We start from the raw sequence: 60,948 nt of genomic DNA on the forward strand, positions 1-60,948 counted from the left end.
AAATATTGTTAAACTGATATGCTTAGCATTGGCAACACAGGGACTGATTCATTACGCAGAAAAGAAATACTGCTAATACAAATGGGTGTACTGCATCTCTAATGAATCGCTTAATACAGCCCGTCTAAAGAACTGCAACTTGAGTGCGAAATCTGTTCACCATTGCTGCCAACCGCAATCATTCCATATTAAGAATTTCTCAAGACTTGCTCAAGATTTAGAACATGTCGGATTCTCTGCCTTCATGTGTCTTCCCGTCAACCTTGAATATTGGCTTTGTCTCTATTTTTATCTGTCTGCGTTGTCATTCGTTTCAATAAAGGATAATAAACGTTTGGCAATTTCTCTTCGCTTTAACATAAAAAAATTTCAAGATCCCACGTACCTGAGAATTCAGGTTATGTAAAACATGCGGAGGGCAGGTGATCGTGTTGCAATTTTTTTATTGAGTGACAGGTTATGAATTGGCACTAAATATATGTTCAAATGTTGCACACACGATTATGATGAAGAGTTGCGTATGTTTATATAACCAGGTGTTTGCTTTTGTGCAACAATGTCGACTGGGAACATGCGTATTAGCAACAACAGAAAGTGATATGAAGCGCTGATGCTCGCGAAGATGCTGGCCCTGGAGACTGCTACATGAATACACTTCAGCGCATTGCACCTAACCACAATAGACGTTAACCCGACGGGACGGCTGTATGGAAAGAGTACATATGTAATTTTTATAAAATTGGGTAGGCAGCACTGCACCCACCATTGAGGTTTCACGAAGAAAAGCGTTTATTTGAAACGTAGATCCGAGACCTGGCGGAGCTCTGTGGTAGAATGCTTAGCTGGCACGGAGAATGCTTGGGTTCGATTCCTGCTGGGACCCTGAAATTCATTATTTGCATTCGTCGGGGAGTCAGCGCTGTCTATTTCACGTTTTTCTTAACACTGACATTTATTCCATGCCTTTGTTGAGTCGACACTACTGATGCGGGGTATTGCTTAATGCTGGCGGGTTGAAATTGTCCATGTGTGTTCTCGTCGTTCCTGGGTAGATAATAAGTATCAATCACTTGCGGCACATACCCGTATACCAGCGGAACATATCCGCCTGTCGGTATGTGCCACTGTCTGGCGGGAAGTTTCTGACGACGTACGTGACAGGATGGTTAGATTATTCATTTCTTGACCACCGCGTCATATTCGTCAAACCATATTACCCTCCCATGCTAATTTTGGTGCACGCCAAGTTAAAGGGTTGACACCGAGAGCAGCCAAACGTAAACGGCTAGATAGATAGATAGATAGATAGATAGATAGATAGATAGATAGATAGATAGATAGATAGATAGATAGATAGATAGATAGATAGATAGATAGATAGATAGATAGATAGATAGATAGATACGCTCAAAGTCGCCGAAGTTAGCTAAGCAACGCTTCACAAGAAGTTACCAACCCGAAAGTGCACGATTATTGCAAAAGTGCCTAAGACGGACTTAAATTTCTCGAGTATGGCATTATTCAAAAGGGAGTATCAGTCTTCTGGTGTTTGGCGATTCTTCGAAAGTCGCAGGAGCACCGACATGTCGGCCTCTGAAACGTATGTCTTGCTATTTTGCAAGGAGATGCGGGGCTAATGTGCCGGCGTTTCACATGCGTTCGTGTCCCCGCGGTCAGCGCATCGGGCAAACGAAAGCCGTGCAAGCGAAAGTAACGCTTCTACGCGTACGCGCGCTCATTGCGCTCATCTATTCTACGACGTCTAAGCCAGGATTTCTAAAACATTGCGAAGAAACAAGCAGTACCATAAAATTATGCTGGTGAACAACAACAACAACAAGAATTGCGTGCTCGGGGGTTGGGCTTGTTCGGGAACGTCATACGCAAGTTACCTCTTGGTCGGATGGTGGAGAGGTAGGGAAGAGATTTGGCTTGCGAACGCTACGCGCGGGAGCCGCTAGGGTTCCGAACTCGCCTCATTTCATCCTAGTTTCGCCCCGCTTCGAAAAAAGCAGTTTTCTCAGCTTGCAATAAGCCGATTGAAAAACATTTTTGTGGCACAATGTTCCTCATTGGGCACACAACAACTTGTACCGTCTCACTAGAGTTTGTTATGGGGCCTAGTGAGTGGCCCTTATTGCCGTGGGTCGTGCGTCCCCGATGTATGTAGTAGTAGTAGTAGTAGTAGTAGTAGTAGTAGTAGTAGTAGTAGTAGTAGTAGTAGTAGTAGTAGTAGTAACCACCTCTCGTTTAGTCCTTCGAGTGTCCGCTGGACGACGGTACCTCATCATGATGAATATATGATGAAAAGATGCGATATGCCGGCACTTCGAGAGTTCACTAGATGGGTGGACGGATGGATGGACGAATGGACGGACAGACAGATGGACGGAAGGGCGGACGGACAGAAGCACAGACGCACGGTCGCACGAACGGACTGACGGACGCTTCGCCCCACTTATCATCATTCACTCTGTGAATATGCTATGATTTTTTTCATCTCTTCTACGCGAGATTAGTTAGTTGGTGGATGATGTTGCAACTGCATCTGCAAAAGAAGATTCCAGGTTTGTTTGATCACTTGTCTGCTTCATTTTTGTCAGTCTAACTAGGCAATATGTGGTGACGTAACACTTCGTTCGGCGTGCAAATTTACGAGGACTGTCATGGCCGAGAAGTGAGGCAATTCTATAGGAAGAGAACACTGCAGTGATGAAACCGAGAATAATGAGACTCTCACATGCGTGAAACGAGCTTCCGAATCGCTCTAGTTTCTCTGCTTACGCATGCGGCTGTGCTATAGAGCTCACGCGCGATGTAACTGTACTAAGGCAGGAAAATTGAAGTGTCGAAAGTGACCCACCCATGTTGAAACACAAAATAAAGAGACTCCACGGTTGTTATGCAATGCGCGAGGGCTCAATTTATGCGCACAGATAGATTTCAAGCATCGATGTAATGAAACTCCAGACTCTGACGAAATGCAAAGCTTATTAAATCCATAGCGCAATGCCACCTGCGATCAAATCCGAGGGGTCATAGCTACAGCCTGCTGTCGGTCGATGGTGTGGAAGTAGTCAGCTTTTCGCTCAACGTCTTTTTTTTTGTCTGCGCAGGATTGGGCGCGCACGAAATTGGGTTAGATAATTACATTTGTTGGTCAACAGAGTGTCATAGAGAAGATGACGCCATTGTCCTTGTCGCTTCCATATAAAAGCGATATCACCGTTTTCGCTGTCACTTTTGGGTACATCGCTGTCTAGTAGTGTGCAGTTTGCAGAGTCTTGTGCAGGATATAAGAATAGTTGTGCGAGCTTGCGTTACCTTCATGCAAGATGGGGAAAAATGCAGGCTGCACTCAGTGTAAAAAGAAGCTCGGTGATGGATGGGTCAATGTCTGTCGATTTATTTATGGAGTCAATGAAAAAATACGGCAGATGTCGCACCTTGTGGAAAGCGGTTTTATGCGAAGCAGTCGGTGGCGATTTTCGATACAGCACTTCTTGCCTTTCAGCCGAGCCTTGCTTGGAAGATTGATGTGTTTTGGCAAATGTAGTTGTGTGCACACCACGGCCTTAGCAGAAACGTCGAATACAATGTTGCTCAAGGGTAATTTATAGTCTGACGTAATGTCAGCATTCACGCCATAACACCATTGTCATTATTACCGAACCAAATGCACTTTACGGTGTGGTCGTGTATTATATGAAACTTTCGTTAGCATAATTCCTCCAGGCTCGAGCAACACTTAAATATAGCTTGCTGAATCAAGACAAATTCAGTTGTAATCTCTATCACTTTGACATAAAAGTGTAGCCAGCACTGGAACCAAAATTGACGTTAACCCGACACAAAATCTGTATTATGAGAGTACATGTATTGCTTGTTCTGGTATAAATTCAGACAGCCCGCGCTGCAACAGTAATTGGCACTACACCGACATTACGCGTGCATCTTTTTCCAAAGCATTTTAGAGATTTGGTGTGAGTCCGTGATTTATTACTTGATTGCCATGCGCAATGCTTTAGTTCGATTACTTTCAGAATCCTGATTCTTATCATTTGCCTTCATCGGGTCAGCACTGCCGATTACAGATTTTCCACAGACTATCGCTTAACAGCAATATCTGTTCTCGTCGTCCCTGGGTAGATATAAACTTTTAATTACCCGACGTGCATTGCGTCATATCGTGGCCCGTGGTACACGGGTATGTACTCCACGTGTCTGGAGGAAATGGTGTCACGATTTACGCGACACAATTTTCCCTATTATTGATCTTACGCTAAGACAGTCATATATCTCAGACGCTCTAGCCCACCCATATAAACTTTGGTCTACACCAAGCTAACGAGGTAATCCCGAGAGCAGCTCACAGACGTAGGTGGCTAGATGGGTAGGTGTCAAGATATGTACGTAGAAATAAACGTTCAAAGTGTCACTGGTTTACTAAGAAATGCTTCGCACTTAAAATGCGGTCAAGGTTGCGAGTTCGCCAATCATTACCTCGGTTGGGAAGAAATGTTAGGGTCTTTCACGAATAGCTACAAAGGTAACACCTTGAAATGTATTGATGAACCCTCTGCTGAATATTATATTTCCTAATAGCGGTGGGAATACTATTGAGGGGTTCTAATCTACAGAGGAGAGAGAAAAAATAACGAAGAACAAAGGCAGGGAAATTAAGCAACCTTTGGCCTGGTTGGCTAGCTTAGACGCGTGGGAGGGGGTGGGGACAAGGGTAATAATAGACAAGGTAACTATGAAAGAACAAGGGTACGATAAAGATGTTTTAACTGACCGTCTGAATTACATTACATGGTAACTAGGTTTAGGACAAGTAGATTGGGCAGAACAAGGCTTTTGTGCTGACGAATACTTTCTTTCGTTTGTCCGAGTATTTGGTAGCGCTCAACCAGATGACACCTTTAAAGTTGTAACAGTAGGCCCCTGAGGTCTTGCTACAAAATATTGATTTGTTACCAGATTAGCAGTTTTAATTCGCGCTAAGAAAGCCTGAAATCTGGCACGACAAAGCGATGTCACAAAGTATGGTGTCTTATCTATACCTCGTTTCAATATTTGCTTGTCCTTTCTAAGAAGAGTGGCACGCGAGCAGGCAATGCACGTAAGCCGAGCCCTTCCAGCGTCAGCTCTACCGCGTTACATGACACGGACGCTCGGGTGTCGGAAGTAAAGGTAAAGCGGCTGCCGTATAATGTGGCGCAACTTGTGCCTGTTCCACGGCGTGCCGAAAAAGCACGCGACACGCTCGAGCCTACGGGGCTCGAATCCGCTTCGAAGCGGATTCGACTGGTTCCTGCAAGCATCGGCTGTGCCGCCTCGTAAAGGTGAGCTCACCTGGTTTCCCCGGTGCCTCTCGTTTGCGGCCGAAACAGGCCCGTTGCGAGGTGCAGCCGTTGTATCGAGCATCGACTCTACGTAGCGAAATGCCTCTTATACCGAATATTATCGCACATGCAGAAGGTTGATCGGGTGGCAGCCTTTGAGTTTTCAACCAGTCGGTCGGGGTGTGCGAATTCGAAACTTTGATTATGAGATCCGATTAGTTCGTTATTCGATTCAATTCGCAGGGCAGTTTCACAAAATATTGGAGCATCACGAAATTCCATATCAAGTATTCAAGCCAGCACAATGAGGTACAAATATACATGTGGTGAATATTGTCTACCTTGATGCACAACAAGACAAATTATTATTATAAGTCTCTTCCCCTTACCTCTATTACGCTTTGGCGGATGTTGAGCTAGCAGTGAAATGGAGGGACCTTCTTTATGAAGTTGAGTGCATTGTTGCTTTACGGTGCCGAAATTATACTGCACTAAATCACCAAAGTGAGTAATGAGGCATTGTGAAAGTCGAAAATAATGTCTAAAATGGACGGAAACCCCGCATTATTTGAGGTTATTCTGATATAAAGCACCTGCATTGAGTATCGCGCCATTCAAAGTTCACAACATGGCTACTACTACGTCGGTTGATTGATTGATTGATTGATTGATTAATTGATTGATTGTTGTGTGAGGTCTAACGTCCCAAAACCACCATATGATTATGAGAGACGCTGTAGTGGAGGGCTCCGGAAATTTCGACCACCTGGGGTTCTTTATCGTGCACCCAAATCTGAGCCCACGGGCCTACAACATTTCCGCCTCAATCGGAAATGCAGCCACCACAGCCAGGATTCGATCCCGCGACCTGCGATGCTACTTAGGTGAAGGTGAAAAGTTGAATAGATTCAAGACATTTCAAGATCGCTACTCACGTATGTTAGCAACTGAGGCCTGGCTATATTCTAGCCTGATGAGACAGGGAAAGAGAGAAAATAAATTGAGAGAAAGGCAGGGAGGTCAACCACAAAGTGGAGCATCTGATTTGCTACCCTGCATTAAGGGGAGAGGGGAAGAAAGAGGAGAAAGAAAACGAACAAAAAAGTAGGCGCGCGGGTAGTGGCCTAATAAATAGGCCACTACCACGCAAAAAGTTCAATAAGGCCTTGACTGATTTTCAGTCCGAAGACGTATCGTGTCGTCATTCGAGCACTGACTGTTCTGACAAGGGTCTGTCATCAATACGGGCTAACGCAACAGCTAGCGGCAGTCTGTGCGCACTGTAGCGATTGCAGTGACACAGAAGGTGCTCTATTGTTTCATCGTTGCCGCAATTATCGCAAGCGGCACTGTCTTCCATGCCGATTCGGAAGGCAAAAAAAAAAAAATTGGTGATAGCGGCACCAAGCCACAGTTGGCAAAGCACCCTTGTCTCAAGTGGAGAGAGTCCGGACGGAGGCCGAAGTCGACGAAACGGGTTCAGCTTATGCAGTCGCGTGTGTTGTAAACTTTCAGTATACCACAGGGATTTTACTTCTTCATTAGCAATCTGTCGTATTTTCATGGCAGTATAAATCCTTGAGAAGGGGATAGATTCTTCTACACCATCTTCGTGTGCCGATCGAGTAGCTGCGTCGGCATGGTTGTTGGCCAATATGCCGCAGTGACTTGGAAGCCATTGAAAACGTGATTTCATGTCCTTTGACGAGGAGGTGTAGGAGCAACTAGCCTGGTCCACGAAACATTGCAACTAATCAATAGGCAGAGGTACTAGGAGGGGGGGGGGGGGGCGTTGTTTAATTTGGTCAAAATCAAATCGCTGTCACTGTGGCAACAATTTCAATGTTCAATGTTCGTGCTTGGTATCTGTGTACTGCGCGGAACTAAATCAAGTGACGTTTTGGTATGTGCATGAATACGGCTCTTAACTCGAGGGCACCGTTACCAGCCGACGTCAAATACACATCCGCTCCGCTTCACGCAATTTCGAAAACAATGCTTCGCGTCGTTTCTTCTGCATAATTTTTATTGTCTTTGTTTTTCTATCTTGTGAACAAATCGCAGACTAAGTTTAGTTGTTGTTATTGTTTTCTGCCTTTATCCCATATCTGTTATGACCCAATGTTTGGTTGACAGCATCAATAAATGAAAAATTAATAAATTTTATATCAGTCCTAGCCTAGATATGTAATAAAAAATTCTAGTTTTAGGGAATAACAAACCAATATCCCTAGCTTTACTGAAGTAAGGTAAAGTAATCTACCACTGACCGAAATACTTGAAGTTATTGCCCTTTGAAGAGGAAACTAAGAGCTCTGAGAAATACGCGTGCATTGGAAAATGCTTTCCGGTTATCCCGCAACCTTTTATGTCGTGCAGTTGCGCGAAAGATAAGAGTGCTCTCTTCCTGAACGAGCGAACCTCATATTAACGCAACGAAACAGCGGGGTGATTTTCCGCTGCTGGAGCAGGCTCCACCCAACTGTACCGGAGTGATGTGACGAAAACTACGCTCCATGCACGAAGAACGCAAGCAGGACATGAAAAGCTCCCCACTGGCACCAGCATGGCCCCAATCACTATAAAGAAGAACCCCAAAGCCTACGAAGCCAGCTGTAAAGAGTTGGCTTTGTGTGCCGAGGACAATGATCAAACAAGAATGCAAATGTAAACGGGGTTACGGTAAACAAAATATCCCTCGACGAATGACAATAGTTTCAAGATTAGTAGAGGTACACAAAAGAAAGTCCTATTGTAGTGCGTTTAGTCGCACCCTCGTACATCATAATTTTGTGTGCTACGCGAAAAAAAAAAAAAAAAGCTGCACAGCGTATATGCTATCGTTTTTCGTTTTTTTTTTGTTTCGTACGTACACTGTCTGATTCTATGAGAGAGCCTCAGGCAGGCCCATCGAAACGCGGTGTAAAGCTTCTCGGAAGCTTCTCGCAATTGCCACAATGACGTCAATACAACGAGGCTTATAGACACTATAACAGCGACACCACCACGCTATGCATTCGAGAGACAAAGACACACGCCCGCTGCACACAGCCTTATCTCAGTGCACGTTGTATATGAGCTGCTTGAATGGCTGACGCAAGATCCTCTGGAGAGTCTGGTGCGAATCTTGTTTGCTTCTGTCGCAAAGAAGGATACTGGACAGTGATACGCGCTTTATCGCTACTTCAGGCGACGCTGGTGGAGTTGATTGTTCAACGAGTGCTGGCAACTCACTCGGCAATACTGCGAAGGCAAACGTTGCAAAGAAGTAATGAAAGCGCGTAGTTTAAGCGTGTAGTAGCTACATCCTAATATAAAAAGAGATTGAGTAGTGTGTTTGCACTAAAAATGACGCACGTTTTTGGAAAAATTTTCATGAATTCTGTCAGAGAATACAGTGTCGCGACAAGAAACGCTGCGAAGTGACTATCTTGAACATTTACGGAAACGGCTGGAGTATATATTATTCACCACAAATCATCATTTCGACGAAGAGAAAGTTGGTCACACGGCAGACAGAGCCGAATCTGTGGTTAATATGCCGAGCTCCGAAGAGCCTTCTTTTATCCTTTTACATCAGTCATCAGTATGCAGGTAGTGAAGTTATTTAATACAAAAATAATGTCGACTACTTAACTTAAATTTGTTTACAAATGAAGCACGTTACTTTTACTACTATTCACGGACTGCATTTTTTAATGCAGTGTTAATAACCTCTTGCAAAGGCTTCAATAAATTAATCGACAGAAAATGGCTCAGTTAAGTTTTGTTTGCAGATGACACTCTGCCTTGAAGCCAAGTTAAATGTATGTTACTTTGTTGAAGACCTGAACGTGTGTTGGAGCACATAAACGTGGTTCACATGGGATATTGTTATCTGCCTGAAGCACAGCTCACCCTTGACCCCCAGTATCTTCACTATATGTGCGAGGACCCTGGCCTTGCGGGTAATTCCTGCCGGAAAAAGATAGAACTTGTTTATATTATTGCGAGACATACTGCTCAATACTGATAAATTGCCATTGGTCCTTTAAAAAAACTACTACAAGCAGATTTCAGACAACACAAATAAAGAATAGCAACTCTAAAGCATGCGATACTGTCGCAAAGATTCGTTAAACCTATTCTTTTACAAGATTTTGTGAATACCTACATGAGATTCGCCAGAAAACGCAGTGTCGCGACAAGAAACATTGTGAGGTGCGCATAGAATGCCGAGAACTGTCATGAAAACACAACATGTAACTCGCCATAGAAACATACAACGCCATGTCAATATTCATTCGTGTGTACAAGGCAAAGGAAAGCGGATTTTTTGGCAGAATGCTTGGGATGATGGCCGAATATATAAATATTGAATAATTCATATTTATTTATTGAATAATTAACAATGAAAATTATTTGTTTGTTTATTTATTTACAACTACTTGGCTTCCGCCACCTAACAGCATTATCTTTGGTACACTGACCGATTTCTTGAGCAAAAACACTAAAACAGACAAAAGACACGAAAAAAGAAACAGGCAATATATAATGGAAAATCGTAAGAGACGTGGTATAACAAAAGGTTTTAACATTGCAATAGTAAAACACTTAATTTTTAATATGAATGTATTTGCGCATTTCAGTGGTGATAAATGATATCACTTAACGTATACCGTGTATGCAAACACGCTCTCTCAGCAGCTAACCGTGATTTGAGCGAAAAAAAGTAGTGCTTTTTACGTCGTTTATCACACTCCGTTTCAATTTAGTTCATTTTTTTCTTTCCTCCGAAGAAGACGAGAATTTTTGTAACAGCCTTCAACAACGAAAGTCGGGAAGCCGGCGACAAAGAGTTGTCAGCTTCTCCGCGAAGGCTGGAACCAGCTCCCACCGGTTTCCCGCGTTTTTATTGCCTTTAGAGGTGAGCCTGAAAGCACGGCCGTAAACCATATCAACTGCGACGATAAGCCTCTCCGCCTCGCGCGCTCCATTAAACTGCTGCGAGAGTCGTCCAATGAACAAATACAAGTGCTCGGGCGGTGGTTAAGTGGGCCTCGAGTCGGGCCATCCGACGGAAAGGCAAATATTTTTTTCCACCGCACGCGCCAACCAAGGTAGAAATAAAGGTCTAAAGTGATGTAAAAATAAAGGAAGGGACACCCATGGACAGATGGAGAGCTAGAGAGATAAAGTGCGCTAGAAAAAAAATTGCCCGCAGCTTCCCTCGGGGGAACACTGAGGAGGATGCGGACCATATAATTGGTTAACGGGGTGTTAAAGTGCGACTTACTTGGGTCGATGGCTAAATTGGTTAACGTGGTTGTGAAATGGGGTGTTAAATTGCGACTTACTTGGGTCGATGGCTAAATTGGTTAACGTGGTTGTAGGAGGGGGTGTTAAATGAGTGAACACGTACACACGTATGCGAAAGGGCGGCGCTGGTCGAAGGGACGTCGATCATTGTGTTTGTGGATTCGTTGGAATTCATTTCACCGCGACCTTGTACGTCGACGCGCCGTACAAACCAACCGACGAGCGGCAACTGAGCGAGCGAGCGCCGACCTTGAGTATATATACAGCACGACGGCGCATGCACTGTCAGCTGTTGAATGTTCTCGAAGCGCGACGCCACATGCGCGTCCACTGGAGAATCAGGAGAATTGTAGATGTCGAACGCGGTGTGTAGAGGAGGTAGGGTGCACAGATGGTGGAGGAGTGAAGCGCGCGCGGTGTGTAGAGGAGGAAGGGATGCACAGATGGTGGAAGAGTGGGCGACGGCGCGACGGCGCATGCGCGCGCGTCAGCTGTCGAATGTTCGAGAAGCGGTGCGGACGGCGCGGACGGCGCACTACAAGGCGCGAGTATAAGATGCTCCGCATCTAAAAGATCTGCACTCGTGGCGATGTACCTAACATGTGTTATTGGCGGCCATAAAGAGGGGAGTTCGTGAGAACCCTGGGCTTAACCCTTGATACAGGGTACCAGTTGTTGCTGGGCGCTGACAGCTGTATTATACTGGGAGATGGCGTTTACGCAATCCCTGTTTATTTCCTGCTCTTGTGATTCTCATGCACAGTTGTCTTTTTGACGGTCAACTAGTACGCTTTCTTTTCAGAGCAGCTGTCTTATTAGTCTATCATGTTCCTCCATCATCGTCGTCATTGTCGTGGTGGTGGTGGTGGTGCTTGTAGTAGTAGTAGTAGTAGTAGTAGTAGTCTAGTCGCGTTAGTGATGACGACGATGTTGATCAACCATAATGAAGCTTATATGCAAAATTGTTATGAAAATTTCTTAACTGCGATCAACATGGTTTCATTCGAACAAAATGCTCGTTAGCAGGCCCCACTGCTCAGCTCAGGATTGTAAAGCAGCTCTGGGTGATCAAGCAGGTCAAGAAATATGCTCAGAATGACGGTCTCTCGGACGGGCGGAAGTTTGGACGGGGAACGTCCGTGAACAGAGTCAAATTATTCACTCACTCACCCTGCCGAACGTCTGGTATTTTACGCTCAAGATATGCCAGTTTTATCAGGGAACGATTTGTTGTGGTTTTTTTTTTGGCTGATTAACATGACAAATGTCTATACACTGAGCTGTCAGCGGTTTTTCTTAGCCCTTTTGTAATTCATATTGTTACGGGGATTACAAATACACGGAAGAGAGAAACGAGTGTATTTGCAATATTCACAGGTAGGTGTGGCTTACACCCTAGGGCTGCTAGGATCGTGCGTGCCGAATTCGCTTCTTCTTCATAGATGCGTCTACAACGGCGGAGCCATGCCCACTGCCTCGTAACATCACCCCCGGCGGACGAAGCGCCGTCACGGCACCGCTCAGTCAATCAGGACTGGCAGTATAGTAGCGTTTTAGTCGCGACACATGAACAACATCAGTAGGTGGTGTGGCAGAAGATTAGTGTGGTTCGACGGGAGTGATGAGGTAGTCGACATCGGTGACCTTGCGGATAACTTTATAGGGCCCTGTGTATCGTGGAAGAAGCTTCTCGCACAAGCCTTCACGCCGATGCGGCGTCCAAAGAAGGACGAGAGAGACAGCAGGGTAGTCAACGTCGCGGTTCCAGTCATCGTAGCGGACTTTTTGTGAGGCCTGAGAAGCAGCGACCCTAGTGTGCGTGATTTGGCGAGTGACACGGGCTCGAGAAGCAACGTCCTGAGCATACACCGTTGGTTTGGTAGCATCAGAAGGAAGGAGTGTGTCGAATGGCAACACAGGGTTGCCGCCGTACAGAAGAAAGAACGGAGAATAGCCGGTGGTGTCACGCCTTGATGAATTGTACGCAAACGTATAACGTAAGGGAGCATTGCGTCCCAGTCACGGTGATCAGCAGAGACGTACATGGACAACATGTCTGTAAAAGTTCGGTTGAGGCACTCTGTGAGACCGTTGGTCTGGGTATGGTAGGCAGTAGTAAGGTGATGTTCAGTAGAGCAGCTACGGAGGATTTTGTCGATAACTTTTGCGAGGAAGCAGCGGCCACGATCTGTCAGAAGCTGGCGCGGAGCCCCATGCTGCAGAATGACGTCATTCAGTAGAAAGTCTGCGACGTCTGTAGCGCCGCTACTTGGCAAGGCACAAGTTATAGCGTATCTGGTCTCAGTCATCAGTTCAGTCATCAGTTTGTCTGACAGCTCGTGGGCTACCATTTGATTACACCATAAATAGGAACCATTCAGATGATAACAAAAGTACTGCTGTAAAGATTTAACTTGCCCGTCAACGCATTTTCATTTACGCAACACCGGTAATCGGAAAGATGTGTAGCAGCCACAACACTTGAAGCGACATAGACTTGTAACAGATCCTGTCCATTTGGTGACTTATACAATAACGTACAATCAATCAATCAATCAATCAATCAATCAATCTATCGTGCTTGTCTCATTAACTTGGCAAATACCAAAACTGGCGTAGCATGATGTGTGCGTATGGCTGGCATGATTTACAGGTAATGCATAACGTGAGACACCTGCAGAGTGTGTCGTGAAACCGTTTATTCCATTCCCACGTGGCAGCAGTGGTATGTGGGTAATAATACCACGAGCTGCAGGAATACGCCAACGAACGCTGCTTGCACTGAAGTTTCAATAAAATAACGTGTGTGCTTAAACGAAAGTGTCGGTGCTACCTCAGGCCATAAATTAACATTTAAAAGCTAGTATAGTGTTTTCTTATTGATATGGTGTGAGCGCCACCATTGGAATCTTCTCCACCAACTAAAATGCGCCGCCCTTATTATCTGCCATTGCTGGAAGGCTGTGGCGCAATGGTTATACGAATGTATTTGCCTTTATTGCACTCAAGTTTCATGGCACAATATCAGCTTAAACAATGGTGTTTGCCAACATTTATAGTTTAATCACATGGCAATGCAGCAACAGCAGTATCTTGTATCTTAAGATACACGATACCTTCACACGACAGCAGTATGCCCGACACCAGTAGATTGTATCCTAAAATACGCGATACGTGCTGTCCACTCGTCTTCCTAGACGAATCATGATGCAGATAAAAGATACCCTAGGAGCATCTTCATGTATATTCGATACTGTCGAGAACAAACACCTGTTCATCATTACGTTTTTAAGCATCTTGGTAAAAAGGAGAAAAAAAGTTTTCAATGATTCACAATATCAGCGCACAATTTCTCAGTGGCTTCATTGACGCTGCTCTAATGGATGATGTTGCTACGTGGTGTCTTCATTCCGTTCTCGGCGTACTGCTTAAATGTACAATTAAGAAAGTGCGGTATTGTGTTGCACGGTGACGTTGAAAAAAGGTCTCTAGCAAAACTATCTCTCTTGGATCCCTAATGTTCCAAATGGAGACGCCTCCGCTTCTTTCGACTAATCAGCTAAGTGCTCTCGACATTTCGTTGGTCCATACGTGTAGGTGGCTTATGTTGTGTCCTCATATATAGTGTCTAGGTCGTGGCGGCCCCATCTCGATGGAAGCGAAATGTTATAGACCTGTGTACTTTGTGATTTCAGTGGACGCTAGAGACATCAAGGAGGCGGAAACTTCCGTAGCCTACATTTACAACGTGCCTCATATTTATATCGTGAGTTTGACACATACAATTCAATAATAATTTTGTTGTTGTTGTTGTTGTTGTTGTTGTTGTTTATGAGGTGTGCCACTGTCGCGAACTCGCAACAATGTCCTAACTTGACAACAATGCCTGAATAACCCAGCCTTTTAAGATTCTAAGAGCCTAGCTGTTTAAACGAACTGTGATTTGTGTGCCCTATGGCTATGTGCCATGAACAATCAAAAATCAAGATCCAGTTCTTTTCTTCTGGTAATCATCATAAAAGGGTATGTGTCTTTGAAACTGGGTAAATTCAACACTCACCAGTGGTTACAGCTAGCCCCAGAAATGGCTGTGAAGTGACGGCAGCGAGCTCAAGACCCATAACACGTACAGGACAATACTAAGAAACAGGAAAAGCAACAGCGCCTGCAAGAAGATTGAGAAGTGATTGATTGCCTACGCCGACGACGGGCCCGTAGGCCTGCCAGAGATGCTTAGCGTGAGGTTCTGTCTATGTGAAGTTTGGAGATCCGTGCCCTGTATTTGACATTCTGTGTTTTAACTCCAACCTCTCTGAGCTTAAAATCAATATATATATATATATATATATATATATATATATATATATATATATATATATATATATATATATATATATATATATATATATAAATATATATATATATATATATATATATATATATATATATATATCTATATATATATATATATATATATATATATATATATATATATATATATATATATATATATATATATATATATATATATATATATATATATATATATATTGTTGAGACGTTTATTGGCGGACACTTGTCGATGATGCTTGACAGCGACAGTCAATGCGGGTACCGACTCTCTGCACGAGCTGCTCTTCTTTTTGCTAAAAAGGGCGACCCACTTGAAGGCGCTGGAGAGGACGACCCACTGTTCGAAGGCTTCGCCACAACTACCCCGGGTACGAAGAGGGAGCCGCCTGGCGACCTAACAGCTGGTTACTATGAGCGGGTCGTGGTAGGCTTTGAGGCGCTCCACGTTGACAATGTCGCGCCCTCGACGGCGCATGTCCGAAGACGGTTCAATGGGTTCGATCAAGTAATTTACAGGGGAAGTGCGTGTGACGACACGGTAGGGGCCTTCGTATTTGGGCAATAGTTTTGAAGATAGGCCAGTTGATGTGGTAGGGATCGAGAGCCAGACGAGCGCTCCAGGGAGGAACGTGGGCGCAGAAGTGCTGGTGTCAGCGCGAATGCCCTTTTGCCGCTCTTGATCATGCGCTGTAAAGGTCCTTGCAAGCTCTCGACACTCTTCAGCAAGCTTGGCTGTAGCAGAAATAGGCGCCCACTCGGACGGATCTGGCTTGTACGGAAGTATAGTGTCGATGGTGTGCGACGGGTGCCTTCCATATAATAAAAAGAGAAGTGATAAACCAGTAGTGCTCTGAGGGGCGTTGTTATATGCGTAAGTGACGAAGGGCAGAATGGCATCCCAATTTGTGTGATCGGCGGCGACGTACTAGGAGAGCATGTCGCCGAGCGTACGGTGGAAGCGTTCAGTGAGGCCATTCGTCTGCGGGTGGTAAGCAGCAGTTTTGTGGTGAACAACGTTACACTCTTTGAGAATGGCTTCGACGACTTCAGACAGAAAGACGCGGCCTCGATCACTGAGCAGTTCCTGAGGTGGACCGTGTCGCAGCATGAATCGTTGGAGCAGGAAGGAGGCTACATCGCTCGCTGTAGCCGCGGGGAGAGCGGCAGTTTCGGCGTATCGCGTGAGGTGGTCCACAGCAACAATGGCCCAGTGGTTATCAGCCGACGTTAGTGGAAGTGGCCCATACAAATCGATGCCAACGCGCCCAAACGGCCTGGCAGGGCAAGGTAGAGGTTGCAGACCTACCGGCGACAGATGCGTTGAAGTTTTGCGGCGCTGACAATCTATGACGAGTGAACGAATTTCTGCACGTAGCGGTACATGCCGTGCCAAAAGTACCGTTGGCGAATGCGGTGGTAAGTCTTCGATACCCCGGAGTGCGCACATTGCGGATCAGAATGAAAGAATTCACATATGTCAGAGCGCAGACTGCGAGGTATGACTAGTAGCCACTGGCGGCCGTCACCGTTGTAATTGCGTCGGTGGAGGAAGTCGTCGCTAACGGCGAAATGGTGGGCTTGACGACGCAACGCGCGAGTGGATGGAGTGGATGGATCAGTCAGTAAGTCTATCAGTGAGGCAATCCATTCATCCTTGCGCTGTTCAGTAGCAACGGCATGAATGCTAATGGAAGAAACGGCAAGGTGAGACGCTGAGTCGTGGGCATTGTCGTCAGGCAAGGGAGAGCGCGACAGGGCATCGGCGTCCGCATGTTGCCTTCCGTTGCGGTACAGCACGTGGACGTCGTAGTCTTGCAGGCGAAGTGCCCACCGGGCGAGACGGCGTGAGGGATCTTTCAATGACCAAAACCAGCATAGTGAGTCATGGTTGGTGACTACATCAAATGGGCGACCATACAAGTAAGGTCGGAACTTAGTAAGGGCCCAGACGATTGCCAGACATTTTTTCTCAGTGACGGTGTAATTAGTTTCGGCTTTTGTAAGTGTACGGCTTGCATACGCCACGACATATTCCGGGAACCCTGGTTTGCACTGCGCAAGGACAGCGCCGAGACCGACACCACTGGCGTCCATGTGTACCTCTGTAGGGGCTGTAGGGTCGTAGTGTCGGAGTATGGGAGGCGACGTCAACAAACGACGGAGCGTTGTGAATGCGTCGTTACACTGTGATGACCACGAATGGAGAGGCCCGTTACTTCCGAGGAGCTTCGTCAGCGGCGATACGATATATAGACGCGAAGTTTCGGATGAAGCGCCGAAAATAGGAACACGGTCCTACGAAACTGCGCAGTTCCTTGGCGAATGTCGGCTTGGGGAACTCGGTCACGGCCCGAAGCTTGGCTGGATCGGGGAGAATTCCGTCCTCGGACACGACGTAGCCAAGATTGTCAACTGCCGAGCTGCAAATTGGCACTTCTTTAGATTCAGTTGCAGACTGGCGTCACTGAGACGCGTTAAAACATGCCGCAGGCGTTGAAGATTCGTGGAGATGTCCGGAGCGAAAACGACGACGTCATCGAGGTAGCACAGGCACGTGTGCCATTTCAGGTCTCGCAGAACGGTATCCATCATGCGCTCAAAGGTGGCGGGCGCATTGCACAGCCAAAACGGCATGACGTTGAATTCGTACAAGCCGTCGGGAGTGACAAAAGCGATCTTCGGTCGAGCGTCCTCAGCCATAGGTACTTGCCAGTACCCTGAGCGCAAATCGAGTGATGAAAAGAATTCGGCTCCTTGCAGGCTGTCAATCGCGTCATCTACACGTGGTAGTGGGTACACGTCCTTACGAGTGATCTTGTTGAGGCGTCGGTAGTCCACGCAGAACCGCACAGAACCGTCCTTCTTCACGACAAGAACGACAGGAGACGCCCAGGGGCTGTTAGAGGGTCGAATAACATCGCGGCGAAGCATGTCGCCCACTTGATCGTTGATTACATGGCGTTCTGTGAGAGATACGCGATATAGACGTTGCCGTAGTGGTGGTTGTGCGCCTGTGTCGATGCGATGCGTAACAGTAGATGTGCGGCCGAGAGAAGGATGAGCGACATCGAAAGCGACATCGGCTAAGTTTCGCGTCCATGACAGATACGGCGGCTCCAGTATCTACAAGGGCAGATGCACGAACACCATCCACAAGGACGTCTATCACGTTCGATAGGCTTTCCTGTGGGCTTCTGCAGTTCGACAGCGTCGCAGCCCTTGCCTCGTGGACTGCGACGACTAGTTTTCCTGGTCACCCTGTAGTGGACGTGGCCGCATCGGCGACAGTGAGCGACGTCGCGGAGAATGTGAACGGTGAGTAGATGGAGCGGGGCGGGACGACGGTGACGTAGGTGGCGGTTGGTCATAAAAGCGGCTCAATTGGCTGGGAAAATTGGAGGCGACCTGTGGTTACTGCACCTGATTGCAATAGCGTGCTACGTGACCGACGCAACCACAAGCAAAGCAGATGGGGCGATTGTCAGCAGTGCGCCATCGGTTCGCGGGTCTCATCCATGTCGCAGAACGCGATGGACAAGCCGGTTGCTGATATACCTGCATAGTGGGCGGCACACGGGGCACGTGGATGGCGTCGGGATATGTAGGCGGTACGGTTTCTCCGAAGGCGTGGGGCCTGGCGATGGTGTCGGTGTAACCAAGGGGGCCAGTCACAGGAATCTGTGGGGGTGGCCTGGCGACAACCTGGGCGTAACTGAGTGGTGTGGATACTGGAGGCGGCTGGTGGTATTCAGGAACGACCTCCGCGATTTCCTGCTGAATGGCTTGGCGGAGGGGAGGCAGAAGTGTGCTTGACGGATGTTGAGCACGTTGCGGGGAAGCAAAAGCCAGTAAAGAAACCTGGCGGGCAACTTCCTCGCGCACGAATGACTTGATTTCAGCGAGCAAGGTGGTGTGGTCAGGAAGTGTTGACAAGGCCGAGAGATCAGCGTCACGTGAGGGTGGTCGACGGGTCATCGAGCGCTGCCGCCGCAGCTCCTCGTAACTTTGGCATAGTGTAATGATCTCTACCACAGTGCGAGGGTTCTTGGCCAGGAGCATGGTGAAGGCATCGTCGGCGATGCCTTCTAGATCATGGGTAATTCTGTCAGCCTCTGCCATTCTCGCGTCCACTTTCTTGCACAAGTCAAGGATGTCCTCCATGTAACTTGTGAAGGACTCACCGGTCTGCTGGGCTCGTTCACGTAACCACTGTTCGGCTTGCAGCTTACTAACGGCAGGACGGCCGAACGCGTCGACGACGGCGGTTTTAAAAGCGGACCAAGTGGGGAAATCGGATGCCTGGTTGTTGTACCACATGCCGGTCACACCCGCGAGGTAGAAAACCAGGTTGCCGAGTTTACCTGCCTCGTCCCAATGATTGGGGACGCTGACGCGTTCGTACATAGCGAGCCAGTCCTCGACGTTTGTGCCATCCGCGCTGGTGAAGACAGGAGGGTCGCGGATGCGGGAGACACCGGAACATGGCGTCGGCGCAGAAGGAAGCGTTTGCTGCGCGGCGTCTTGGTGCATGGTAGAAGGCATGGTGCGGGATCGAAGCTCCAAGGGCATCGAATGCTAACCGAAGGTGTTAGAAGGGCACAGCACTCTCCACCAAATTGTTGAGACGTTCATTGGCGGACAGTTGTCGATGATGCTTGACAGCGACAGTCAATGCGGGTACCGACTCTCGGCACGAGCTGCTCTTCTTTTTGCTAAAAAGGGCGACGACCCACTAGAAGGCGCTGGAGAGGACGACCCACTGTTCGAAGGCTTCGCCACAATATATATATATATATATATATATATATATATATTATAAAGGAGATTTATTAAGCAGAAAGGTTGGTGCTTGGAAGGCTTGGAAGGCGATGCACCAGCCGCAATTTCCGAGCTCGAGCCGCTGCTGCACACTCGATGCTGCTGCCTCTGCGCCGGAGTACTTCCTCTTCTTTACAATGGCCCCACGGAGAAAAAAAGGAGCCATCCTGGCGACTTAGTCCTGTGCAGGCGGCGTTGAACCGTGGTATTGCTTGAGCCTCTGTACGTGTACAACCTCGCGGTTGCGACGTCGCAAGTCTGATGGTGGCGTAAGAGGCTCAATGAGGTAGTTTACTGGCGAAGTTTGTTCGACAATACGATATGGCCCATCGTACTTTGGCAGAAGTTTGGAAGAGAGCCCAGGTGTGTGATGCGGCAGTGACAGCCATACAAGAGAACCCGGAAGAAAAACGGGAGTTGAGGTCTGGGCATCACGAATTGCCTTTTGCCTGTTTTGGTCATCGCAGGTAAAGCGACGAGCTAACTGGCGGCATTCTTCTGCGTGTCTGGCGGCGTCCAAGATCGGTAGGCACTCGGACGCGTCTGGTCGATAGGGCAAAATGGTGTCAATGGTGTGGGAGGGGTGACGGCCGTAGAGGAGGTAAAAAGGGGAGAAGCCTGTTGTCGCTTGCGTTGCCGTATTGTAGGCGTATGTAATGAATGGGAGAACTAAGTCCCAGTTAGAGTGGTCAGGCGTCACATACATAGATAGCATGTCACCGAGAGTACGATTAAAGCGCTCGGTAGCCCCATTGGTTTGTGGGTGGTAAGCGGTACATGTGCGATGTACAATAGCACACTCAGCGAGCAATTTTTCAATGACCTCGGACAAGAAGGCGCGGCCGCGGTCACTGAGGAGTTCTTGAGGGCCTCCATGACGCAACACAAAATGACGTAGTAGGAAAGTGGCAACCTCTTGTGCTGTAGCCGTTTTAAGAGCAGCGGTCTCAGCATAGCGCGTTAGGTGGTCGATAGCAACTATTATCCACCTGTTGCCAGTCGGAGTCAATGGAAGTGGCCCATAAATATCTATTCCAACCCGTTCGAAGGGTCGGGAAGGGCATGGTAAAGGCTGCAGTTCACCGGTGGAGGCGTGTGGTGGAGATTTTCGGCGCTGGCATTCGGCACAAGAGCGGACGAAGTTGCGGACGAAGGTATACATGCCACGCCAGTAGTAGCGATGTCGAAGCCTTTCGTAGGTCTTGAAGACTCCTGCGTGGCCACATTGTGGGTCAGCGTGAAAAGAGGAACAAATCTGCGACCTCAGGGTTCGTGGAACGACGAGCAGCCACTTGCGTCCCTCTGGTGCGTAGTTACGTCGATAGAGAAGCGTGTCACGTATTGAGAAGTGTGGAACTTGGCGCCGAAGCGTTCGCGTCTTTGGGAGTTCAGAAGTGTCGGAGAGATGATTGAGGAGAGACGCAGTCCACGGGTCATTGCGTTGTTCAATAGCAATGGTGTCAAAGTCAAGCGATGACAATGTGGAATCGCAAGCGGAGTCAGCTGTGGCATTCTGGAACAGGGGGGAACGGGAAAGGGCGTCGGCGTCAGCATGCTTCCGTCCTGACCGATAAACCACGCGTATGTCGTAATCTTGAATTTTCAACGCCCAGCGAGCGAGGCGGCCAGATGGGTCTTTTAACGTCGAAAGCCAGCACAGCGCGTGGTGGTCGGTCACGACGTCAAAAGAACGACCATATAGATATGGGCGAAACTTTCCAAGGGCCCACACAATGGCCAAGCACTCCTTTTCTGTGACGCTGTAGTTGCTCTCAGCCTTGGTAAGTGTGCGACTAGCGTATGCCACGACGTATTCCTGATGTTCCGGTTTACGCTGTGCGAGCACAGCACCCAGGCCTACACCACTGGCGTCGGTGTGGATTTCAGTTGGCGCTTCAGGATCGAAATGGCGTAGAATTGGTGGCGTCGTAAGAAGCCGTCGCAGGGTGTTGAAAGCCTCGTCGCAGGCAGGGGACCACGATAAGAGGTCTTTACAGCTGCTGAGAAGTTGCGTGAGAGGTGATATAATACACGCGAAGTTTCGGACGAATCGCCGGAAATACGAACACAAGCCGATGAAACTTCGAAGTTCTTTGATGGTGGCAGGTTTAGGAAACGCCGTAACAGCTCGCAATTTCTCGGGATCCGGGAGGATGCCTTCCTTGGAAACAACGTGGCCCAAAATGTTCAGTTGACGCATGGCAAATCGACATTTTTTGAGATTTAATTGCAAACCGGCGTTAGTTAAGCAAGTAAGGACGTGCTGAAGGCGACGTAAGTGTGTGTCAAAGTTAGGGGCGAAGACCACGATATCATCGAGGTAACACAAGCATATCTTCCATTTTAGTCCACGCAGGATGTTGTCCATCATTCGTTCGAAGGTTGCAGGTGCATTGCAAAGTCCGAAGGGCATGACGGTGAATTCATATAAGCCGTCTGGCGTGACAAAAGCGGTTTTGGGGCGATCGGCCTCCGCCATAGGCACCTGCCAGTAGCCTGACCGCAAGTCTAACGAGGAAAAGAACTCGGCACCCTGCAAACTGTCCAAAGCATCGTCAATGCGCGGTAGTGGATAGACATCCTTCAGCGTGATCTTGTTCAATCGCCGGAAATCGACACAGAAACGAATAGAACCGTCTTTCTTTTTGACGAGAACCACCGGAGACGCCCATGGGCTCTGTGAAGGTCGAATGACGCCTCTGCGAAGCATGTCGTCTACTTGGTCAGCAATGACGCGGCGTTCTGTAGCGGACACGCGATATGGTCGTTGTCGCAGCGGTGAGTGGGACCCAGTGTCGATGTGGTGTTCTACTGCTAAGGCACGGCCGAGAGATGTTTGTTCAACGTCGAAAGAGTGGCGGTAGCTCTCAAGAATGGTGAGGAGTTGTGAACGCTGCGAAGATGTCAAATCTGCAGAGATGAATGGTTGAAATATGTTTGCGGACGTTGAGTCAGGCGCTGAGACGACAGCCAGTTCACAGACGGAGGTAGAAGGCACCTCATCGGGGACGGATATAATTCTGGAAGAACTGATTGTCTCGACGTGGCCAAGGCACTCGCGACAAAGTAGAGATAAAGACGACGACTCATGATTATAAATTGGCATTGTGGTTGACCCTTCTACAAGATCGAGAGCAGCAAAAGGCAGGGGGAGAGCTCTTCGGGCGACGAATATTGGAGATGGTGTGAAGAAGACCGTGCCGTCGGATATGGCGCTGCATGAAACTGGCACGAACGCAAAAGAGCATGGAGGGATGTAGGTGTCATCGCTAACGACAAGTTTAGCGGCAAACTGGGTGTCGACGGACGCTTGGTCATCCAGTGAGCAAAATTCGACCTCAGCCCTAGCACAGTCGATTACGGCGTTATGACGCGACAAAAAGTCCCATCCCAAAATAATATTATGGGAGCATGATGAAAGAACAACGAACTCTATCGTATACAGAACGTCCTGAATTGTCACGCGGGCTGTACATACTGCGGTCGGTTGAACAGGTTGAGCACTGGCTGTGCGAAGCGATAATCCGGAGAAAGGCGTCGTAACCTTACGAATTGAGCGGCAAAATCCAGCATCTATTACCGAAACAGCTGCACCGGTATCTACAAGAGCGACAGTAGGGATATTTTCGACGAACACATCAATAACATTGGTAGGTGACAAATGAGGACTTGGGCAAACCGAAACTTGCGCAGTTCTTGCCTCAGGAACTGCGTCGTCTAGTTTTCCTCCTCGTTAGGTGCGGGCCGTCGACGCATAGGAGAAGGCGAGCGGCGGCGTGGAGAGGGTGAGCGAAGACGTCCCGGCCGAGGGCGGTGGTCGTCCTGGTAGCGGGCTGGCATTGGAGTGGAGGAACCGTATCGCGCGTTGGAGTCAAGCGGGAAGAAAGGCTCACGGCGGTTTTTATTGGTGATATGCGTCCGGCGGCGGCAATACCTTGCGACGTGTCCGAGGTATCGACAAGTGTAACATATCGGGCGATTATCGAGGGTGCGCCACGGGTTGGCGGTGTTAGTGCTGGTCCAGTGAACTGGAGCTGGGGGATAGCTCGCGCGAGGCTGGAACGGAGGCGCAGGCGCCTTGCGAGTTGGCATGGCTGCAGCCGCGGCGTAGGTGAGAGGAGCAGCCACAACATTAGGCTCGCGAGCAGCTGGTAAGGCCTCGGCGACCTCTCCTTGAATGACGTCACGTAGAGACGATGGTAAAGTTGTGGTAGCTTCTGGTGTGAAAGGCACCAAGGAAAGCTGTCGTGCAACTTCTTCGCGGACAAATGCTTTTATTTCGGCCATTAGTGACGCGTGGTCATGACCACTGATCGCACTAGACAGCGATGCCAAATCGTGCGCTGGAGGACGTCTTGTCAGCGCTCGCTGCTTCCGCAATTCATCGTAGCTTTGGCAGAGGCTAATTACGTCGTTAACAGTGGTCGGGCTTTTCGCCAAGAGCATCTGAAAAGCGTCGTCGTCAATCCCTTTGAGGATGTGCTTACATTTTTCAGCTTCCGTCATTTCGGCGTTCACGCGTCTGCACAAATCGACGACGTCATCTATGTAACTTGTAAAGGTTTCACCCGTTTCTTGTGCGCGTGTGCGTAAACGTTGCTCGGCACGAAGTTTTCGGACGGCAGGTCGATCGAAGACTGCTACAATCGACGTTTTAGATTGCGGCCACGTTCGGACGTCTGCCTGGTGGTTTCTAAGCCAAAGGCTGGCTACACCCGTGAGATAGAACGAAACGCGGGTCAACTTGTCCGCGTCCGTCCATCTGTTTAAAGCGCTCACCCGTTCGAAAGTCGAGAGCCACTCTTCAACGTCGTTGTCATCTGTTCCACTGAAGATTGGAGGCTCCCGCTGAGGAACACTGCCTGGACAGGTGGCCGGAAGAGATGGAAGCGTCTGCTGATCGGCGTCCGGCATAGCAGAAGGTAGCCGTCGAGAACGGAGTTCCAGGATGGTAGCGGGAAGGTGTAAGGGACGGTACCCAGCACCTCCACCAATTATAAAGGAGATTTATTAAGCAGAAAGGTTGGTGCTTGGAAGGCTTGGAAGGCGATGCACCAGCCGCAATTTCCGAGCTCGAGCCGCTGCTGCACACTCGATGCTGCTGCCTCTGCGCCGGAGTACTTCCTCTTCTTTACAATATATATATATAGCGTCGCCCAGCTAAACCGTAGCAAGAACCTTGAAGGACCCTTAAACCAGAATCACCTAGCTAAAGACCTAGAAACATCCTAAGGGCAACCAGATTAGCCTTCAGAATCGTCCGGTTTCGCCACTTCAAGCCTGACACAGCTTAGTGCAAGCATAGTCAATTATTATTTTTAATTACGGGGCTTAGCATGACTATTTTTGTCCGCAAATGGTGCTTATATTGTATCAAATCAAAACACATTTGACAATTATCTCCTACATAGAAGATAGCCGTTTACCACCTTACACGGCTTTTTCCTTCAGAAAAAAAGCTTTATAAAACACAAAATAACCTGAGAGGTCATTTCACTCCGTTGAGTTGTATGACCAGCGATGAGTGGTTCCGTTTCAAGTGTACCCTGCGGTTAGTATTTGTATTACAGCATTTATGTCGCACACATTTTCGCCCGCAGTTCATTCCTTCATTTTTGTCGACCGCTGATCGGTAGTGGCGTTAGCCCAACTTTCGTGGCACATGCCTGTACTAGAAATTTGCGTGCGTGCGTGCGTGCACACACACACACACACACACACACACACACACACACACACACACACACACACACACACACAGCGTACTCATGTAGAGCTTCACTGTACATCGTTATCCTTTTCAAACACGATCTCTTCGTCAAAACGCAGCATCCGGCGGCAACTAAATTTGCCTCGAAAAGAAAGCAATTAAGAAAACTTGTGTATTAACTTCGTACTCTAACCTGACGATTGTTATTTCCAACGAGAACTTCTACGCTGTTACAATTTGTGGCACACATTTTAAAAAAAATTAAGATAGTGCACTTAGTTTCAAATGTTTGCTGAATTTAAATGGTGATATTCGGATGCACGTGGTAGTATTAAAAGAAAAGTGACCTCTTTTACGTCAGACTGGACTGCTTGTGACGACATAAAGTTCGTAAATATAAAGATGTATATGATTGAACGATATTTAGAAAGTAACAACTGTTCAGGTATTGTTTCGCAGTAATCACCGTCATCAGGCACAAAGCACCACTTGGAAGATTACATAGTAGTAATTACAGATCACATTGATTACATTATTCCCATTGATTGTAAATAATATTGTTTACGTGTGTGACTGTATGCGTTATGTGTTCGTGACTGTATAAATTATAATCATTCCACATTGGAGTAGCATGTCATGCGGAAAGCCAGACAAGAATTCCCAGCTCTTCATTGAAATATTTATCTCTCTCTCTCTGCACCTCTGCAAACATCCAGAGCCAGCACAGCTATCGTTGTTATTAGATACGTGCGAGACATGGCTACACCGGCTATTACTATTTTTCTGCTTCACTTTGCACGGGTTTTACAACTTGTGTTTCGCATTTTGACTGTAGTACAAGCCTATATCGTCGTTTCTTCCGCGTTTAATTTGGATTGTACTTTATATTCAATCACGTCATTTATAAAGCACAATTATTATTTGCATAATTTTTTCAGCCTTTTTTTATGATTCATACGATTGTGAAACAAAAACGAGGACCTTGTGTTCTAGTTATCCCACTGAAAAACTAGCAGTAGTCCCGTATACAAATACAACCCTAGAGCGAAATTCCCTAAAAATGGAACGCAAACCACTACGTCCCAGACATCCCTGCCAGATTTAATGAAGGCGGTTGTGTGGGGAGCGGGTGGGGAGAGCGTTTGATGCGCTTGGTGGATGGGGACCAACCGAGCGAGTCAGTACGCGTAAAATGAGCGGCGCAGCGCACGCCATCTGCCGCATCGTCTGCGCTCGAAGGAAGCGCGCTCCAGTTGTTCGGCTTGGCGCGCATGTCCCGCACTGGGACGAGTGATTGATGATTGATTGATATGTGGGTTTAACGTCCCAAAACCACCATATGATTATGAGAGACGCCGTAGTGAAGGGTTCCGGAAATTTCGACCACCTTTAACGGGCACCCAAATCTGAGCACACGGGCCTACAACATTTCCGCCTCCATCGGAAATGCAGCCGCTGCGACCGGGACTCGATCCCGCGACCTGCGGGTCAGCAGCTGAGTAATGTCGCGACGCGCGCCTCCGACGACGTTACGAAGGGCGCTACGAATTTCACCGGTGCAACCACTGTTTATGAATGAAGGCGACGCCAACACGGTCCCGAAGGCGCCACTGCTTCGAACTCCGCCGGGAAGGTCACCAGCCGTTTGGTAGCGTAGGTTTCTCAGCTCGCGACTGCTTCTGCGCAGAGCTGATAGACGAGCGGACGAGACGACGGTGAGTTAAACAAGGTTTATGTACAGCATATATACAGAGGCGTTACAAATTCAGCACTGGGGCCGACAGAGACTCGAAGAGCCGAGCTCTCCTCTCTAACACATAGGTCTGCTCTGAAATGGGTCTGCTCTCGACGCGCCGCAGGGCTTTTTTTATATGCACAGGGTCCAACCCAAATGTCCAACCAGAAGCGCCGCTGGTCGTGAGGTTAGAATCCTCCAATGGGGTCGCCGCTGGGCCGCGTCATTCTTTCTCATCGAATCTGGAGAGGCTGCGCTGCAGGTGGCTGCACCCAAGGACGAGTGACGTCACCAGGCATTGCGTCACCTCCCCCCCCCCCTGACAGGAAGACGCCGGTTGTTTACTCGACGGCTCGCTTGCTGAGGTGACTCACTGCACGTGGGCAACAGAAAGGCGCCGTCGCGAGTTGACGCCGTTGAGCCGTTCATCGCGTCAGGCGGGCTCGCGTGCTGGCCTTGACACAGATTTCTTTTTTCCGAGGCTGGACGTTTGCTGCTGACTCGCGGCATAACAGTACCTTAAGCACTAGACCACCGTGGCGGGGCATGTCTCGCACTGAGAGCTTCCACGCCGACGGTAATGACTACTATGATGTAGTGTGGGCCAAAGGAGCTTCATTACTAAATAGAAAGAGGGAGGTTATCGTGAGGTAAACTTAAGGGGTTCTGAACCACCCTTCTTGTTTTGGGAAGAAAAAAAAGCAAGACACTCACATACCGAGAAAATCAAACGCTTATTTGAATAGTTTGGGCGAACAATACCGTCGGTATACGGCAAGAACATTTTAGAAGTGAAAAGTGAAGTTGGAACGTGGTCAAGCACCCACATTTTATACAGAGGCTCCTCCTTCCTCTCGCCAGCACTAGTTCTATTTTGTCATTGAGCAGATCGCTGCTATTTTCTGATAGCCGACGTAAAGTAAGAGTGGCGTTGGAGCAGATGCTGTTCTGGTCACGTTGTACCAACACGCGCCAGCAGCGCGATGCGTAGTGTGGTAAAATTATATAGCAGCAACACTAGTGTGGGACGGAATCACATCGTTATTTACCTAACGCGTTTCGCGAGACACGATGGAGTAGCTTTTTGCCCCTTTCTCATTTCCCCCTGAGTAGCATGCAGACATAGGGACGAAAAATGTTGCAAGAAATACCTGGGAAGTAACTTTTTTCAAATAGATTCAAGAACTTTTTTGTGGCAATAAGCTTTAATAACGAGCCCACTGCTGTGTCGTTGCCAATTATATACGGCACTTGGGTGCCAGTCTGAAAGTCGCGGCTTCCATACTATAGCCGCGGCGGTCGAATTTAGATGAAGGCGAGATGCTAGATGGGCCGGGCAAGTAGCGCATAGACAGGATAACCGCTGGTCATGAAGGGTAACTAACTTGATTCCCAGAGAAGGCAAGTGGGTTAGGGGGAGACATAAGGTTAGGTGGGCAGATGAGATTAATAAGTTTGCGGGTATAAATTGGCAGCAGCAAGCACAGGACCGGGTTAACTGGCTGAACATTGGAGAGGCCTTTGTCCTGCAGTGGACGTAGTCAGGCTGGCGATAATGATGGTGGTGGTGGTGGTGGTGGTGATGATGATGATGATGATGATGATGATACTAGAAGCCCGCCAGCTGTGCGACGTCAGTGCACGTTAAAGAACAAAAGGCAGTCAAAACTTCCGGAGCCCTACACTAAGGCGCGCCGCATAACATATCGTAGTTTTGGCACGTAAAGTCCCAGATATGATTACTAAACTTCGACGCTGATGTCTCTTGAAGATTACCTAGATAAGTGATTTAAGGCTCTTTTGGACAATGTTAAGTGTACAAAAAGAACTCCAGTCAGTGTATTTGTTTTTCTTCCTTCAGATGTACAACAATGAAATGAAAGCAGCGGCGCCCCTCCAGTCCACAGTCCGACGTCAGCTATGTTACTGTGAGCCGTTATTTTTAAACTTGAGACATAAAAGTTGAGAATGTGACTAAAATTTCAAAGAAGGTACGCAAGAAAATCCACACAAAAATCCGCTATCATAGACAATAGATTCTTCAAAGACCGATGGCTTATGCAAAATAACATTGCTATTGAATACATATAATCGCGCTTCCTGAGCTAAGCGCAATTGCTTAGCGTCGTCACATCTCTGCATACGTTTAGTGCATTTTTCATTGGGTATGAAAAATAGTTGCATATCAATGCGCCCGATAAAAATTATGACTTTCACAAACTGCATTATTTTTCTCCCTTTGAGCTCTGCTGTCATCCTCAACCACAGCACTGGTTTGAAAACCGAGGCGGCAAGCAGCACAAATGAACATTGCAGACAACTTACTTACCATGCCTAAAGAAGGTTGTAGTTTACTAGTGCACTTCTCAGGTTTTTAGTTTACCAAGTGACTGCTTCGCAATACGCTTGTTTTGAAGATCTTTATCCGCTTCATTTCTACTGTCGTGGCGCTAGTTGTAGACCAGCAAGTCGCATCTACCCCCATAGCTGACCTAAATCAAAGGCGGCGTTGGAGCAGATGCTCTTCTTGCCACGTTTCACCAACCCGTGTCACCAGTTGCCGACAGTGGGCTGCATACTGTTATAAAATACACAATAGCAACTCTTGTGCGTGACAGAATCACATCGACAATTAGCGGCGTGGTTTAGCAAAATAAACTTGCCAAGTTGGTTCATTGGCATGCTTGATACGTGGATGACATTTATGATGCTCCCTTTCATTTTTCGAGTAAAAGATTGCTGTTCAAGTTCTTTCGAATATGTGCAATAAAAAATAAACTTGACAAGAACCAAGCCTCGTCAACTATCAGCGGGTTGAATCATATGTAGTTTTCTTAGATAGCTTCCCTCTAATAATACGGTTTACGCCGACTTTACATGATGGCGTTTCCCGTATTCACCAAACACACCACCGAACCTAATGCCTGTGCACGCGGATTTCTCACATACTGGCAGTGTAACCAAGTAGTAAGCGAAAAGTAATGAGAACGCCATAATGGTATTACCCGATACTTTAAGCAACGCATTATGTGACAAACTGTATAAGCGTCTAATTGCCGCGTCTGTAGCTATACAGAATGCGCAGTCAATCGTCACGTGTGTGTGGATCAATTCTTCGTTCTTTTTTTCTTTCTTTCCTAATTGCTAGTCATTGAGTAACCAATAAAATTGGGAATCCTAGGAAAGCAATAAAATAAAACGCTGCAAACACTGTCTTGTGTAAAGCTACTCTGTTTTAGAAAACTTGGAGATTCGACGTTCCTTTTTCATGGGCAGCGTGGACGCGCTCCCCTTCGCTTCATGGAGTGTGGCGAGATTAGCTATCTATAGAAGCCGCGGAAGCTGCAGGCTCTGCCAGACTGCTCGTCGCCTTCTGTGAATAAACAGGGCACTCTCCGCGGTGAAGGACGCAAAGATAGCCGCCGTTCCACTGACGTCACCCGCACGCCACGCCAGAGGTGCACCAGATAAATCCGGTTGCATCGTTTTGTCTTCACTCGCCGGAAATGGGAGAAATGGGTGCGTAGACGAAGTCCGCATGGGCAGTGCAGAAAACCAAAGATCGAGATAAGCAACGGGTGTAGCTTTACATGTTTTTTTTTTTTTTTTGCACTGGAAAGTGCTAGCTGTTTCAGAAATGATAACATTCAGGTCTACCGGCTCTCCGTTTTCTATCTTTTTTTTCTTCCTGAAGACTGCAACCGCAGCGCTCTTTTTCTCTGTCTTTTAGCGTACTTATTGCTTTTTATCTGGACCACTTCAGAGTACCTATATTTCTATATTTCAAAGCCACGTTGCAACGGCCACTTCTTGTAAAACACATGTTGTGAACCAAAAAAATGATGTGCCTTGCCGAACTTGACCAAGCGTCTGTGAAAATTGCTGGTTTGACGTACACGTGCTCATAGAGGAAAACAAACCGAGTTGGATTGCATACGTAAGTACGTTGTTCCAATAAAAGAAAACTTTCCGCAGAACAGATCGTCTTCTCTTTTGTACTTTTTTTGCATATTGCAAGATAACGCGGTTGAAGTGACACTACAACAACGGATATTTTTAGTAATTGTCTTACTTGCCAGTGCTTCTCCTATAACAAATCAGTAAAGGTCTTCAATGCTTAACAGGTTCGTGGATATATCCATAATACGTCTGACGAGAACCACATTTTATCTCATTTAAATTAAATGAGCAAAAAAAGAATAATGTTCACGCCATCGGGTCTCTACATTGTAAAACGCTTCGCTTCTGCAGTTGGATTGGACGTATGATTGGTATTATGCTTGAAAGCTTGTCATCGAAGACAGAGATGCCTTATGAAAGAAACATTTTTGAATTTAACTTGAAATTATGGAACAATACTGCTTTGGCAAGCTGCCTGCGCAAGTTGCTTATATTGCATTGCACAAAATAACTTCAATGAATAACCAAGCATACTGAGCTAGCTTAGATGGTAATATAAACGTCAGTTGTCGATGAACTTAGCTTTAATAAAGTATGCTCACCGAAAGAAACAGAACGAAGCATCCCACGCATTAATGTACTACGTGTCCGCCCACGCGTGAACCCCTAATGTAAGAAGAACGCCGAAAATGTAAAGATGATCTGGCCAGGAAACCAAAGTGCATCTAGTAAAAGTCCCATGATAAAAGCCTACGCTTCCAAATACATCAGTGCACCGAACGAATCTGCCATTTAGTCCTCGCCCCCAGCTGCTTGTCCACATAAATCTTACACCCACGTACACGCATTTATGAATATCGTCGACTCGGCTGCGAACCCCGGTTGTGCAAGCCCCGTTTTGGCCTTACGCCCTTTGTCGTGCCAACCAGCTTTGATACCGTGCCAACATAGCGAATTCGTCATATCGAATGAGGTAATCAATTTCAGATTTTGCGAAAATTTCTCCTTCCTCAACATTTCCACTACTATGAAGCCGGGAATTTCGTAGCTCTCCTTTTTCTCTTGGTGCGCGGTAAGAACGATGCTTTTTCAAAGGAGAGCCGAGATTTCTTTTCTACAGGTAAATTTTAAAACGACGGCGTAGGTGGCACTGAATTTAAATATTGCGCTAGAAGAGTGCTACACCAACAACGAACATATTCATGAAAGAAAAGAGAATGAGAGAGAATGATTGATGCGGAGAGGCTTGTGTTCGGCACTAGCACGTAAACAAGTTGAAGGTCATTCGATTCTTCAAACTAAGCCAGCGAGCGAGTGATCGCGCCGCTTGCCGCTTTTTAAGCCCTTGAAGCACGGCCGTAAGAGTTCGCAAAGCTCACTCTACTTCAATTTCTTCTTATCAATTTGTTCTTCTTCTTGTCAGTCGACACGAAGGTACTGTTTAAAAAAAGAAAAGTGGAGCAGCTAAGGCAGGCTGAAACACAAAGAGGTCTGAGAAGGTAATACCGGCCCCGTTCGATGGATTCGCCATAGCGCGCTCTTGTGTGTGTTCCTTCATCTCTCGTAAGCAAACACCGCGCCCCTCGAAAAAAAAAAAAATGTTCGTTTCTCAAGTAAGACCCTTTTCTTCATCCCGAGGAGTTCATTGGATTTGTCAGAAACGTTGCCATGACAACAGATCAATGCCGAGGTCACCCGCCAAGGTTACTCGTGACCCGGTAAGCTTGGAGGCCCCGAGCCCCGGCCGCTGGAGACAACGCGGCGCGCTCTTATTGCCGCGGAGTTCCTTCGTCGGCCGACAGGTAGAGTGGGGAGCGTGCGCCTAGCCGCCTTCTTGTGGAGCATTGGTCGCGCCGGTGGAGGGGATTCTTTAATGAGTGTGGTCCTCCTCTCCTACCACGTCACGGACAAGGAGCGAAGGCTTTGCAGCTGGTTGCGAAACTAGATGGCGACGCAACCGCGAGCGAGTCACTAGCATCGCGCATACATATTGAGCCTGTGGTGCGTGAATGCTAGCATATTCTAAAGTTTATTGACATTCCAAAATGTTCACTGTCGCTTAGTGTTCATGATTACACATTGAGGCGTGAGTAAATGACAGCCAAACATGTGCGTGCGAGTTGCTAGCCTAGGTCACAGCATTTCTATGTGAGTGCCAGTTGGAGGCAGAACATGCTTATGAATTTATGATAGTATGCACAATGAAAGTGGCCCAAGTTTTTCGACAGCAGCACACCTTATAGGGGCTGACAGGCAATCAGATCAACGTTTTCGCTCTAAGCAGCATATTTCCATAATAATGGTAAATATTTTCTTTTCTATCAGAACGTTTTACCGACCTTAGCGATTTCTGTACAATTCCCTTCCATACTATACATTCCTTCTATAGGACCTTCAAGTCCAAAAAGTGACGAAGGCCCTTCTGAAGTTTCTGCGATCGACCCGCCTCGTCAAACATTTGTGACATTTTAGTTTGTGTGTGTGTGTGTGTGTGTGTGTGTGTGTTTTCGCTTCCGTTCCGCTCTCTTTCTCTCATTATCTTTCCTTACTTTTCTGTCTCCTATTTCCCCTTCCCCAGTGCCGGGTAGCAAACTAGATAACTAGATACTTGCTTTCCGGTTAACCTCCCTGCGTTTCTCTCTCTCTCTCTCTCTCTCTCTCTGTGTGTGCGTGTGTGGTTTCGCTTCCGTTCCGCTCTCTTCCTCTCACTCTCTTTCCTTACTTTTCTGTCTCCTATTTCATTTCCCCAGTGCCGGATAGCAAACTAGATACTTGCTTTCCGGTTAACTTCCCTGCGTTTCATCTCTATCTCTCTCTCTTTCGCTATAAGACAAAGGTGTAAACGGACATGCGAAGATTCAAGGCCGCGACACTGAAGCAGAAGAAGTTTGGTTGACTGCAACATTTCAGTCGGCTCAACCTCAATGTTTATTAAGGAAGATAGTCTTTCTTGGGGACCTTCGACACAAAAATTTTAGTCTGTCTGTCTGTCTGTCTGTCTGTAGATTTGTCTGTCTGTCTGTAGATTTGTCTGCTTGTCCACTCTTACCGGCATCGGGTACTTGAAACGGCCGACCCCATCCGCAGCGACCACCAATGTTGCTCTAGGTTGAGCGTTCATGCTTGTGCAATTGTCAATTAAAAAGCAATTATTGCGCATGTCTGGGGCACCATAACCATACGCATATATTTTGCATATCCATCTCTTACTAGAAAACACATACATAAGTAATTTTAAGGACCATAGCGCTTATCGCGATGTGCTGACCATGCAACGCTTCCAAGGAACGGGGAGTGTTTCCAACGCTTTGCTAAGACGAGATCGTGGTGGCACCTACCCGTCACCTCCCATTCCACCCCTTATCACCTCTGAGACGGGCGCGCACGGCCACGCGCTTTGTTTTCCAAAAGAAACTGCGTTTCCAAAAACTGTGTTTTCCAAAAGAAACTGTTTTCCAAAAGAAACTGTGTGAACTAGGCCTAGTTCCATCCATCCATCCATCCATCCGTCCATGCGTTCGTCCGCGCATCTCTCTGTATGTCCATCCATCCATCCGTGTACCTAGTGAACACTAAAAGTACTGCCATCTCGCATCTTTTCATCATACACTCAGCAAATAAAATTTCCGCTATCCCGCGGACTTCTCGTTTAGTCCACTATCCCGCGGATTAAACGAGAGGTGGCACTCGCGCACTTTCTTATGGCCTGTGCTTCGTGTCTACTACCCACCTTTCATCCCCTCTAGTTCATGGCTATATATTAAGCCAATATGTTCAAGGCACTGTGGCCCATACCTCACTAAACCTGTTTAGAAAAATTAATTGTCACAGACGTCAATATATTTCAACAGAACATTTTCTTCTTAGACATGCAATAACGATGATGACAAAACAGAATTCATTTACGTGAACATGATATCAGATGACGTGGAAAGAACATCTACATTTGATGGTTCACACAAACACAGCCATCCAAAATGTGCCAGATAGCGACAGATACACATATTATAGCGAGGTAAACAGGATGCACAAATAAAACACGAATATGTACACTTTGCATATTTACATGTTGGCATGTCATTTCAGCCGGCACATCGACACATCAGCCTACCAATAACAGCACGGCCGAAAGACAAGTTTCACTCGTCCGTCACAGACCGACGTAAAAGGCAAGACCAGTGCCGAAGGAATTCCTCATCAATGAGGCAGAGCTCCTCTGAAAACATGAACAACCGCTCCGAGTACAACCGCTCTATAGGATTGAGAAGAGCACAGGGCGGCAGTGGCCAACATTCCTGACGGACCCCACGTGTTATGGAAAAGGCAGCACTTTCCCAGCCTTCCATAACTAGTGTGGTTTTTAGACCAGTGTAGGTATTTCTAATAATTTCCACAAATGAATTCGGAAAGTAAAAGGCTGTGAGCACATTAAAAATATACGTGTGCTCTAGTCGGTCAACTGCATGCTTTTTCTCGGTCCAAAGACACAAGGACGCCACGCGCAGACCGCGATAGAGTATAGGCTATGATATCACGTGGTGTAAATGACAAGTTGTGTATGTCTCGTTCAAGCAGTGTTGAAGCGGTGTTGACCAACCAAGGCGTTTAACAGACCCCTCAAGCGTTGAACTATTATCGTCGCGAATATCTTATAGTCAACGTTGAGGAACGTGACAGGTCTCCAATCTTCAGGATTAACAGAGGAAGCATCACCTTTTGAAATAAGGACAGTGCGTCCATTTCGAAAACTAAATGGAAAGACACCATTCTCGTAACATCGCTGGATAACCGCGGTGAAGGTAGCACCAATTTAATTCCAAAATGTCAAGTGAAACTCAACAGGAAAACCGTCTGGCCTAGAGACCGTTCCACGTTTCATAGAGTTCAGTGTCACCTTTACCTCTTCAGCCGATTGAGGGATGTGCAGGCAATCCGCAGCTTCTTGAGGAATACGGGGCAAACTTCTAAGCATCGGCGTTGCTTCATCACAGTTTGTTCCCATGGCCAAACACGACATTGCTTCAAAATGCGGCAATAAAACAGATCGATTACGCGTAGGAAGTGGCTGCGCAGGTGGTATTTGTGTTGCCATAGAGACAGATTCCTGTTATTGCCCCCCCCCCCCAAAAATGGCAGCATATCCACGGAGTGAATGATGGAGAGTAGGGCGAAGAATTCATCCATCCATTCGTTCTTGCTTCCGTCCGTTCATGCGTCCGTCAGTGTGACCGTCCATGCGTCCATCAGCCCGTCCGTGCGTGCGTCTGTTCGTGCATCCGTCCATGTAGCCGCCCCTGCGTCCGTTCATGCGTCCATCCATGCATCTGTCTATATGTCCGTTCGTCCATCTATTCAACACTCCAAGTACCACCATCTCGCATCTTTTCATCATATATTCCCCATGTAGAAGCACCGCCATCCAGCGGACATTCCAAGGACTAAACGAGAGGTAGCACACGCACATTTTCTTACGGCTTGCGCTTCGGGTCCACTTCCCACCTTTAACCACCTCGAATTCATGGTATATACTAGTTCACTGTATTCATGGCACTGTGGCCGAACGCTCGCTAAACCTTTCGAAAACCAAGGAGGTTACGCCCAGCGAGTATGACGTAGCAAACTTTTTCAGTCAGATAGTGCTCAATGTACATGTCAATAGCTGCTAACGGTGAATGAGAGGCGGAGAATTCGGCTTTTACTTTTTTGCGGCTTGCGCTTCGTATCTACTTCCCATTTTTAACCACCTCGAGTTCATTCATGGTATATACAAGTTCATTGTATTCATGGCACTGCAGCTCAACGCTCGCTAAACCTTTCTAAAGCTAAGGAGGTTACACCCAGCGAGTATAACGTAGCAACTATTTCTTGTCAGATAGTGCACAATGTACATGACAATGGCTGCTGATGGTCATCGCAGCCTGCGTTAACTAAAAGCCGAATGCTCCTATCTCTCATTCCCCATTAGCAGCCATTGACATGTAAATTGAGCACTATTTTTTTATTGTTCAACAACGCACAGAAGAAGTCTCTCACCGGCACCACCTTGGAGGTCAAAATGTTATACTTGTTACATACTACGGGGGACGAATGGGTGCCGCTATAAGGAGCTTCGCCCCTAAAACGAATGTCTCACGTAGCGCAGCACCTCAAGGTGTGTACATGGGTTGTGTCAACAGCGCCACACTGCTGCCGCCAAAAACGAAGCAGCAGTAAAGCACTGAAAGCGTTCACGAAGTTCACGCTGCCAAGCTCGAATCACAGGAGAAGGCCTTTCAGCGTGCAAAGCAATACGTAACTTCATTGCAGTATCAGCAAGCTCTTCAGAAATGCGTCGACGAACTGAACGCCCCTCTGCCGAACAATGAAGGCGCCACTGCATTATAAGGGCAATACAATCTTCAGGACCAGACGCCCTGATCGACACACGTATTGTGCATGACAAATCTGATATTGAGCGCACGTCCTGCAGGACGCCAACATCAAGACGCCATGGCTTCTCTGAAAGGGAAAATGGAACTTCGAGCTTCAAGATAATAAGCCGATCATCAGATACGTATACAGGAGAATGGGGGAAGGACGGAACGCATAAATCGGAGACAAACGCCTCCAACATACGTGGGATATAAGCACGGTCAGGACTGCTGGAGCATCGTCTGCGTCGCCTTGTCCAAACAAAAGTATTTCCGTGCAGTACATTGTGCGTGTTCAATAATAAAAAGGGTGGACAGGGCGTTGCAGCTCGTGTGAATTTCAAGATGACCAGCCCCAACCAGGGCCTTGGACATCGGTTCGTGTATTTAGAACACTGTCGAAGTAGCCAATTAGAATGACATTAGGCCCGCCAAGAAAAAACACATCCAGGTTTCTAAAGAAGTCATTACACTGTCCAGCTTGTGATGGCCCACATGCACACAGTATGCTTAATTGGAAAGAAAAGTAGCGGGAGTCTTAAAGCCAAAACAATACCCACACCATCGAAAAATGCATGCTGTTTTCACAAAAATCTTGATTTAAAATAATAATGCCAACTCCCGTGAAACAAGATGTACCGAAAGAGGAATAGCAATCTAGGTTGAACTTTTGTTTAAAAGCAAGTACGTCAGATAGCGAGAAGAAATTTGTTTCCTGCAGGCACAAAACATCACAATTCGCAGCAATGGCAACACTAATCACTTCATCCTGCTTTACCGGACTGCGAAAACCTTTACCATTCAATCAAATATTATGCAATGTGGTAGCCATATTGGAAGGTAAAGACTAGCCTGGACGCATAAAAGTAGACGGCATCCTGGAAAGTGTGCAGGGGGCACTTCCTCAACCAAATCACAACGCACTGTTCGACCCTCAGGAAGAGGGTCAAGGTTTTTAGGGGTGAAGCTTTTTATATCGGCACTCGTTCGACCCTCGTAGCCGTTGTAGTGTGTAACAAGTATAATGCCACGTTCCATTTCCCAAGAAGTAGTCGTCCTCCGGGTCGTCGGGTAGCGGTTGGTCGACAGGCGCACGAGAGGGACAGTCGGCGTCAGAGTGTTTTTTGCCGGATTTATAAATGACAGTAATGTCATATTCTTGAAGTCTCAGGCTCCATCGTGCGAGGCGACCTGAAGGGTCCTTCAAGGTGGCTAGCCAACACAAGGCGTGGTGGTCGCTCACAACTTTGAAGGGCCTGCCGTAGAGGTAGGGGCGAAATTTCGACGTAGCCCAGATGATGGCGAGGCACTCCTTTTCTGTTGTGGAATAATTTGCTTCTGCTTTGGATAGCGATCGGCTGGCGTAACTAATAACCCTTTCAAGTCCGTCAGCCCTCTGCACAAGAACGGCGCCAAGACCTACGCTGCTTGCGTCAGTATGTATTTCTGTCTCGGCGAATTCGTCGAAATGGGCAAGTAACGGAGGCGTCTGGAGGCGATGTTTAAGCTCCTGGAAAGCGTGTTCCTGTGGCGTTTCCCACTTGAACTCCACGTTGGCCTTGGTAAGGTTTGTGAGAGGATCGGCGATGCGGGCGAAGTTTTTCACGAACCGCCTATACTAGGCGCACAGGCCTAGAAATCGGCGCACGGCTTTCTTGTCATTGGGCGGCGGGAAGTCGGCGATGGCGGCTGTTTTCCGTGGATCGGGACGAACTCCAGACTTACTGATAACGTGCCCCAGAAACAAGAGCTCCTCATACGCAAATCTGCACTTTTCTGGATTCAGTCTGAGTCCGGAAGTCTTGATGGCTTGAAGTACAGCTTCAAGGCGCCGAAGATGCTCGTCAAAACTCGAGGAAAACACGACGACGTCGTCCAAGTACACAAGGCAAGTCTGCCACTTCAATCCTGCCAGTACTGTATCCATAACGCGTTGAAAAGTTGCAGGCGCTGAGCAAAGGCCGAAGGGCATCACCTTAAACTCGAAGAGGCCGTCCGGTGTTATAAACGCCGTCTTCTCTCGGTCTCTTTCATCGACTTCGATTTGCCAATAGCCAGTCTTGAGGTCCATTGACGAAAAGTACTTGGCGTAATGGAGCCGATCAAGTGCGTCGTCTATTCATGAGAGAGGATACACGTCCTTTCTTGTGATTTTGTTCAGGCGGCGATAATCGACGCAGAAACGTAGGGTCCCATCCTTTTTCTTCACTAACACCACGGGGGATGCCCTTGGACGGTTGGATAATCTCATCCCGCAGCATTTCATCAACTTGTCTCTTCATGGCCTCACGTTCTTGCGTCGAAACCCTGTACGGACTCTGACGGAGTGGTCTGGCATTTTCTTCGGTTATGATGCGATGTTTCGTGATTGGGGTCTGCCGAATTTTCGATAACGACGAAAAGGAATCTTCGTATTGTAGGAGCAGGGCCTTGAGCTGTTCTTGCTTATCGTTCGGAAGTCTGGGATTGACGTCGAAAGCTATAAGAGGGGCTTGGTTCCTCTGAGCAGGTTCCGCAGAATCGGCGAGGGCGAAAGCACTGGTGGCTTCGACAATTTCTTCGATATATGCGACCGTTGTTCCTTTGTTCACATGTTTGTACTCATTGCTGAAATTCGTGAGCATAACCGTTGCTTTGCCTCCCCGCAGCTCTGCAATTCCTCTTGCGACGCAAATATTTCGGGTGACCAACAGATGCTGACTGCCTTCAACGACGCCTTCGAAGTCAGGTGATTTAGGAGCGCCGACTGAAATAATGACGCTTGAGCGAGGCGGAATGGTGACTTGTTCTTCCAGCACATTCAAGGCATGATGTCCTGACGGCGTGCGCGGCGGTAGTGCTTCTTCTGTGGATAACGTTATCGACTTTGTTTTTAGGTTGATGACAGCACCATGGAGGCATAAGAAATCCATGCCAAGGATGACATCTCTCGAGCAACGCTGTAGGACTACGAAGTCTGTAGGATAAATACGGCCGTTAATGGTGACTCTCGCTGTGCAGATTCCTGCAGGCGTTACGAGATGACCTCCGGCTGTGCGGATTTCAGGGCCTTTCCAAGCTGTCCTAACTTTCTTTAACTTCGCGGTGAACGACCCACTGATGACAGAATAGTCGGCTCCAGTATCGACGAGAGCGGTCACACTGTGGCGGTCGATAAGAACGTCGAGGTCGCTAGTTCGCCGTCTCGCATTACAGTTAGGGCGTGGCGTCGGGTCACGGCTGCGTTGGCTTGTTCCGCTGCTTCCATGTTGCGTCGTCAGGCCACCTTCGGTAAGTGAGCTTTCGCCGTCAAGGCTTTGCCTGGTTGGCGTTGTGTTCAGAAAGCTCCGTCGCGGCGTCGTCGTCGTCGGAGGATCTTCGGTAGTTCGTCGCACAGCAACCGCACCTCCACCGGTTGCTGCCCTTAGTTTCCCGGATACGGGCTAGGAGACCGGCCCCGCGTTGGGCCAGAGTACTGCCGGTGGTGCGGTGACGTGCGGCGGCTGGGCGACGGCGAACGCCAAGGTCTTCGTGGTGTCCACCGCGTTCCTGTCAGGTAGTCGGCGATGTCACGTGGTCGTTCTCCTGGCTGTGGACGCGGTGCATTGACGGCGAAGCCACGCAGTCCCATCTGTCGGTACTGGCAACGGCGGTATGTGTGTCCGGCCTCGCCGCAGTGATAACAGAGCGGGCGATGGTCAGGGGTGCGCCAGACGTCAGTCTTCCTCGGTGTACTGCGCTGGGCCGATGGCGAACGGTATGACGTCGGTGGGGGTAATGGCGGCGGTGGCGTCTGTCGACGGAAGTGCGATGGGGCGGCGTTTTGGCGTAGACGGGGAGGAGCCTTGTGGCGCAGTGCAGCGGCGTAGCTCATAGCTTCCGGCTCGGGCAGTGGTGCGTGGGGAGTTTGAAGCGATTGCCGAACTTCTTCTCGCACAATGTCGGCGATTGAATCCACTTGAGGCTGCGCCGAAGGCAACAGCTTGCGCAGCTCTTCCCGCACGATCGCTCGGATCGTTTCACGCAGGTCTTCGGAGTTACTGGCTTGAGCTGAGCAGCAGTGCAGTCTGCAGTCAGGCGACGATTATACTGTCTGGTGCGCATGTCCAGAGTCTTTTCGATAGTGGTCTCTTCGGCTCCAAATTCTTGGATGGACGGTTTTCGGTGGGTTTCTCATCAGTCCCGCGAAGAGCTCCTGTTTGACCCCTCGCATGAGGAAACGAACTTTTTTCTCCTCAGGCATGTCTGGGTCAGCGTGACGAAATAGTCGGGTCATTGCTTCTGTGAAAATGGCGTAATTTTCATTTGGTAGCTGAACCCGGGTCCCTAATAAAGCAGCGGCCCTCTCTTTGCGAGCGACGCTCGCGAACGTTTGCAGGAATGCGCCGCAGAAAACATCCCACGTTTGGAGCGTGGACTCCCGATTTTCGAGCCAGGTCCTTGCGGTGTCTTCCAAATAGAAGAACACACGATGCAGCTTTTCGTCATGGTCCCAGTGGTTGAGGGCGGCCACACGGTCGTATGTTTCTAGCCAGGACTCCTGGTCTTCGAACGATGACCCATGGAAAATTGGTGGTTCCCTGGGTTGATGCATGACCATCGTGGGCTGGGACGCTGCGGTTGTCATTGTCGCTGCAGTCGCGGTCATGGCCTTGGTCTTCCGCGCCTTGTCTTGTAGAAGCCCGTACTCCGGTGGTAGCCCTTGCTGTCGGCGGCTTGTTCGCTGCTCCTGGTTGGCGTCGGTGTCTTCTCCGCGACGTGGGCTGGGTTCACGGCTTGACGGGGGCGTCCGGTACACGAACGAAGCAGCACCTCCACCAGATGTCACGGGGTCGTGACGTGGCCGAAGACAGGAGACTTCGTGTTGGGATTTAACTGTTTATTTGGGTGAATCTGTGCCCGGTAAACGGAAAGTCCAATTACAGCAGCAGTCTCGCACAGATAGCAGTCTCGGACTGATAGCTGCGAACGGAGCGTCGGCCTGCGATCAACAACTGACAAGCGGCGAAGCGCGTCGGCATTTATACTCTTGCCGTCGAATGTTCTAGCGTTATCGCTGGTGGGGGCGTAGGTTCCAGAACAATATGTACCGTTCGCACAGTGGGCGTGATCTTATCGAAATGACCTACTACAGTCCGGAACCTTCTCGAAAACTGCAGGCGCGGTTTGCGCTGAGAATCGTTTGGTGTTTTGGGACGACAACAAAACTTGGGAAATGGAACGTGGCAATAACATTTTCCCCTCTAAGGTGGTGCCGGTGAAAGATTTCTTCTGTGCGTTGCTGAACAATAAGAAATAGTGCTCAATGTACATGCCAAGGCTGCTAATAGGAAATGAGAGATAGGAGCATTCGGCTTTTAGTTAACGCGCACGCTGCAATTCCTATTAGCAGCCATTGTCATGTACATTGAGCACTATCTGACAAGAAAGGGTTGCTACGTTATACTCGCTGGGTGTAACCTCCTTAGTTTTAGAAAAATTTAGCGAGCGTTGAGCCGCAGTGCCATGAATACTATGAACTAGTATATACCATGGACTCGACGTCGTTAAAGGTGGGAAGTAGATACGAAGCGCAAGCCGTAAGTAAAAGCCGAATTATCCTGGCTCTCATTTCCCATTAGCAGCCATTGACATGTACATTGAGGCATATCTGACAGGAAAAGTTTGCTACGTCATACTCGCTGGCCGTAACCTCCTTGGTTTTAGAAATGTTTAGCGAGTGTTGGGCCGCAGTGCCAAGAATACAGTGAACTAATATATACCACGAACTCGAGGTGGGTAAAGGTGGGAAGTAGACCAGAAGCGCAAGCCGTAATAAAGTGTGCGTGTGCCACCACTCGTTCAGTCCTTGGAATGTCCGCTGGATGGAGGCGCTTCTATATGGGTAATATATGATGAAAAGATGCGAAATAGTGGTGTTGAATAGATGGACTAACGGACACGCAGAGAGATGCATGGATGGACGCATGAACAGACGCAGGGACGGACGCACGAGCAGACGCACGCATGGTCAAGCGGATGGACGCATGTATGGTCACACTGACGGATGCATGGACGGAGGGAAGCAAGAACGAATGGGCAGACGAATGCTTCGCCCCACGTTCCATCATTTACTCCGTGGATATGCTGCCATTTTTTTGTTTACTTGTACGACGCGGCGTCGAAGTGGTCGGAGCGACAGCAACAAAAGAGGCTGTGGCATTTTTCGTACTGTTTTCTGGTATAACAGGTGTGGCAGGGTCAACTCCAACAGCAGCAGCCTGAGAATCGGACTCATTTGTGCACTGAACATCAGGTGGCGTCAGAGCAGGAACACCGACGGCATTTGCAGGGAAGTGCGTTGCGTCTTTCGAAGCGCACGGTTTTTGCACAAGCGGGAAGGCCGACGCACCGAGCATCACATAGACAATCGAGCTTTCGTTGTGCGCTTCGTCTGAAGGAATTTGAAGGGATGAGGCCAGCACAGCGTCTGTGACCTCCTCCACGTTCCCCGAGTCGGTAGTTGATTCCGTTTCCGGTGTCAGCGGTGGAAAGGCACCAGCGGAAGCGTCTGAGTAAGAGCGGCGGACAGGGCAAACCACGGTTGGGTGGCTGTCCCCGCAGCGTCGGCACAGGTGGTCACATCTTTCTCTAACGTGACCACGCAAACCGCAGCGACCACCATACGGTGTTGTGCACAGGACTCGTAGATGGTCCCGTGAGCCGCATTTAGACATACACGCTGCAGACCACGGTAGTCGAACGTGGCACGGTGACCGGAGATGCGCAGAAAGTTCGGCACAGGATTGATGATTGATTTGTGGGGTTTTAAGTCCCAAAACCACCATTTGATTATGAGAGACGCCGTAGTGGAGGGCTCCGGAAATTTCGACCACCTGGGGGTTCGGCACAGGATTATCGGCATTCATTTCCATTCGAATAAACCGTGTTCCAGTGAGTACGCCGTGTCGCCCACTCATCAAACCACTGGTGACGGTGAGCACCTTGCCATATGGGGATAACGCTTGGACGAGAGCTTCGTTTGAGACAAATGATGGCAGGAACGGGCGGGCGACGTTGGGCACTTGTGGGCCAACGGGGACGACTTGAACACGCTCGCCGCCAATCACCAGGCAGCCAGCATTGGCGATTAGAGACATGGAGGCCATGCTCTTCATGGTGATTTGGAAGTTTTGAGCTTCTTGATGCTTCACACAGAATACCTCTGAGAGGCCGACTATTGAGGCCGTCGCACGAACGACGGTCTCAGCACTAGTCCCCATACGGACAACAACGTCGAAGAGAAGCGCCTTTTAAGACATTCAAGACGCGACGGGCAGCACGACTCCTACTGAAAAAAGTCCATGACGTAGAACGCACAGGGACGTCTGCAGAGATTAAAAAAAACTGCTCTTTGCGTTCAAAACAAAGTAGGTGACAATTAAGAGTACTAGGTAATGTAATATGGGAGAGTTTAAAGCGGTCCCATCAGAAGCTGTGTGTATAGAAAAAGTGGGTAACAATTTGTTTAGACAAAATGTTTAACGATTTCGAGTACTTCGTTCTCAACCATGGGATAGCACTGAACCATCCCGCTAAAAGCCTTCTATAATAATCTACGACCACCTCGGAGGTAGATCTCGTAAGGTTACGCGCAGCAAATTTAACGTGTAAACACTGCTTGGTCAGATATATAGTGCTCAAAGTGCGTCCTTCTGATACTAGTTTTTTTTAGAAGGCAACAAATTCAAGGCAAAATTTATTGGAGATTAAGTCAGCAATACTCGTCTCTGTGAGTTATTTCATCATAATCAACTATCTTTTTTTATATGGTTAACGTGCGCGGGTTTGCTCAATTGAAAAGGGTGCCCACGTGCCGCTCTTCTAGTCTGGCCGTTGAGGTGGCTACCTACCACTACGACGACTATATAGACGGTTTCAAGGTTGCAAGGGTTGTACCCCAAAAAAGTTCCGGTCAACTCATTTACCAGCTCCTAACGTCGAAACTGAAAGCATGTTTTCAAGTTCTTTTCAAGGGTAAGGAAATTCTCTCTTTTGTTTTTCACATAAAGGGAACATGCGTCAAGTATAAGGGAATCTTTCCTAACATTCATGTAGCTCTGTACAACATTTAGTTGAGTATATTTTGCCAAATAAGGGAAGACAACTGTAGAAAATCAGTGAGCCATTTTGTAAAGCTCTTGTTGTCCACCAATGCTATTATGGCAGATCGGCAGACAAAACCGGCTGCCATCATGGGCCTGTGTTTGCAAACAGTCAAAGGTCTACATATCATGGACGCACAACACACGGCATAAGGAGCTTCAACCCCAAAATTACAGCCTATATACACGGAGGGAATGGGGATGAGTTGGGCGAAAAGGCCGTATGTCTGTCTGTCTTTCGGTATATGCTGGGATGGCTACGTCGCCGGAAGGACGCAGAATTGCCCTAAACCATAAGGAGCTTCGCCCCTAAAAAGTGACAGAACAGTCATGCGTTCTTTCTTTTCGTTCTTCAGTCATTGCACTGTGGAGGTCTCATTTTTCAATGCATTTGTTTACGGCACGCTTTTCACAGGTGTCGAGTAGAACAGCGAATACGAAGGCGAAAACCTATATTTGTCATGATAAATATGTGCGAAAGTTCTCACGGCATCAGACAATACGTAAGGGCTGGGACACATTCGTACAGGTGCACTGAGGTCTGTAAACAAAGAAGCAGGTATATGTTGGAGCTAAGGCCAGTCCTCTCCTTTGGTTAAAATGGTGAGACTAATGCTGATCTTTCTCGCTGTCTCTGCAGGTCTTGTCGGTAAGTTGGAGTTGTAAGCGTTCTGATGGGGACGAAATGTAATACAGGTTAGCTTTTCTTATTTTCCACGGCAAGAATTGGCGATATTGATTAGTGATTAAGACCCCGAAAACTGCGGAACGAGCTCAGAAGAAAGCCAAACCAAAACGTCATGTAAATTAGTAAGATTGAAGATTGTGCTGGATTGTTCAACATGATTACGACTACAGCGGATATAAAGGAAGTCCAACAAAATGTGTGCACAAACCAAGGTTGTAATGCCCACTGTCTGCACCAAGATGTCTTTCAGTACAACATACTGCTCGTAACATCCCAATTTTGACCGCTGCTGTGTCAAATACCGAGCATATTCTCCCACACTCACCTACTTCTTCTGAACGTGGTGAATTTCGGCTGAGAGATAGTGTTGTACCCGCATAAATAGTGTTGCTTTGGGAGTGAAATAAGCACTAACGGTACATACGACTTCTCAAATGAGTGCCTTTTACGCAGACACTTTTATAAAGAACCCCCTGAAAGAGTATCGCGATGGTGCGTAACACTTGATTTGAGCCGCAAAATACATTTCTATATATTACGAAAAATGTGATCATGAAAGAGAATGTCTGAATTATTTACTGCTATGGTTACGATATTTTCTTAGAACTTAGAGCCGTGTGCAAATCAGACATAGGAAAGTGCTGAATGTTTTGTTCGTGCTGTTGTATGCCCGAGAACCCGAGAACACATGCTGTTGATATACATGCGTTCTTCCTAAATGCCATTAATAAACGTTTACCTTTCTATATTGTTTTTTCTTAAGGATTACCTCTTGGCTATTTGTAGTATAATACGAACAAAAGAGTTTAATTAACCAACATTATGAACATGAGGAGGAGGAAGGGAGAACAAGAAGAGAAAAGGCAGGCATGTTAACCAGGTACATGTCCAGTTGGCTGCCCTAGGCTGGGGCAAAGGGAAAAGGGAGCGTAAAGATGACAGCGAGAGAGAGAGGAGAAAGAGAAAAGGTTAATAGACGAGGCAAATGTCAGTACATGGGCTGACGCGTATGCAGTGGTGAAATGAAAAGTTTGCTGTGCACGATTCTTATTCGATTCCGGAATTCGTTGGTGAACATCAGAATCACCTGGAACAAAATCACTAACTCTTCTTTAAGTCCTCGGGGTAATTAATGGCGCTAAAAGGGAGGTATTTACGAGGTGTACCTGTGTACAGCACAACCACAAGTGCCGTATAAGAGCATTAGCGCCACAATCTGTCGAACACGAACTTCCTGCTGCTCATTAAGCGGTTATCCTTCGAAAGAGAAAGCCTTGATTTTGTGCTGGCTTGACTAAACATTAGGAACTGGCAATTGTGAGCCCCTGAGACTACAAATACGCAGATCACTCATCGATTCCTTTGATCATATTCAAGGTGATAAATCATATTGACAGAGGTGCACCTCTTACTACAGAGTTCAGGGCATTAGGCATGATACTATTCAAAATAATATCATTGTTCTTGTGTGACCATACATTAAAACCATTCGTTTCCAGCGCCGCATTCAGACCAAGGTTTTCTATGCATCGTGCAGTGAGACGGATGTATGCAAGAGTGCTTAATGACGGAGCTCTTTAAGAAAATGTGAAGGTCGTGCTATTCTTGTCTTTGCGCAGTAGTAGTTGACTCTATTGCATTCATGAAGCTGGGTCTACATTCTAGAACCGATTGTAATTCGCGCCAAAAGCGCCTGTGTTGTATGCACACGTTACTAGATGGCAGCACAATAGTAGCTGGTCGGAGAATGCGCTTAGGTAAAATAACATACGCACAATACTATTCGAGCGGTTCTTGAACTAGCACTTCAATAAAACAGTAGTGTTTGCTGGAAATATGAAGATTACTATGCTGAGCGATTTGATTGACGGAAATTTTTTGCCTCATTTGCCTTAACGTTTTAGAGAGTTTTCAAAGGGAGACGTGGAAACATTGCCAAAGGCTGGGCAAACAGGTACGTGCAACAATTTACAATACGTATGCTGTATTGTTTTAGTATTCCGAGGGTGCCGTGTAGTGTAGTCATCACTACTTTTAATTTGGGCACGGACATTTTTTTGCTATTATAAAGTTTTATGCTTGCTAGTAGAACAGCGCACGGTTTTAGCTACCATCGTCGCAGAACAAATATACGTTATGTTTTGCCCATATCACTGTAATCCAAGGCAAGGGCCTGTGTAATACCAGACTCGTGGCCTCAACCCCACCTCGAAATGTTTTTTCGCCATTGCATAGAGCACAAAAAATGACCATTTCAAGGGGTGCCCTTCCCACAATCAAGGTGGGTGTTGCCCCTCCACCCCCTCTTCGAAAACAATTTCTGGCTACGCCTCTTAGTCACATCACCACCCACTCGCCTTGTCGATCGAGGCAGGCCATTGAGCTGCGCGTTCGCTACATCTATTCAGCATTCACATGACTGAGAAAGGAAAAAAAAAAAAAGAGAAGCCATCGTTGGCGTCGTACAACGTAAACAACAAAAAAGTCACAACAGCCGGCTTTCTAAACAAGTTAGACGAATGCATAATATACTAGGCCTTTAAGGGGGTAGCACCTTTTTATCTATGGTTGCCATCCATCCAGTGCCTCATTTTGCATAGTCACGAAATGGTTAATACATAGGACGTCTTCTGTCTTGAGAGGGGCCGGGGGCATACGTCAGCATGACGTTACCCCCTGTCTCGCAGGTTGACTTGAAGAGAACTGCTACCACGATACTTCCACTGTACAATTATGTTTAGAGAAATTTATTCTCATAGACAGTGAACATCAATTACAATCCAACAGAACATTGCGACAGAACACAACATCCACAGACACACCAAAAGTTGTTACAAAAAGATATGCTTACATAAGTAAACGGAACACAACATACACAACTACACAGGAATTGTTACAAAAACAATGTCTACATATGCACAGTACATGGTAAACGAAGAACACACAAATGAAATGTAGAGATCTATGTGTCAGATATTTACATATTATTTACAAGGTATTTGTACGAGTACTAAATAAAAGCTAACCTACCGATACCAGGCAGGCCTGAAAACAAGTACAATTATAAACTAACAACTGTCAATAGGTACGGCAGTGTAAGCGCTTACAATGCACAGAGATGCTTTATTTCATCTCTAGTCACTATTGCAGCTCAAAGAAATAATTTAATGTGCACCAAAATATTTTTATTGAACTTCAGAACGAATTGAAATACACAACAATTGGAGAGTTTTTTCATCCTAAGCGCATACCTTTCAGCATAACACACGCCTTAACTTGTTCCCTGAACTGCTTGTTCGGTTAAAATATCGATTAACAAGGCCTATGAGGACTACGGAAGCAAACTTTAAGGTCATTGAAGGGCCCCTCACCAGATGACATAACGAATTTCAGTTAAGCAGTCGTAGTTATTGCGCACGCAATAAAAAATGGCAGCATATCCATGCAGTGAATGATGGATAGTGGGGCGAAGCATCCGTCCGTCCATTCGTTCTTGCTTCCGTCCATCCATGCGTGCGTCTGTGTGGCCGCCCGTGCGTCCACCCGCCGTCCATTCGTGCGTCTGTTCGTACGTCCACACGTTCATCTGTGCCTCCGTCCCTGCTTCCATCCATGCATCCGCTCCTGCGTTCGTCCATGCGTCCATCCGTCCGTGCAGCCATCCATGCGTCCACCCATGCATCCCTCTGTGTGTACGTTCGTCCACCTATTCAACACTCCAAGTACCACCATCTCGCATTTTTTCATCACATATTACTCATATAGAAGCACCGCAATCCAGCGGACATTCCAAGGGCTGAACGAGAGGAGGCACACGCACATTTCTTACGGCTTGCGCTTCCTGTCTACTTCCCACCTTTAACTACCTCGAGTTCATGGTATATACTAGTTCACTGTATTCATGGCACTGCGGCCCAACGCTCGCTAAACCTTTCTAAAACACAGGAGGTTACGCCCAGCGTTTATAACGTAGCAACCCTTTCTTGTCTTCTCTGCGTTGTTGAACAATAAAAACTTTGCAGCGTGCGCGTTAACCAAAAGCCGAATTCTCCTGTTTCTCATTCTCCCTTAGCGGCGATTGGCATGTACATTGAGTATTTTCTTTTGTTGTTTAACAAGGCACAGAAGAAATCTCTCACCGGCACCACCTTGGAGGTCAAAATGTTATACTTGTTACACACTACTACAACGGCTACGAGGGACGAACAAAGGTCGCTATAAAGAGCTTCGCCCCTAAAAGCGTTATACCACAAAAAATTTGTTTTATCGGTCCATTAGAGGATGAAAAAAGCAATATTTGGTCAATAAAGAAAGCAATATATATGGTCAAACACCCAGTGTAGCTCTTGTCGGATCAAAAAATGGTGAGATATGGCGAAGGGTTCCTTGAAGTTTTTATTTATTTTATTTTGCTTACAACAAACTGCAGGCCCACAGGGCCCAGGCAGGAGTGAAATTACAAAACAGGACAGGACAGGACAAACAACTTTATTTGGTCCTGAGAGGCAAGGCGGCGGGCCAACTATGTAGGTCCCCACCCAGCCGTTGGCTAGTCCCATGTCGGAACAGAGAGGCCATGCCTCTCCGCTCGTTCACGGGCCCTCTGGACAGCCTGAAGCTGGACGTCTTGTCTGGGGTCTGTGATTGCCGTCGTCCAGTCTTCTTCTGTTTTAAAATCCTGTAACGTAGGGCACTGCCAGAGCATGTGACTCAAAGAGCAAAATTCACCACAATCTGGGCAAAGTGGATCAATATCCGGATGAAGCATGCTCAGAAAGCCCCTAGAGGGGTAAGACCCCGTCTGGAGCATGCGGAGCGTGCTTGCTTGTGATCTGTGGAGCTTATGATGGGGAAAAGGAAAAGTCTGTCGCTCTCCTCTGTAATGAGATGTAATCTCGTGAAAAGTAACGAGAGGATCACTGTGGACGAGCTCTCCCGAACCCACCCGAGAGACCACCCCGTCGCGGCTTGTGAAACCTCGCGCACAGTCGTGGGCTATCTCGTTTGGGTTCAGGTGACCCGGCAGTACGTCTGGTCCCATGTGAGCGGGAAACCAGACTATGTGATGAATAACGTCTGAGGAGGGTTTGCTGTGGAGAATTCTGGCTGCTTCTGTGGCTATCAATCCCGATGCGAACGCCCTAACGGCCGCTCGGGAATCGGTGTACACCGTGGTGCGTTTCGTGTCCAGTAATGCCAGCGCTACAGCAGCCTGTTCTGCTACATCGACCAAGGAGGTCTTCACTGAAGCTGCCGAGACAAGTTCTCCCCTGTCATTGACTACTGCCACGGAAAACCCGCTGCCGCCGGCGTGGCGCGCCGCGTCCACAAATGTCTCTGTTCCGGAGAGGTTCTTTATGAAAGCCCTAGCCCTCGCCAACCTACGACCTTTATTGTGTTGGGGATGGATGTTTCGTGGAAGAGGGTCAACAATAAAGGAATTCCTTGTTTGATAATCACGCTGCGTAGTTTCTCCCTGATTGAAGATAGGACGGAGGCCTGCCGCATCGAGCAGTTTTCTTCCTGTTTTGAAACTCGATAACCGAATTATTTGTGCTGACCTTTGCGCTTCAATTAATTCCGAAGTGGTGTTGTGCACTCCCAACTTCATGAGTTTTTCTGTGCTAGTCGTGATTGGGACGCCGAGCACCTTTTTGACACTTTTGCGCATGAGCGTGTCCAATTTATCTCTTTCCGTTTTGGTCCAATTGAGAGCCGCCACTATGTATATGATATGGCTCATGAGGAAAGCGTGGTGGGCCCTAAGGAGGATATCCTCGCCTATGCCGCCCTTCTTGTTGGACACCCGCATAATTAATCTCAGAATGTTCTCTGTTTTTGTGGTGAGATGGGCTATAGTCTTTGCGTTGCATCCCTTAGAGTCTAATAAAAGCCCCAGAATTTTCATAGAATTGACTCTAGGAATTGTGCGACCATCCTTGGTGCAAACGCTAATGGGCACCTGATCGAGAGGGGTGAGTCCCCTAACACCTCGTCTAGCCTGTCTGTACAGCAGGAGTTCCGACTTTTCCGGCGAAAGCGCCAGTCCCGTACCTTCCAGGAAAGACTCTGTAACGTCCAGAGCCTCCAGTAGAGCTTGTTCAACCGCCGCCTCCGATCCTCCGGGACACCAGATTGTAATGTCGTCAGCATATAAAGCGTGTCCGACATTAGGAACTTTAGAAAGGCTTGCCGACAGCTTGCGCATGGCTATGTTGAATAGAAGGGGGGAGATAACTGCCCCTTGGGGAGTACCCCTTCGTCCGAGTTTGAAAGGCTCCGAGACTGATTGTCCCAGTTTTATTGCCGCCGTCCGACTCTCAAGGAAAGATTCAACGAAGGAGAAGAATTTAACTCCCAGGTTCAAAGCCGATATCTCCTTAAGAATATAGTCGTGTTTGACAGTATCGAATGCTTTAGTGAGGTCCAGTGCGAGGACCCCTTTTACATCTTTGCTTGGAAAGTCAATTATTTGTGTTTTGAGGAGGAGCATGACATCTTGCGTGGAAAGTGAGGGCCTGAAACCTACCATATTATATGGAAATAGGTCATTCCTCTCGATGTAGCGCGATATCCTGTTGTGTACTGCATGTTCTGCCACTTTGCTAAGGCAAGAAGTAAGGGAGATCGGGCGGAGGTGATCTAAGCTGGGTGATTTACCTGGCTTGGGGATTAAGACCACTGTGGCCCTCTTCCAAGTTTCTGGTACGACGCCCTCCTCCCATACCCTGTTTATCTCCTTCACTAAGGCCTGAATGGCTTTATCATCCAAATTTCTTAAGAGCCTATTCGTAACTCCATCGGGACCTGGGGCAGACCTTCCGTTTAGGCTATGGAGCACTTCCCTGATCTCAGCTTCCGAGAAGGGAGCGCCCAACTCTGGGGAAGGCACACCCTCATACCGGTGGGGGACAGAAGTTGAGCTCTGGCTAAGCGGGAGGTACTTGTTGGCAAGTATCTGAAATTGGGAAGCTTCTGAGATGCCTGCCATTTTCTCCTTATTAATAAGTCGGTCTATGGCTAGTTTTTGATTGCCTTTGGATTGTCCATCATCTAGGAGGTGTTTGAAAAGGGTCCATTTGCCTCCTTTGCGCATTTTCCCGTCCGCAGCCGAGCAGGCGTCCCTCCATTGTTGTTTATGGAGTTCGGAGCAGTGCTCCTCAATATGCCGATTGAGCTCCGCAATCTTTTTCCGTAGCCTGCGATTTAGCCTTTGTTTTTTCCATCTCGCGATGAGAGAGCGTTTGGCGTCCAGGAGGTGCGCTAACCTTGCATCCATCCCCGGAGCATCAAATTCTGTTACTATTTCTTTGGTGGCCTTCTCGACATCCTTCTGGATTTGTACAAGAAGTTCACTGAAGGTTTCATGTACTGACTCGTCTTCACCTCTGATTTGCCTAAAAAGGTCCCAGTCTGTATATTTATAGGTTCTTGGGGGTGGTGCTCTTATTTCCATCCGGAGTTCTATGATGCTGTGGTCGCTTCCCAAGTTCTCCTGTAAGTTGGACCACTCGACCACCGCATTTCTAGTGAAGCTGAGATCAGGCATCGTGTCTCTGGCGACCGAGTTTCCCAGCCTCGTGGGAAAACGCGGGTCGGAGATAAGCGTTAGGTTTAAGTCTATACTGGCTGCAACTAGATTGGCCCCTTTCTTTGTCCTCGTAACATAGCCCCAAGACGGATGGGGAGCGTTGAAATCCCCAGCTACTATTAAAGGGTGCGATCTGGCGGCAGTTGCGACGCTATGAAGGAGTGAGCGGATATTATGTTTATAAGCCGAAGGAGGGCTATACAGGTTAAAAACGAATATGTTGCTTCGGATTTTGCCGTTGGGGATGATTTCAATTAATTGTGCCTCGAGACCGGATCTCTTATCCGAGTCGCAAATTTTGACTTCGTGCTGCTCAAAGGAGGTATCTTTCCTGACCAACGTGGCGATACCTCTGCCATTTGCGTCTTTTTGGCTAATCGAACGGTAGCCCGAGAGAACTACCTTCTCGCTAAGTGTTTCCTGCAAGAGCAGGACGTGCGGCATTGACGCCTGTGCTTTGATAAGCTGCAGTAGAGCAGCTTTACGCCTTAAGAAACTTGCGCAATTCCACTGCCAGATAGTTATGTTTCCGGTTTGGCCCGCCATTTTGAATATTATTGAAGGAGCATAGCCTGCGGCGAACTCGTAGCGTCCGAATCCTGCTGCACTATCTTGGCTTTTGCAATCGTACCAGTGTTGGTCGTCTTGAGTTTGCTAGAGTCAATCATTTTCATTTTAGATTCGAGGATTCCTACTCGACGTGTCAGGTGGGAGACGCTCCCGTCCATACGTTCGATTGTGCTAGATTGAATGGCTAAGGCCTCTCTCACCTGCTTGAGCGATTCCTCAATCGCCGTTAAAGACGCGAGTACATTTTTCTCAGGGACCTGAGCGGGGGACTCGTCACTTTGCATTGCCACGCTTTCCGCGATCGCGGGGGGCGAAACGGCCTTGCGCTTATTCGACCCTCCTGCTTGAACCAGTATGGGTGTGGCTACTTCACGGGGTTCACGCTAGTTGCGGAAGAGCTCGAACTCGGTCCTCAGCGTTCGTAGTGCTTCTTTAAGTTCTGCATTTTCTTTTTTAAGCATTAAAATCTCTGATTGTTCTCTTTTTTGCTCTGGTAAAATGCCCTGCGTTACCTTTTGGCAGCTTGGGATGTTCATCCTGGCCTTGTCCGCCCAAGACATTTGCTTCTGAACGCGGCCCTTGGAACCCGATCGTCCTCTCGAACGGGAGCGACTGCTGCCCTTGTCACGCCCTCTGGAGCGAGAGCGCGATTTGATGCCGGAGCGTCCTCTGGAGCGGGAGCGTCCTCTAGATGCCGATCTGCTGCGATGAGCGCTGGAGAATGATTCTTCTTCCGCCAGTCCTTCTTCGCCTCCAGCTGTGTCGGAGCCACGCCGCGCGCGCCTACGGCGGCGCCGCCGTCTTTGGCGCACGATGTAGGGCACCTGGAAGCGCTTTCTGCACTTGCGGTCCGCCGTTGGGTGCGCTCCGCCACAGATGGCACACGTGGGATCACACTGATGATCCGGTGATGGTGACTGCATGCCGCATCCGCGGCATTTCTTCTGTTCATCGCCCTTGGGGCAAACATCGGACCTGTGGCCCAAATCACCACATGCATAGCACACGTCCACTTGCCTGCGATACAAGGAACAAGGGTATCGAACACCATCACACACGACGTGCTGGGGGACCTTTTGTCCGTCAAACAACACGATCACTGTTGGTGTCTTCTTGATTCTTCGAACCCCCAGAGCGTCAGGGTTCCTCCGGTTGACGATCATCTCTGTCAGTTCTGCGTCACTGAGATCCACATTGATTCCACGGATCACTCCTTTACATGTGTTGTCAGACGCAGCCACGTAAGCCGCCAAGCCTATGACAGTCGAGCCCATACTTATCTCTTGGACCCTGGCGTAGGCGCGCGCATTCGCCTCGAACGGCGTGGCAACGACGAAAATGTTCTGGAAGGGGTTCGTGCACAGCGTGTCGTCGAACACCTGCTCTGCTGTTAGGGAAGCCGCCTTTGCGAGCGAGCGCTTGAAGATAAGAAGGTCTGTCTTCTTGACATCCATCCCTCCACGTGGCCGTATAATGGTCTTAAAGTGATCCCTGGGAAGGTTTGGGATCCTGGAAGCTTTCACAACACGCCTCAACACGTTCTGTGAGGCGGCAGTGCGGGAGCCGCCTTTACCGCTTCCTGTCTCTGACGTGGGCGCATTACCAGCGTTACAATCCGCCCGCTCGGCAAGTTTCTTCTTCTTGCTGGCTACTTCAATCCATCCCGCGCACTCCGCTTCTTCCGGATTGATGTCCATGCCTTCTACAACCGACACATTGGGGTTGGAGGCCATTCTTCAGCTCGACGACGCGTTAGGCGTCGTCGCGACGCTGTTGCAGCGCCCGAGAAACGCGTCGACGCGCGAGGCGTCTGCGTGGCGTGGGTAAAAGTCCTGGGGATGTCCAAAAATTTCACCCACCGGTAAGATGTTGGTATCTGCTGGTTCACTACAACAAACGGCGTCGAATGATGCACAGTTCTTGCTAGTTGAGGCAAAAAATCCGTGCCAGAACACTTGAACAATCGGGAGCCGACGTGTTCGCACATCCGCACTGGACGAGCGCCCCCTGGCGAGCAAATTACAAAACAAAATACAAAGTTTTGAAAGGTAAAAAAAACAAGAACAAACAAACACTTACAAATCAATTCAAACTTTACATATCAGTAATTGTGTCGATTGACTCAACTGATTTTAGCAATGATGATGGTAGTGCGTTCCATTGGTTAATAGTGCGAGCGAAACAAAACTGAAGGTGTTAGTTCTTGTTTCATATGAAGTTAAGGTTTCAAAGTAATGATGCCTGGTTTGTCTGGTTCTTGACTGGCGTAGATAAAGATCGGGATGAAAGGTCAACTTGTTACTTTTCAGTAGAAAAAGGAATTTAACCCTGAGTATTTTCGTCGTAATTTCAAAGTCTGTATTCCATTAATACGCATAATTGTTGTTGGCGAGTCGGTTTTATGGTCTTACAGCTTTGTACTGAACCATCTGCAGTGCTGCTATATTGTGGTTGGTGTGCGGATCCCGGACGCCACACGCGTATTCCAATTTTGGTTTAATTAGCGCTTTGTATGCGTGAAGTTTGGTTTTTGGGGGCGCCTGTTTTAGTTTGTATCGCAGAACACAAAGTTTGCGAAAAGAAGAAGCACAAATGTTAGCGATATGGGAATTCACACTGATGTAGTTAGCTATGGTCACTCCCAAGTACTTATGTTCATTTACCTCAACAGATTAGCCGGAAGACTGTAGGAAAACAACTATTTATTTACTTTTTAGTATTATGTAAACTGTTTTGTTTCATTAAACACCATATCCGATTTTTGACACCAAGAATGATCGTTATGAAGGCTAGTGTTCAGAAGTTCCTGATCCTCTAAACAAACAAACTCCTGGTACAATATGCAATCATCTGCAAATAAGCATATTTGAAGTGGCTCTGTTACTACATTAACGATGTAGTTTATAAAAATTAAGAACAACAATATAAGATTAAGAACACACACACACACACACACGCACGCACACACACACACACACACACACACCACACACACACACACACACACACACACACACACACACACACACACACACACACACACACACACACACACACACACACAACAAATATAATGTTGAAGGGAGTAGCTCTCAGCGACATTGTGAACGTAGATTTTGATTGATAGATAGATAGTTAGATAGACAGATAGATAGATAGATAGATAGATAGATAGATAGATAGATAGATAGATAGATAGCATCCCTTTGATGGTAATGCTATTGATATTAATCTTACCTTTTATTTGGCTTACTACCTGGAAGAGTGTGGACGCTCATTGCGGCCTACCTGACTTTTATTTGAGCTAACAGCTCATGTCATCATCAGCCAACCTCGTCGTCTAGCTACATTACACAGAACTTTGGATGATCAATTGGAAGTTGAATTACAGTAGAGACGTTTTTCTTAGTTTAACTGAAGCCTTTGTTAATAATTCTAAATTGTAATTTGCTCTCAATAAGTCTTCTGTTTCGTCACCTGCATACTGAAGCTCTGTATTAGGGTTTTATATTTTTCCACTCACCCCTGGCGTGATTTCATTTGTCCTTTTCAGCCCACCGAGCAAAAACCAGCCAAACAGTGCTGGTTTCATTGCTATGACGAAGAGAGAAATAGGGTTCACCGAAAGCTCGAATCTTACGGTACTCCATGTCTCGTAAGTAAATATCATACCATATGCTGTCACTACCAACTAAATCAACAGTTTCGGTTTTTTTGAATACCTAGATAAATTGTAAGAAGTTCTTTTATTTTGTACTTAAGTGAGGTGAATTGCCGTTCAAGTACCGCAATAGGGGGCCTTTCAGACGTAATACGAAATTCGGTTGGTATGTGTACTTACCATGCGCATATCTTTGAGACCTGAGAGTAGATGACGTAACTATTGCTCATCGCTTCTTCGATTTTAGCAGCCTCCAGGAAACATGTCGCTGTAGCGCACAAGTTAGGCGACTGCTTCACCTGTGAACTTTTGTTCGTAAAAAGAAGCCCGCATGCAAGTACCAATCTAAGTGGCAAGTTACTGTTTCCTTGTCCACGTCACAAGAATCCTCCACAGAAATTCGTTGTAATAACTCCAAGTTCTTCCTCGAGAAATTTGAACATTTGCATCCATATCTTTTAAGAGATTTTAATCAGGAGGGGGTTTTATGAGGTACCCCCTCCCCAGAGATGTTAATAGGTTGCCTTCGTACAGGAAAACATACGAAAAAACACGTGCCTAAACATATGTAAATGCGGTAAGATAGTCTCTACCACACAAAAACACTTGTGACTAAGCCCCTGCCTAAAATGATAATATTTGACCTAGCTAAGGGTGCCTTCAGAGAAGGCCACTCTTAGCTGAGGATGCTAAGTCCACTTTTACTATAGTGAAGGTCAAAACATGAAATTTCGTGTAATCATAGGAAGATATATTCCGACATAAAGACAATTTTTTATTTATATCTGCTTAAATTTTATAGGGATCAATGTAAGCCTGTTAGCCGATTTTTCATTAGGTGGAAGCAACTATTTCAAAATGTTTAAAAAAACTAAGGATTGCCTTAACTCTCTCAGACGCCATCTTTGAGGTACTGTCTATAACTGTGTCAAATTAATACAACGTTATTTCAAGTTAGTCGATGCAACATTGCAACGAAAATAAATGTCCAGCTATGTCTGTGGTAGTAACTAATCCTAATTAGGCTGTAAAAATACATCTTTTCTGAAGTCAAGGATGCTCTTTTTTGTAATATTTAGAATGAGATCTCGGGCTTTAAATATCGTATAATTTATTTTTTGTTATGTCCATTTTGAGCAGAAATAAATTAGTCAGCGAAGCGATCACACATAACCGTTCACTCAAAGATGAACTTGAATGCAAAGTAAATATGCAGAAGGTTCAATTCTCCCAAAGCTTCATATGCCTTGCTCTTTTTCAGCCTCTAGCCGATGGGAGAAGTGAGAAGTAGTGTACTAATTTATGTATGTGACTCAAAATACTCATTTGATCTGAACAAAGTATATTATTTCCTAACCACATTTATTTGTATTTACATTCAATTTCTCGCACTTCTATGTAGGGCTGGCCTAACCGGCCTATTGGCTTTTGCTGGGGCTCCCATTGCTACCAGGACCGCTTCGGCAGGCGCCCTCCATGGACTACTCCTCCCAGCAATTTCGGCCGAGCGGGTGTAAAACCAACTGGCCCTGCTTCTACGAGTGCTGGAACACCACAATATTCTCCTCGAACGACTCAACCACCTAGCGACAGCGCTGTGAACAGAAATTCAACACCGTACGATGAAGGGCCCAAAGAAGTAGCCCCAAAATAAGAACCTAATGTGGCTGCAGTTCCAATTTCTTTATTAGGAACTATAGTTACCACGAATATAGACTTTAATACGGCATATATCTTGACACTTCTCATAAGATCTTTAATGACCCATTGTGTATTGCGCCAGATTAGCTTTCACATGTACCGCACTATCTCTAACAATGGTAATAAACATTCAGAGCTAACTGTTCAAGAGGCAAACACAAGCTTGTAGACGTGGCACTCATATGGCTTAGACAAACATCAGCCTAGCTGTGGGGGAGATTTCTCCTCAACTCCCCAGCTTGCGTTACGCTACCGATGAGGCCACAAAGTGCACTGCTTCGCTACACAACCATCAAAACTTTTGTGGTGTGTTTGTTGTGTGACAAACAGGATGGATTGATTGATTGATTGATACGTTGTGTTTAACGTCCCAAAACCACCATATGATTAGGAGAGACGTCGTAGTGGAGGGCTCCGGAAATTTCGACCACCTGGGGTTCTTTAACGTGCACCCAAATCTGAGCACACGGGCCTACAACAATTCCGCCTCCATCGAAAATGCAGCCGCCACAGCCGGGATTCGAACCAGTGACCTGTGGGTCAGCAGCCGAGTACCTTAGGCACTAGACCACCACGGCGGGACGACAAACAGAAAGGAGAAGTTCTGAAATTCACGTGAGCTGGATCTTAATGTCACACCTTATATTTCTTACGTCTCGTACATTAGCGTTCTTGTGTACTTACGAACACGTAGAGTGTCGCAGGTGCATAGTAACCCTTCGTTAAGAAAACTGAAAATCCAAGACAACGAGCAATCTTCGCGGGAGCACATTTGTATTAAACAAATCGATATTTTTGACGGCAATTGGAACAAATATATATATATATATATATATATATATATATATATAGGTATGGGATATGGTATGGGATATGGGAGCGTTGTCAACAAGAATAAATATATTTATTTCCCAACAGTTTCGGGAGGGGTCCTTCCTTCATCAGGGGATGAGTTATACTGACATGAACTTCCATACTTCGTTGCTGCCGCGTCCCTCTCGCCTTGAAAGATGTTTGCGAGAGTGAGAGGAAACTAAAAAAA

The 60,948-nt window shown here is 47.4% G+C and overlaps 1 long non-coding RNA gene across 1 annotated transcript; it reads left to right on the forward strand.

Moving 5' to 3' along the window:
- The first annotated feature begins 48,196 nt into the window (after window positions 1-48,196).
- On the forward strand, window positions 48,197-59,877 carry LOC142803228 (uncharacterized). Its single transcript, XR_012894015.1, has 3 exons — window positions 48,197-48,337; window positions 58,098-58,199; window positions 59,608-59,877. It is a non-coding gene; the product is annotated as an uncharacterized LOC142803228 (long non-coding RNA).
- Window positions 59,878-60,948: the final 1,071 nt, after the last annotated feature.

This window comes from Rhipicephalus microplus, chromosome 3 (genome assembly GCF_043290135.1).
Source record: "Rhipicephalus microplus isolate Deutch F79 chromosome 3, USDA_Rmic, whole genome shotgun sequence".
NCBI lineage: Eukaryota > Metazoa > Arthropoda > Arachnida > Ixodida > Ixodidae > Rhipicephalus > Rhipicephalus microplus.